Source organism: Halichoerus grypus, chromosome 11, assembly GCF_964656455.1.
Source record: "Halichoerus grypus chromosome 11, mHalGry1.hap1.1, whole genome shotgun sequence".
Classification (NCBI taxonomy): domain Eukaryota; kingdom Metazoa; phylum Chordata; class Mammalia; order Carnivora; family Phocidae; genus Halichoerus; species Halichoerus grypus.
This window is the reverse complement of record NC_135722.1, coordinates 49,945,502-50,017,590: the sequence shown is the minus strand read 5'-3', so window position 1 is coordinate 50,017,590 and position 72,089 is coordinate 49,945,502. Positions and strand designations below refer to the sequence as shown.

Below are 72,089 nucleotides of genomic sequence, written 5' to 3'. Positions count from 1 at the left end.
TCCCATCCTCTGAAATACGGTCTTCTCTTTATCTGGGGTATCAGAATCTTGTATTTTTGTCTCTTCTTGCTTATACTTTACCATGCCTCCATTTAAGGTATCTACCCATTCCTCTCTTCTCTTACTCAGGGACCAGGAATGAACATTTTCTGATTTGATTATTATAGAAAGACAAATTGCATAAGATACATGCCTTTGTGGTCTTAAAAGCTACTAGAAACTGGTTTTTCTATTCATGTGTTTTCCATCTACCTAGTAAGACTTTAAAGGAAGACATGAGTATTTCTCAGGTGAAGTGGCCGAATCAATTTAAATCAGTGAAATGTATGGACTCCCCCAAGGTCTGCACATGATTAGGAAGTCATTTTTCTGTTGTAACAATGGTCATTTCATCTGCTTATGGGAATGTCCAATCTCATGGATCAAATTGGGAAGGTTATTCCACTCCAGAAAATTTAATATCTCATGAATTTTTAATCAATTCTTTCTTCAGTGAGTTTTCTCATTTCTATATTTTTATTCTACCTTTTGTTTTGTCTTTCTCAAGAAGGCAGTGATGAGTCTGTCTTCAAAGAAGTTCTCTGCAGGTTCTGACAGGCGCTAACTACCAAACACTGAGTGCTTACTTTCTTCCAGACTTTGTGTTGTTTTTCCACATATAAACTAACACAGTCCTCACAATAATTCAATGAGTTAAGTGCTATTATTACTCCCATTTACAATTGAGTAAACCTAAAGAACTGGGGCAAGATTCCACATAAGGTAAGTTGTAGAGCCAGCAATAGATAATATGCTATATTTCTAAATTCCTATCCCATGATTTTGCATACTGTTTTTTATCTTTTTATGAGATTATCAGTCCGGTGCAGCCACAAGAAAGAACAGGAGAGGCTAAGGAAAACAGAGGTTGTCATACCAATAGGTCCTACAAACAGGAGACACAGAGGCTTTGCAGGGCCACACAGAAAATCACAAGGGTGATCAAGGGGCAGAGGAAAGGAGGAGGGGCTGGGAAGGGTGAGAAGGCAGAGCATCTAGGTGCTTACACTGTGGCCCTTATTGGGATTTCCACAGGAAAAGAAGGCAGGGAAGTATGAACAGTTTAGCATTGGCTATTTTGAATAATTTTGGTGGATTTGGGGCTGGCGTGTAGGGTCTAGTTTCCCAGTACTTGGCCCCAGGATGATTAAGGCAGAGGAATGCTGCTTCCAGGCCTGAAAGGGCCAGAGAAAGTTGGTATGGACTGGTTAGTTTGCATAACAGGCCTGCACCTGGATGGGTCCTTTGTTATCTCCCAGAATTAACTGGCCCAGCCTTAGAAGGGTGGGTCTCCCCCAGGTAGAAAAGACTTTTTTTTATTATTATATTATGTTAATCACCATGCATTACATCATTAGTTTTTGATGTAGTGTTCCATGATTCATCGTTTACTTATAACACCGAGTGCTCCATTCAGTACATGCCCTCTTTAATACCCATCACCAGGCTAACCCATCCCCCCACCCCCCTCCCCTCTAGAACCCTCAGTTTGTTTCTCAGAGTCCATAGTCTCTCATGGGGGCACCTGGGTGGCTCAGTCCTTAAGCTTCTGCCTTTAGCTCCGGTCCTGATCCGAGGGTCCTGGTTGCTGGCTCCCTGCTCAGCAGGAAGCCTGCTTAAGGAAGGAAAAATGAAGGGGGGGAAATTGGAGGGGGAGACAAACTACAAAGGATTTTTAAAATGTTAAAGCACCTTTATATACAAAAAATTACATATATATGTAAAATATTATATATAAAACATTATATATAATGTATATTGTATCATATAAATTTCATTTTTATTATATTTATATTTATTTATATATTTTGTATTTTTATATTTTACTTAAATATTTGATATATTTGAGCATTATATATTTATATACAATATATAGTATATACAAATGTTTATATAAATATTATATTTGCAAATTATAAGTTTATTAACATAAATATAAATCTTAATAACATATTTTGTTAATATAATTTATAATATAATTTATTAATTATATTTTATAGAAATATAAAATATAAATATAAAATTTATTAATATAAATTTACTTTATATAATATACATTTGTATTATCTATATACAGATACAACTTATATAATACATTTACATAAAACACATTTATATTTACCTATGTATAGTGTTTGTATTTTTTCCTTTTTTATTTATTATGTTATGTTAATCACCATTCATTACATCATTAGTTTTTGATGTAGTGTTCCATGATTCATTGTTTGTGTATAACACACAGTGCTCCATTCAGTACGTGCCCTCTTTAATACCCATCACCAGGCTAACCCATCCCACCACTCCCCTCCCCTCTAGAACCCTCAGTTTGTTTTTCAAAGTCCATAGTCTCTCATGGTTCCTCTCCCCCTCCAATGTCCCCCCCTTCATTTTTCCCTTCCTGCTATCTTCTTCTTCTTCTTCTTCTTTTTTTTTTTAACATACAATGTATTATTTGTTTCAGAGGTACAGGTCTGTGATTCAACAGTCTTACACAATTCACAGCGCTCACCATAGCACACCCTCCCCAATGTCTATCACCCAGCCACCCCATCCCTCCCACCCCCCACCACTCCAGCAACCCGCAGTTTGTTTCCTGAGATTAAGAATTCCTCATATCAGTGAGATTATATGATTCTCTGATTGACTTATTTTGCTCAGCATAATACCCTCCAGTTCCATCCACGTCATTGCAAATGGCAAGATTTCGGGGGTTTTGATGGCTGCATAATATTCCATTGTATCTATATATTCCACATCTTCTTTATCCACTCATCTGTTGATGGACATCTAGGCTCTTTCCATAGTTTGGCTATTGTGGACATTGCTGCTATAAACATTGGGGTGCATGGGCTTCTTCAGATCACTACATTTGTATCTTTGGGGTAAATAGAGAGTACTGCAATTGCTTGGTCATAGGGTAGCTCTATTTTCAACTTTTTGAGGAACCTCCATACTGTTTTCCAGAGTGGCTGCACGAGCTTGCATTCCCACCAACAGTGTAGGAGGGTTCCCCTTTCTCTGCATCCTTGCCAACATCTGTCGTTTCCTGACTTGTTAATCTTGGCCATTCTGACTGGTGTGAAGTGGTATTTCATTGAGGTTTTGATTTGGATTTCCCTGATGCCAAGCGATATTGAGCACTTTTTCATGTGTCTGTTGGCCATTTGGATGTCTTTGCAGAAATGTCTGTTCATGTCTTCAGCCCATTTCTTAATTGAATTATTTGTTCTTTGGGTGTTGAGTTTGATAAGTTCTTTATATATTTTTGATACCAACCCTTTATCTGATATGTCATTTGCAAATATCTTCTCCCATTCTGTCATTTTGTCAGTTGTCCTTGGTTTTGTTGACTGTTTCCTTTGCTGTGCAAAAGCTTTTTATCTTGATGAAGTCCCAAGAGTTCATTTTTGCCTTTGCTTCCCTTGCCTTTGACGATGTTTCTAGGAAGAAGTTGCTGTGGCTGAGGTCAAAGAGGTTGCTGCCTGTGTTCTCCTTTAGGATTTTGATGAACTCCTGTCTCACATTTAGGTCTTTCAACTATTTGGAGTCTATTGTAATGGTCCAGTTTCATTCTTCTGCCTGTGGCTGTCCAATTTTGCCAGCATTTTTTGTTGAAGAGACTGTCTTTTTTCCATTGGACATTCTTTCCTGCTTTGTCAAAGATTAGTTGACCATAGAGTTGAGGGTCCATTTCTGGGCTCTCTATTCTGTTCCATTGATCTATGTGTCTGTTTTTGTGCCAGTACCATACTGTCTTGATGATGACAGCTTTGTAATAGAGCTTGAAGTCCGGAATTGTGATGCCGCCAGCTTTGCTTTTCTTTTTCAACATTCCTCTGGCTATTCGGGTCTTTTCTGGTTCTATACAAATTTTAGGATTATTTGTTCCATTTCTTTGAAAAAAGTGGATGGTATTTTGATGGGGATTGCATTGAATGTGTAGATTGCTCTAGGTAGCATTGACATCTTCACAATATTTGTTCTTCCAATCCATGAGCATGGAACATTTTTCCATTTCTTTGTGTCTTCCTCAATTTCTTTCATGAGTATGTTATAGTTTTCTGAGTACAGATCCTTTGCCTCTTTGGTTAGATTTATGCCTAGGTATCTTATGGTTTTGGGTGCAATTGTAAATGGGATCGACTCCTTAATTTCTCTTTCTTCTGTCTTGTTGTTGGTGTATAGGAATGCCACTGATTTCTGTGCATTGATTTTATATCCTGTCACTTTACTGAATTCCTGTATGAGTTCTAGCAGTTTTGGGGTGGAGTCTTTAGGGTTTTCCACATAAAGTATCATATCATCTGCAAAGAGTGAGAGTTTGACTTCTTCTTTGCCAATTTGGATGCCTTTTATTTCTTTTTGTTGTCTGATTGCTGTGGCTAGGACTTCTAATACTATGTTGAATAGCAGTGGTGATAGTGGACATCCCTGCCGTGTTCCTGACTTTAGGGGGAAAGCTCTCAGTTTTTCCCCATTGAGAATGATATTCGCTGTGGGTTTTTCATAGATGGCTTTTATGATATTGAGGTATGTACCCTCTATCCCTATACTCTGAAGAGTTTTGATCAAGAAAGGATGCTGTACTTTGTCAAATGCTTTTTCTGCATCTATTGAGAGGATCATATGGTTCTTGTTTTTTCTTTTATTAATGTAGTGTATCACATTGATTGCTTTGCAGATGTTGAACCAACCTTGCAGCCCAGGGTTAAATCCCACTTGGTCGTGGTGAAGAATCCTTTTATTGTACTGTTGGGTCCTATTGGCTAGTATTATGGTGAGAATTTTTGCATCCATGTTCATCAAAGATATTGATCTGTAATTCTCCTTTTTAATGAGGTCTTTGGTTTTGGGATCAAGGTAATGGTGGCCTCATAAAATGAGTTTGGAAGTTTTCCTTCCATTTCTATTTTTTGGAACAGTTTCAGAAGAATAAGTATTAATTCTTTAAATGTTTGGTAGAATTCCCCTAGGAAGCCATCTGGCCCTGGGCTTTTGTGTTTTGGGAGATTTTTGATGACTGCTTCAATTTCCTTAGTCGTTATAGGTCTGTTCAGGTTTTCTATTTCTTCCTGGTTCAGTTTTGGCAGTTGATACATCTCTAGGAGTGCATCCATTGCTTCCAGGTTATCTAATTTGCTGGCATAGAGTTGCTCATAATATGTTCTTATAATTGTTTGTATTTCTTTGGTGTTGGTTGTGATCTCTCCTCTTTCATTCATGATTTTATTTATTTGGGTCATTTCTCTTTTCTTTTTGATAAGTCTGGCCAGCAGTTTATCAATCTTATTCTTTCAAAGAACCAGCTCCTAGTTTCATCGATCTGTTCTACTGTTCTTTTGGTTTCTATTTCATTGATTTCTGCTCTGATCTTTATTATTTCTCTTCTCCTGCTGGGTTTAGGCTTTATTTGCTCTTCTTTCTCCAGCTCTTTAGGTGTAGGGTTAGGTTGCGTATTTGAGACCTTTCTTGTTTCTTGAGAAAGGCTTGTATTGCTGTATACTTTCCTCTTAGGAATGCCTTTGCTGCATCCCAAAGATTTTGAACAGTTGTGTTTTCCTTTTCATTTGTTTCCATGAATTTTTTAAATTCTTCTTTAATTTCCTGGTTGACCCATTCCTTTTTTAGTAGGATGCTCTTTAGCCTCCATGTATTTGAGTTCTTTCCGACTTTCCTCTTGTGATTTAGTTCTAGTTTCAAAGCATTGTGGTCTGAAAATATGCAGGGAATGATTCCAATCTTTTGGTACCGGTTGAGACCTGATTTGTGACCTAGGATGTGATCGATTCTGGAGAATGTTCCATGGGCACTAGAGAAGAATGTGTATTCTGTTGCTTTGGGATGGAATGTTCTGAATATATCTGTGAAGTCCATTTGGTCCAGTGTGTCATTTAAAGTCTTTATTTCCTTGTTGATCTTTTGCTTAGATGATTTGTCCATTTCAGTGAGGGAGGTGTTAAAGTTCCCCACTATTATTGTATTGTTGTCGATGTGTTTCTTTGCTTTTGTTATTAACTGCCTTATATAATTGGTTGCTCCCATGTTAGGGGCATAGATTTTTACAGTTGTTAGATCTTTGTGGCTAGACCCTTTAAGTAGGATATAGTGTCCTTCCTCATCTCTTATTATAGTCTTTGGTTCAAAATCTAATTTGTCTGATATAAGGATTGCCGCCCCAGCTTTCTTTGGGTGTCCATTAGCATGCTAAATGGTTTTCCACCCCTTCACTTTCAATCTGGGGGTGTCTTTGGGTCTAAAATGAGTCTCTTGCAGACAGCATATCAATGGTCTCGTGTTTTTATCCAATCTGATAGCCTGTGTGTTTTGATTGGGGCATTTAGCCCATTTACATTAAGGGTAACTATTGAAAGATATGAATTAAGTGCCTTTGTATTGCCTATAAGGGGACTGTTACTGTATATTTTCTGTGTTCCTTTCTGGTCTATGTTACTTTTAGGCTCTCTCTTTGCTTAGATGACCCCTTTCAATATTTCTTGTGGGGCTGTTTTCATGTTTGCAAATTCCTTTAGTTTTTGTTTGTCCTGGAAGCTTTTTATCTCTCCTTCTATTTTCAATGACAGCCTAGCTGTTTATAGTATTCTTGGCTGCATATTTTTCTCATTTAGTGTCCTGAATATATCATGCCAGTCGTTTCTGGCCTGCCAGGTCTCTGTGGATAGGTCTGTTGCCAATCTAATGTTTCTACCATTGTAGGTTACAGATCTCTTTTCCCAAGCTGCTTTCAGGATTTTCTCTTTGTCTCTGAGACTTGTAAGTTATTAGATGTCGGGGTGTTGACCTATTTTTATTGATTTTGAGGGGTATTCTCTGTGCCTCCTGGAGTTTGATGCCTGTTTCCTTCCCCAAATTAGGGAAGTTCTCTGCTATAATTTGCTCCAATATACTTTCTGCCCCCCTTTCTCTTTCTTCTTCTTCTGGGATCCCAATTATTCTAAATTGTTTCATCTTATAGTATCACTTATCTCTCGAATTCTGCCCTTGTGATCCAGTAGTTATTTATCTCTCTTTTTCTCAGCTTCTTGATTTTCCATCATTTGGTCTTCTATATCAGTGATTCTCTCTTCTGCCTCATTGATCCTAGCAGTTAGAGCCTCCATTTTTGTTTGCACCTCTTAATAGCCTTTTTGATTTTGACTTGGTTAGATTTTAGTTCTTTTATTTCTCCAGAAAGGGTTTCTCTAGTATCTTCCATGCTTTTCTCTAGCCCAGCTAGTATCTTTAAAATCATCATTCTGAACTCAAGTTCTGACATCTTACTAGTGTCCATATTGATTAGGTCCCTGGCAATCGGTACCGCCTTGTGTCCTTTTTTTTGAGGTGATTTTTTCCGTCTTGTCATTTTGTCCAGAGTAGAATAGATAATGAGAGAACAAAATGCTAGCAGGGTAACAATGACCCCAGAAAAATATACGCTAAACAAACTAGAAGAGACCTGAAACTGGGGGAAAAGAAAGGGAAAGAAAGAAAAAAGAAAAAAAAAAAAAAGAAAGAAAAAGATAAAAAAACAAAAAAAAGAATATGATCAAATATGAACTGGCTGGTGCATAGATCAGTGCCACACACTAAATTCTGGGCACATTTTGGTCTGTTAGAAGAAAGTGCCTCCCAAAATTTTAAAGAAAGAAAAACTTATATATGTACAAAAATAAGGGTAAATATGATGAAGGGATGGCATATGACTGTAAAGATGAAAATTATAAAAGATTTTATAAAAGGAATTGATAAGATAAGAAGTTGGTTGGAAAAAGAAAGAAGAGGATTAAAAAAAAAAGGGGAGACAATGTATCAGGCAGGAGACTAGAGCAAAGCCATACACTAGAGATTTAGGGTATATTTTGGTTTGTTAGAAGAAAGTGTATCCCAAAATTTTAAAAGAGAGAACAACATATATATATATATATATATACACACACATATATACCAAAAATAAGTTTAACTACTATGAAGGGATAGAATACGACTCTAAAAATGAAAAATAAAAAAAAATTTTTTAAAAAGGGATTGATAAGATGTTGGTTGTGAAAGGGAAAAGAAAAATTCAAAAAAAAAAAAGAAAAAAAAAAGAAAATTAAAAAAATTAACTTTGAAAGACTAAAGAATCACTGGGAAAATAGCCATGAATCTATGTGCAGTATTCCCCTATTGCTGGAGTTCTACCATTCTCATTGATCAGTAAACTTGATCTTGGCTGGCTGTTCTTGCTGATCTTCTGGGGAAGGGGCCTGTTGCAGTGATTCTCAGGTGTCTTTCCTGGAGGCAGAATTGCCCCGCCCTTGCTGGGTTTGCTCTCAGGAGCTTTTGTTCCCTGCAAGCTTTCTGTATAGCGTTGGAGGACGAGAGTGAAAATGGCAGCCTCCCAATCTCCGCCCTGGAGGAGCCCAGAACTCGGGGCCCCACTCCTCAGTGAGCCCCCAGAAAAAAGCAACCAGTCACTCCTGTCTCCCCGATCTCTGGCCGCACTTTGTGCTCACCTGGCCTGTGACTGAGCATTTCTATCTCTGGCACACAACCCTGTTTGGAATCTCCAAACTCAGCAGATTCCTGTGGTGGGCTCCTGTGCTGCTCCTCTGGGGGTAGGATGTGTAGTCTCCCCGGATCTGCCACTTGTTGGGTCCCTGCTGGAGGATCAGTGGCCTTACTATGCTGAGATCACGGTTTATGGCAACCCCAAGCTGAGAGCCCACTCCTCGCTCTGTCTCTGCAGCCGGCTTCCCCACTCCAATACCTGGGAGCTCTGCCGCACTCAGGCACCCCCAGTCTTTCTGTGACCCTGAAGGTCCTGAGACCACACTGTCCCAGCGAGGGTTCCACCCCCGGCTTAGCCACTGGAGCAATGTCCCTAGCAGAGCCAACTTCTAAAATTTCCAATTTTGTGCTCTGCTGCTCTATCACTTGCCAGTAGCGGCTGACGGAGGCCCCCTCCCCCACTGTCCATCTTGCCGAATATCACCTCAGATTCACTTCTCCAGTTGTCCTACCTTCCAGAAAGTGGTCGCTTTTCTGTTCAGAGAGTTGCTATTCTTTTCTTTGATCTCCTGTTGAGTTTGTAGGTGTTAAGAATGGTTTGATCCCTATCTAGCTGAATTTCTGGGACCAGACGAAATTTAGGTCTCCTACTCCTCCACCATCTTGCTCCTCCCCCTCCTGTATTATTTATATTTATATTTAATATATATTTATTATACAAATATATTAGTATTTACATATTTATAATAATATATATGTATTTATAATGTATATACTTATATATGATGTATCTTTGTATTTATATATTATGTATGTAATATATATTATAATTATATAAATTTACATACTGTATTTACATATAATATATTTGTATTTATATTAATATATATTTTTATTTATTTATAAATATGTATTATAAATATATAAGCAATACAAATATATATTTGTATTACAATACAACATAATACAAATATATTACATATATATGTATTACAATATATATAATAATAATATATTATTTTAAATATATTAATACTTATAAATACATATGCTATACTATATGGAATTTTATCCTTACATTGTCAGGCATTTCTAAAGATATCTAGGATGTATTGCCTTCTATAGTTTCTTTAGATTCTGCCTTTGTCTACTCATGTCACCTTGATAAGATATATTGGTGCTTTTCAGCAATGAGTTCTAGGGAATCCACCACTTGCTCATCTAAATTCATTTATTTGGACATCATAGGGAATTTCTTTTCACAAAATTTCTTATTGTTTTAATATATATCTCTTTATTGCCTTGGTCATAGTTAATTGATATATGTAGCTACAGAAGATCATATAACGATCTCCTACTCTCAATCAACTAGTAAAGTATTTTAGATTTTATTGCATTAGGGACTTCCTAGTTATACCCACATACATATTCCTACTGACTGTGAACCAGTCTATTTTTTCCTATAATTTTACAACAGTAAAATAGTTTCTCTTCAAAGAAAAATATATAAAATCCCATTCAGAGTGGTATTCCCTATTCAATGATTCAGCTATGACAAAATCATAAGGAAAACAGAATGAAACTTTGGGATGACTTTAAGCTTGTAGAATAGCTAATGAAAAAGTAAAAAAGAGTATAGAAAGTTATCTTAAAGTTTACTGAATAAATTTCTAAAGAAAGAGAGCAGGCAAATTATAAAAATTTCAGAAGGTTGGGGTGGATGTGAAATGGGACAATGTAATCAAAAGTAGCAAATTATATGCTTGGTCAACTAACACCAGTAAAATGAATGAAAGCACCTAGGTTTAGGCTGAGCTCCATTATGGACAGTAGAGTGGCTCACAGCCAATCCTGCCTTTTTGCATCTGAAACACATTAATATCAAAATATTTAAGCTACACTGGTTTTTCAATAGATCTGTTTTTGTATGTTACCATCCTATCCTAATTTATGGTACTTCTTTTTCAATTGACTTCCTATCTATCTTCTCAACTTTCTGTCTCCTCTAAGCTCTGTGAGGACTTACATCATCATCTACCCCATTCTGCTTACACATCCACTCTGAAAGCTAACCGTCCAGATTTACCCCAGTGAGTCAAATATTCTCTGCTTCTACTGGTAAAAGAACAACTCCTCCACATCAGTTCCAAGAACTGGGTAATGGGTCTGCACACTGTCAACTCAACCAGCATTTGCTGAAAGAACAAAATCTCCTTCACTCTCTCATCTGAGAGTCAATTTCGAAGATTTGTAAGGAGGTGTTTTACTCCCTAAACCAGAGAAATTGAGAAGACTGGGAAAGGCTGTCACTTTCCAGAGATTCTAAACTTTGAACAAAATGGACAGGGCTATGGGATTGAGAATCTATTCTACAACTTCAAGTGCTACAAAGGGATTTCACCTAATCTGAAATGTGTTTGGAGTTTGTAGAGGGATATAGACAAAAAAGTTAATGTCATCTGTAGCACCTTCTGAGGACATTTCAGAACCTAGCAAGATTGATGTTCTTAGAGTCATAAATTCCATTTCTACAACTTCCTCATGCACAAATACCTGCGTTGGCTTTGAGAAAAGATATTCAAGAATCCTATCTAATACAGACTTAAGTTGATTCTCAAAGATTCAAAGTCATGTGGCCACATTTCCATCCATGTTTTTTCATGTTATGTCATCCATAATTTTTCTCTGAATAGGTATCAGAATCAATGGTGAGAAAAGGATTTATTGACCTGATGGGATCTACAAACATATCATATCTGAACCCACAAATAGTGACCCTGATTGGGATCCCTGGACTAGAACATGTGCAGTTTTGGATCGGATTTCCCTTCCTTGGAGTGTGCCTGGTGGCTCTGCTGGGGAACATCTTCTTGTTAATCATCATCCCTACAGAACGCCATCTTCACCAACCCATGTACATCTTCCTAGCAGTTTTGGCAGCCACTGACCTAGGTCTCTGTGTAGCCATTGCTCCCAAGATGTTGGCCATCTTCTGGTTTGGCTCCTGCTCCATGGCTTTCGATGCTTGCCTCACTCAGCTCTTCTTCATCCATGCCTTGCAGGGCATGGAATCTGGTATCCTGTTGGCCATGGCCTTTGACCGCTACATTGCCATCTGTAATCCTTTGAGGCACACATCCATCCTTACACCTCTCTTTCTAGTTCGAATGGTATTGATGGTGGCCATCCGGGCAATGGTGCTTGTTGGAATTTTACCCATTCTACTTAAACGCTTGCAACTTTTCCAATCTGTGATTATTTTTCATTCCTACTGTGAACACATGGCTGTTGTGAAGCTGGCTGCAGAAGATGTCCATATTAACAGATCATATGGGCTCTTTGTGGCCTTTGCAATTCTAGGTTTTGATATGATCTTTGTCTTCATCTCCTACATTCTGATTTTTCAGGCTGTTTTTCGTCTTCCCCAGAAGGAGGCAAGACTCAAAGCATTCAATACATGTACTGCCCATATTGCTGTCTTCCTGGAGTTTTATATCCTTGCCTTTTTTTCCTTCTTCAGCCACCGTTTTGGACATGTATCACCCTATGTTCATATCCTCTTGTCTACCATCTATCTGCTTGTGCCCCCTGCCTTTAACCCCATTATCTATGGTGTGAAGACCAAGGAGATCCACATGCGGGTTGTTCAGATTTGTATTCTGAAGGTCACTAAGCAGTGATCCAAAAATACTATGACACAGGAAAAATATATATTTACCCATTTAAGATGCAAACTCCTTGTACTATGTCTATGTTGGTGAAACTTTTACCTGATAAGGATCTCCTCTAAAGGATTTATATTCCTCAAACAAAAGAACTCAGATGTGAGATGAATCTGAGTGAAAAGTATATATATATATATCATAAGTTCCTATCATCTCCCCCACCTCTCTCTCCCATTCTTCTTTTATCTTTTCTTATTGCCTTCCTTCCATATTCTTCCTTGTTTTTTTTATCCTTCCTTGTTTACACATCTATTGTATCTTTCTGCAATACCAAGAGGTAGCTTATCCTTTGATGTGTAACAGTGACAAAGACATATTCCATGATTTCAGAAGCTCACAGCACAGTGATGATATAAAAATACTGAGCAAATATAATTTAATGTTATTTAGGCCATGATAAAAGAAGAAGAAAAGATTTATTTTCACGTGAGAAGCAACTAACTTAGATTTTAGAAGAAATCAGAAAAGACCTTAAATAGGAAGTCATGGCAAATGTGAGGTTTGAATAATGCATTTTACTTAAGATGATGAAATATTATTAACTAAGCTTTCAAGTTTTTAAAACACTAATATCATTATAACTCATGTAGATGTGGAGAAGTATATGCAGGTGTGTGTGAATCTAACCTCCTTGAGCATGTGATTCAGGAAAAAGCAGGCTCATCTGTGCTTTCATCAGTGATCAAAATATACAAATCATTCTGAAGTAGGAAAATAAGGTATTAGTATATCAGTATCTGATACATAGTTTTATTTACTTATTTATTTATTTTTAAGATTTTATTTATTATTTTATTTGACACAGAGAGAGACAGAGAGAGAGAGAACACAAGCAGGGGGAGCGTGGGAGGGAGAAGCAGACTCCCCGCTGAGCAGGGAGCCCGATGCAGGGCTCGATCCCAGAACCCTGGGATCATGACCTGAGCTGAAGGCAGACACTTAACGACTGAACCACCCAGGCGCCCCTGATACATGGTTTTATTTAATTGCACAAATACAGTCCTTTTCTTGGGTAAATGAACAAGTCACCTTTGCAGAATTGCCACTGACTAACTAGCATTGATTTTATGGCCTTGGAAGGAGTTCATTCTCTGTATTGTGTGGCAACTCATTATAAACTTATTTTTTTCCCCCCAAAAGGTCATTAGGAGATATTCTGGAAAGTTTTGAGATGCAATCCATCAATTTGAACAAGTTTTTTGATTAGGAACATAACAGCTTCTTTTCTCCCATCCTTCTTATCCTTACTGCTCAGAAGGTCTTATAAGCTAGTGAAGAAAATCCAAAGGCTTTAAGTTTAGCCATATCTCCTTTAGTTCCCTTTTCATATTAGACCTTCTTGTCCAGTGTCGCTGTGGCTTAAAAGCATGTATACCACCCTCATTATCACCACATGGACACCAATAATTTTAACACAGTTCATTTCTCTGTTTACCACAGTGGTTTATCTCTCTCCTCTTGATGGTCAAGCTAATGATAATAACTTATACTGTTACTTACAGTAGGAAGAGAAGATTAAAGTTTATCCTCTGATGGTCTCAATCTATAAACAGGTGAATATGACATAAGAGTGTCTATCAAGGGTTCCCCCAAAAGCAAACCAAAGCAATAATATTTTTTTATTATGTTAATCACCATACATTACATCATTAGTTTTTGATGTAGTGTTCCATGATTCATTATTTGCGTATAACACCCAGTGCTCCATGCAGAACGTGCCCTCTTTAATACCCATCACCAGACTAGCCCATCCTCCCACCCCCCTCCCCTCTAGAACCCTCAGTTTGTTTTTCAGAGTCCATCGTCTATCATGGTTCATCTCCCCCTCCGATTTCCCCCCCTTCATTCTTCCCCTCCTGCTATCTTCTTCTTCTTCTTCTTTTTTTTTTTTAACATATAATGTATTATTTGTTTCAGAGGTACAGATCTGTGATTCAACAGTCTTGCACAATTCACAGCACTCACCATAGGACATACCTTCCCCAATGTCTATCACCCAACCGCCCTATCCCTCCCACCCCCCACCACTGCAGCAACCCTCAGTTTGTTTCCTGAAATTAAGAATCCCTCATATTAGTGAGATCATATGATTCATGTCTTTCTCTGATTGACTTATTTCGCTCAGCATAACACTCTCCAGTTCCATCCACGTCATTGCAAATGGCAAGATTTTATTCCTTTTGATGCAAAGCAATAATTTTAATGTATGTGGTATATTTGGGAATTGATTCAAGAAAAAATTTTGTAAGGGATTGAGCAAGTAAGACAGTGAAGGGAAGAAAGCCAGTAATGTGCGTATGACTGAGGAGGTTACTGCTATGAATTACCAGAGCTCTCTCCTGTTGGAGGTGCTTGGGAAAAGGTAAAGATCACACCTTGAAACTTTTCCTTTGAGGAGTTCAAAATGGCATATTTATCCATCAATCTCCATCTCTTATTAGATGGTAATTCCTGAAATATCACCTTCCCAACACTTCTCACATGTACCAGTCATGGCCTGAGCATGCTCCCCAGGTCAGAGGATTCTAATCTGATGGAACAGGAGTCAGTGTGGAGGTAGACTGAGGTGCCTAACATATGAGTGAAGGAGAAGGCTTGACTATCTGGTCCTGGATTCCTATCTGCAACTGCTTGAGGGACTCCAAGTGAGAACTACAGAGCTGAGTCCAGACAATCAACAGAACCTTGAGAAAAAAAATATCATAAAATATCATTTAAAGCCAGTAAGTGTTGGGATGTTATAGTACACAACACTAGTTAAAATATAAGAAAAAAAATGATGTTAAGAGTTGGGTTCTGCAGTAATAAAGACCTAAAACATGAAGCACTGGTTTTGAGTGCATGGACAGAAGCTTGAAGGGTATCGGTAAGACTGTTAATGAAGGCTTGGGCGCCTGGGTGGCTCAGTCGGTTAAGCGTCTGCCTTCAGCTCAGGTCATGATCCCAAGGTCCTGGGATCGAGCCCCACATCAGGCTCCCTGCTCCGTGGGGAACCTGCTTCTCCCTCTCCCTCTGCCTGCTGCTCCGCCTGCTTGTATTCTCTCTCTCTCTGTCAAATAAATAAATAAAATCTTAAAAAAAAAAAAAAAAAAAAAGACTGTTAATGAAGGCTTTAAATAGAATGACAAAATTGTTATTGTGTACCAGAGAAGAAAGCGATCTGTGCTTTGTAATGGTGGAACAACTAACAAAACTGTCACCTTTGTTAAGGTAGATAATAAAAATATACCTAATGAACTGATAGGTTTGATGAGGGAAACTTCTGGATAATGTTGAAAGTGCCACTTGTAACAAAATATGTATAGAGAAAAATGAGTTAAAGAAATAAGTGTTTAACATTCAAATAGTACTCATAAAAACCATAAAGCTTCAGGAATTTCTGAGTTTGAACACAAAATTTTTCTCATTTACTTTTTCTCCAGACATTATATGTTCTTAAAGTAAGAGCTATCTTCTTCTTTTTTTTAAATTTTATTATGTTATGTTAGTCACCATACAATACATCATTAGTTTTTGATATAGTGATCCACTATCCATTGTTTTCGTAAAGGTGTGCATTTTTAAAATCCTTTAATGGTCAAGAACTGCCTGGTTAGACTGAAAAAGACAGAGACAGTTCAAAATGAAAAGTACCACTGGAGTCCCCAACCTATAGGCTTAGAAAGGTAAAGTGAAAATTTGACTCACTTCTTTTAGAAAATGAATGATTATGCAGAGTACAGACCCCAGATCTCAGAAAGATCAAAGAAACAGAATTATCCTCATAGAGCAGGATATGCCTTAATAAAAAAGCTGGGAACACTGCTTAGATTTCAGTATGCTATGGACCAGCAACTACCATGCTCCATCTTTCTCCCTCTTTTGGAATGGGAATGTTTTTGCAGTTATCCTATTGCTATATTAACATTATACATTGGCAGTGTAGGAGGCAGAAGACTTATCTTTTTAGTTAATAGAGGTTCAGAGAAAGAGAGACCATACTCAATGAACTATATCTAAGGAACTAAACCTATGAAGCCTCATTTACATCTGGATATGATTTAGATGATGAAATTCTGGATAGATATCAAAATAGGGTGAGACCTGGAAGTTTGGAGGAGGTGTTAAGTATATGTTGCATATGAAAGGGATGTGAACTCTTGTAGTCAGAGAGGAAACTGTGCCAGATTGGATCTGTCAAAGATGGCTATAACAGTATTTTCTAAACTCCCTGTTCTTTTGCAATATAAGCATCAGGCACGAGTCTACTTTCCAACCCCTTGACTTGGTCAAATCCTTTGACGGCCTCGAGCAATAGAATACTACAAAAGTGATGCTGTGTAAGTCTTAGGTATAGGTCATATCTGGCCTAGCAACTTCTGCTTTTTATCTCTTACAGCTCTGAAACACCAGGTAAGAAACCCAGGTTAATTTTATGGAGAGCCTGGGGGGAGGAGCACTGTGGCACCAGGCTTGTCAGTGAAGCCATATTGGATGTCCATCCTTACTGAACCTTCAGAGGGTTCCAGCCCATGTAACTTTTTGTCATGCAACCATGTGAGAAAACTGAAGTGAGAATATTAAGACCAATCAACCCTAAATTCTTAATTTTGGGGTGTTTGTAATCTAGCAAAATATAATTACAAAAGTTGAGAAGGGGAATTATATTTGAGGGAACACCACTGGCCCACTGAAGGTGAAAGAACATGCCTAAATAATATTCAGAAATGGAGTCAAAGAGATTTGACTACTATAAAAGGATCCTCAATGTAGAAGAATTCTGACCAGGCAAACAAAATACTTCCTTCCTCCCTGCCTCCTTCTCTCCTTCCCTTCTTTCCTCTATCACTCCCCACCCTTCTGTCCTTTTTCCCTACCTCCTTCCTTTCCTTCCTTTTATCTTCCCTTCCTTTATTTTATTTTCAGTGCGTGGGCTTAATGTGTAAGTCTGTGCATTCTTTTATGATCTTGTTGTTACATCAAAGAAGGTATTTGAAATGAGACTTAATTTATTCAATAGATACTTATTAAACTCATAACATGGGAATTCTAGATAGTATGAAAACAAGCATAGAGAAAACATTCATTTTAAATTTTTTTGAGATACCACCTCACACCAGTCAGAATGGCTAAAATTAACAAGTCAGGAAACGACAGATGTTGGCGGGGATGCGGAAAACATTCATTTTAGTGTAGAAAAAGACCATGTAAAGAGGCAATTATCATATGTTAAGATATGTGTTATGATTGAGAAAGGATTAAGTAGCACTGGGGACCACTGAAAATGATCCCAATATAGAACGGAGAAAAAGAAGAGTTGGGAGGTCAGGGAAGGCTTACAGAGGAAGTATTGCATAAGATGAGTCCCAAAAGTTGATAAAGAGCATGTGGTAGTGGCATTCTGAGAGGAGTCATTAATTTACTAGAGCAACTTAGGTCTTTGAAAACTGGTGCAGGCAAACTGTGAGGAGATTAATAGTGTTTTTACATATTTATTGATGTAATTGATATGCACATCAGATATACATGCACATATGTGTTCTTATGAATGCTTGTGTATCTCAGGTGCAGTGTATGAATGTGTATAGATATGAATATGATAGCATGTTACAGAGAGAGACTGAGAGAAAGAGATGTTTATAGACAAATAAGATTATTGGAAGCATGAATATGAAAGAAAAAGCATGTATATTTGTATAGGTTTGTGGGAAATAAATGTCATCTCTATGATATTTGATCCAGGTAGACCTAGGGATATCTAAATTATGAACATTAGAGATAGGGAGATGGGTATGATTTACAGGTATAGTCATCCATTGGTTTATGAGTTGATGTTTAATACCATTTTTGAAAAACTAAGACAAGGAGAATTACAACCTGCTTATGTGCAGTGCAAAATTCAGTTTCTGGGCATGGCCCTTGTCCTTAAAGAAATGTCAGTGTAGGAGTCATGGCAAGGCGTGCAGACTGGCATCTAAAGTACAGGACAGATCACAGACAAATGAGTGTCAAAGAAACCTAAAGTGTCTGGTGATACAGAAAATGACTGGTTGATATAATTTGAAGACAAGCATTAAGAAAAACAAATTGAAGAAAGTGTCTCTTGAGGTGGGAAGAATTTTGAGTAAGAAAGATCAAAGGAAAATGCCTCCCAAATAGCACAAAGAATGAGCTGAAGTAGCAAGGAATGTGTAGTTTTTTGCAAACAAAGCAGCCAAGGGTAGCTGGATTTGTGCCTATTCTATGATTTAGTGAAAATAAAGCACCTGGCCAGGCAGACTGGAGTCAAGTCATGCAATAACTTGCGTGCCATGCTGTGGTGTGGAGTGAAGATTTTGTCTTGAGGAATACGTGGTGAAGATTTCAGTGGACAAAATGAGATATTTGCTTGGGAAACACAGCAGTGTTGTAGTGTGAATAACAACTTTGAATATGAGAGATATTGGGTATAGGAAAGTTAGAATCTTCAGTACAGAGACTGACAGTGATGAAAGTATGAGGTAGAACAGAAGAGAGTGGAAACGTTCAGGGAAATCTCGGCCAGAGGCTGGATGAAGGAAAAGAAATAAAAATAATTAAGTAATTTCAAAGTTTCTAACTTAACTCAAGTCAAAAGAAAAAAAATGGGGACAATCAAGCTGGCAAGGAGACTAAGAGTTTAGTTTGGGAAGATTTAAGTTTAAGGTGTTTAAGAAGAGTGGTTCACAAGGTTATTGTAATATGTTTTCTGGAACACAGACATAATTAATGGTTTAAGATACACATTTGGGTGTTTTAAATTTTTGAAAGCCTATGAGGTCAGGTAGGTGGAAGGGAGAAAACAAAGCTAGTGAAGAAAATAACGTTGTTAGGTCTTTTTTTTTTTTAAAGATTTTATTTATTTATTTGACAGAGAGAGAGATAGCGAGAGCAGGAACACAAGCAGGGGGAGCGGGAGAGGGAGAAGCAGGCTTCTTGCCGAGCAGGGAGCCCGATGTGGGACTCGATCCCAGGACCCTGGGATCATGACCTGAGCCAAAGGCAGACGCTTAACGACTGAGCCACCCAGGCGCCCAGGTCTTTTTTTATCCTTTGTAAAATGCTTACCTATCAAGCGCAGTCCACTGCATATTGGTTCCATATTCTGACAGTAACAGTAACTCTCTAAAGATGACTCTTCTCTATTAAAAGTCTTCAGACCAAAAAGGAGCTCATTACTCAGAGATATGATCATAGATATTTACACATGCTTATTTCCATTAGGATTATTTTCCATGCTACGTGATTCCACATTGTGAAATATCTGAAACATAACTGTGGAAGGAAAGTCATGAAATCAACAAAAAATTTTGGATAATTAATTTTGTCCATAGATCTTAAGAATATGACTAAATTCATTTTAGGTCATTTGAAAAAATGTGCTTACAATTTATGTTACTTGATGGGATTAAATAATACCATTAAAAACAACATATTCTCCTATTTTATTACTTGCATAATAAACATTTGGGGAAGGTTCTGGTCATGAGGGTTTCATAATGACAACTACATTCTGATGGAGAGGACATGCCCCAGTTACATTCCCACACCGAGTCCTTCTCTTGCCTTGGCTATTCCTAATCCCATGAAGCCTCAAATCTGGCAGACATTATCTCTGCCTCCAACCTAACAAGGTTTCCAGCCCCATATCACAGGTGTCCTGTCCACCTCAGATATCACCCTCAGTTTCTATGACAGTGGAGGATCTGCAGCACCCGCTCTCGCATTTGCTTAATCTGGGCCCCATAAATCAAGGGGTTGACCATGGGAGGCACTAGGAAGTAGAGATTGTCAAGGATAATCTGTAGATGGGGAGCCATATGGTAGCCTAAGATCTGGGCCAGGACAGAGAAGACAACAGGAGAATAAAAGAGAGCTATAACACAAAGATGGGAGCCACATGTACTGAGAGCTTTGCTCCGTGCCTCCCAAGAGGGGATCTGAAAGACAGCACAAAGGATCAGTCCATATGACAGAATAATAAAAAACAGATCAAATCCCACAGTTGCTACAATAACCATGAAGCCATAGACAATGTGCTTGGAGACATCTCCACAGGCTATCTGCACCACAGCCATGTAGGCACAGTAGGAGTAAGCGATGATGTGGGTTTGGAAGCTTTCCAGTCTTTTTGCCAGGATGGGTGCTGGAGTCAGCACTGCCGCTGCCCTTGCCAGGACAGCCAGGGCCATCTTCACAAGTATGTTGTTAGCAAGGATGGTGGTATATCTCAGAGGGAACAAGAAAGCCACAAATCTGTCAAAAGCCATGGCTAGGAGGATCCCAGACTCCATGACATAAAAGGAAGGGATGAAAAACATCTGTGTGAGGCAGGCATTGAAGCTGATTTCTTTGGCATTCATCCAGAAGATACCCAGCATGCGGGGCACCGTGACACTGGCCAGGGACAGGTCAACAACAGATAGCATGGCCAGGAGGAGAAACATGGGCTCGTGAAGACTCTTCTCCATTCAGATGATGCATAAGATGGTGGCATTCCCAATAATTGTAATGACAAATACCAAGAAAAAGGGCACAGAGAACCAGTCATGGGAAGATTCCAGGCCAGGAATTCCAGCCAGGACAAATATCAAAGGTTGAGGAATGGAGTTGTTGCCAGAAGTTATCCCTAACCTGAGCTCCTCAAAGTCTGATTCCTAGGGAGAAAGAAACAAGGGATACTTTGAAACTACTGCATCATTTGCACCTAAAATGCTGGGTATTCTAATAGTTTACAGTGATAATCATAATTAAATTATATAAACCAATGATCAAATGAATGCTTCAGCTACTTAGGGTGTGGATGGAGATAATCCTAGGCTACTCTCTCTACAGAAGCAGTGTTAGGGATAAATGCTCAATAAAGACATATCAACCCCATACTCTAGATTCTCCTATGGCTCTGATCCTATTTAATAACCAATGTGTGCAATGCTGTAGGATGTTTTTTTCCAGATATAGGATCTGATGGGAGACACAACATTTCCAACATTCTAGGCAGGAGGTGGGGGTAAGGACAAGCTACAAAGCATGGTTTTTGCTCAAAATTGAGGAATTTGAATTTCATCATCCTAGAGTCTTTTGTTCTTGAGACTGGCATTGGTGCTTTGCTATTCTTCTCTAGACTGTTTGTTGATTTTGACAGAGAACCTAGGAATTCTGCCAATTTTATACCTGAAAAACATGATGTTATTTTGGTGCAATAACTGATATTTTGGATGACAAATGTGGAGTCCAAAATGCCTCAATTGATAATAATTTAGTATTAAAGTTCCAGATTGTTCAATAAAGCATTGTTGGGGAGTGGACAGAAGTAAAAGTAAATTAATAATCTTTTTTTTAATTTAATTTAATTTTATTATGTTATGTTAGTCACCATATAATACATCATTAGTTTTTGATATGGTGATCCACGATCCACTGTTTTCATATAACACCCAGTGCTCCATGCAGTACATGCCCTCTTTAATACCCATCACCAGGCTAACCCATCCCCCCACACCCCTCCCCTCTAGAACCCTCAGTTTGTTTCTCAGAGCAGAGACAATGTTTTAATATGCTATTTCATATCTTGATTAAAATAATGTTATATGGGGAAACTAAATAGCCAATATAAGTTTCTTATTATGATCTCTTGTCTGAAAGTTTACTAGTACCTGCATGTTTCTCTTTGATTACAGCTTTGAATAGGTGGTGAAGGAAATTTATGTAGTTAACAGCATAAACACAGAATGTCAACTTCATGACATAAGGCTCATGGTGATGGTGTGCTAATCCAGACTGTTTTACTCTAGACACAAAGAGTAAAACAGTTGGTTATAAAACAGTTGGTTAACACTATTGGTTATTCCAAATGACACATCATGGTCTTTTTCAATGGTAGTACCTATAGACCCTTTCTTCTGAGTGGTTTCCCTGGTCTGGAAGACTCACATCCAGTGATTTCCATTTTGTTTTGTGCCCTCTACCTGATTGCCCTAATGGGGAACATCACCATCTTGGTGGTTATTCAGGTGAAACAGTCACTTCATGCACCCATGTAACTTTTTCTCTCCATGCTGGCTGCTACTGACCTGGGACTCTGTGCTGCCACCCTGCCCACGCTGCTCAAGCTTTTCTGGCTTAATGATCGTGAAATAGACTTTGGTGCCTGCCTCATCCAGATGTTCTTCATTCATGTGTTTTCCTTAATGGAGTCAGGCATCCTCCTCACCATGGCTTTTGACTGATATGTGGCCATCTCCAACCCACTCAGGTACACTACTAACTTGACTGATTCCACCATCGCCAAGATAGGTGTGGGGCTTCTGCTACGGGCTGTGGCTGTCATCTTCCCAGGACCCTATCTCATTAAGCGACTCAGGTTTTGTAAGGTTAATGTGCTGTCCCATTCCTACTGCCTGCATCCAGGTATCATTAAGTTCTCCTGTTCTGACCACCGAATAAATAGCATCTATGGCCTCATCATCATTCTCATCACCTTTGGAGTGGATTCTGTACTCATTCTCCTCTCTTATGTGAAGATTCTGATCACTGTGCTAGGCATTGCTTCCCGGGAAGAACAATTCAAGGCCCTTAACACTTGTGTCTCCCACATCTGTGCTGTGTTGCTGGTGTATATCCCTATGCTGGGGGTATCTATTATCCATCGCTTTGGGAAACATGTTCCACACATGGTGCATGTTATCTTGGGTTATGTATACCTATTGATTCCTCCTGTTCTCAACCCTGTTGTGTACTGTGTTAAAACCCAGGAGATACGCACCTGTATTCTAGGTAATCTCCTGAAATTATAGCAGAGAGTCCTTTAGGGTCACTTATATATTTCTGGAATAATCCTTATGAAATCAACTTCTAACTTGCACAAAGGAAGCACATATCTCTGAGAAATATTCATATGTTCACAGTCCCCATGTACATATTTGTCTCTCACTCTTCTGGAAGTTTTTGAAGTTAGTAACAGTATCTTATGACTTTTCATTTCCCTCAAGTAACTCAACAAAGATAGGTGATAAATAATCGTACAAATAAAGGGTGAGTTCTCAGTCATCTATGTTGTCAGAAAGCCCCAATACCAATGGACCAGCAGATATGTTGGAAGATGTATAATGCAAATCATAAGGCATCCAGTAGAGGCCATGCTATCACCTGACCCCATTTAACCTACAATGTAACTTCTGATGATATCTTCCATGAATGTCTCTTCCATGACTTTTTACTAGCTATCTTTGAAATTATATAATTTTTTCAGCTTTCACTTGTGAGAGTTTTGTCTTCAGGTATTACTTTAGAAATGTATTATCCTATTTTACCATGCACTGACTCAACCTCTTTGCCATCTAATGATAGGTACACATATAAAGCCTAGAAATCTAGGCCAGAAATTAAAGAAAAGACTGAAAATCTGACATGAACTTGTGTTATGGCATGCCAGGTACTGCACTTTATCTCATATTTTTATTGATAATTAGCATTCTTCTGATTTATGAAATTATGCAACTAAACTTAAGTGAAAGTAGGCTGTTGACTCAGTATCTGTTAGGGAGTGTACTGCTGAGAAGTTTTGATACAGGGAAGATTTGAACGGTACTCACTTTAAATAGTTTTTACCTCCAAGGAGTCATTAAAATAATGACAAGAATGAGAAATAACTGCCTCAGGTGGGTTGCATTTGCAGCATATCCTGCCAAGAATAAGAAGGAGATACTTCATGAGCCAGTACTTCAACTTCCCAGAGGCTATAGGGTGTTAAATATTTCTCATCTCATGTTTTGCTGATTTCTATGACTTTCCTGTATCTACTGAAGGAAAACCAACAAACTAACAGATTTCTACAACATTATACTTACAAAGATTTCTGGACATGAATAGGAAATTCATAGTATTTCTTAATGGTTGTATGGTAAAGTCAGAGCTTGTAAATTTAACTCATTGCCTCACGTGTGTTGTAAACAATCTAGGGCCAGCCTGGACACATTGTCTAGACACTCTGGAAAGCCAATGGACATTTTCTGCCGTTGTTATTTTTAGTTTCTCATTTGTCATTTTCATCTTTCATATCATTCCAGAACTCTTTACTTTTGGAACTCAATGTCCTTATCTTACCTGGAAAACATTTTTTTTTCTTTTTCTTTCTTTTTTTGTTATAGAGTATGTATCTCTTTCATTAAGATGGAGAAAATGTATCTTTCAATGAGTATCCACACTAACAAGAAACCCAGGGTACGTGAGATCTACAAAATATGTATTGAAAGAATCAAGAAATAAATATATGGTCACAAATTATTTGAGACATAAACCATGAAGTAGACCAAAAAAAATCAATGTCATAATCTAAACAAGGAATAAATTACATAATCTTAAGGGCCATAGGGAAAAGCAGTTGCATACATGATTTTTCTCTGGGAATAACAGGACATTTGTGATTAGACATGACTCTGTGAGATCAACAGCAAAGGTGAAGCTGAGACCCATATTTGGCATGTAGGAACATTCTAAATGAATATCATATTATTGAACCCTGCTTTGAATGTTCCTCAGTGGAAAATGCAGCATTTTCCAGTGTTTTCTGACTGATACTAAATAATTTTTCAAATCTGGTGGATGAGGTAGTTCATGGGTGTCAATAGAAGAATTTCATGATAATTTCAGATTGGTGAATTAAAATAGTTGACTTACGGGGGTGCCTGAGTGTCTCAATCAGTTAAACGTGGGACTCTTGGTTTCGGCTCAAGTCATGATTTCAGGGTCATGAGTTCCAGCCTTTCCTCCACCTCACACTTAGCGTGGAGTCTGTTTGAAATTTTCTCCCTCTCCCTCTGCCCCACCCCTCCCTCATACACATGTTCTCTCTCTCTATCAAATAAATATGTAAACAAATAAAACCTTTAAAAATAAAATTAATAAAATAAAATAGGTGACTTACTAAATCACTTTGAACAAAGAGGGTATGTGACTTCAGAGTTAAGAAGTACCTGAAAGTACAAATATAATTAACCTGAAAATACAAATGCAAAGATAAACTGCATTGTTTTACATCTCTAACTACTGAGCAGCATCATAATTATTTACCTTCACTAATGGAATATTATTATCATCTTATTGGTATTATCTAATCATTACAATGAATTGTCTCACTTGTCTGGCTCATTAGTATTTAATGAGTCAATTGTTTTTCCCTCAAGTAAACATATATACATAGACTCATTTTAATTTATAATGTGTATATTTCTTTGATCTTTTCATGTATAATACCAAAGATCATGGCTAGGAATGACAGTTTTATATACTCATCTCTTAATTAAGGTGGTGTATCCATACACATGAACAGTTAATACTGGACCACTGGAAGCTGTTGTCTTGGTATTGGGATTACATATAGTAACAGGAATGATCAAAGGAAAGAACATTATAGGAGTTGCCCAGGAATTTTAATTGATACCTGGGTAAGCCAATAGCAGTTACCATCATCTCTTTATCTTATTCTTCTCTATAAATTGTAAAAAGAACTTGGGATTCTGTGCTAAATCATCATGGGAATAAAAAAATTGATGGCAGTGCCAGCTGAGGCAGGGACACTTGATAAAGGAAAAAGATCTATGGAAATGGAAGTATTAAGGATTCCAAATAAAGCCAAGACATTTATTCCCCCAAGTAAGACTAAGGAAAGCCAGAACTAGGAACATCTGCTTGAGTTTTATCTTTCAAAAATTAGCTATGAAAATGTCATTATGTGTCTGTGTTGCTGTAACTAACCAGCACTGGCCCTTCTTATTCCTAAGGAAACCAAATATCCTCAGAAAGGGCAGAACATGTGTATAGATGCAGATGCATCATGAGGATTCATAACTTCTGCCTCAAGCCCTAGTATGCTCTTATGTCAATATATGATTTTTCCCATTATTAAGAAAGAAAGAAAAATTAGATATACAAAGACATTAATATAACAAGAAGGATAATATTAAATTTCTTGGCAAATAAAGAGTATCAGGAAGCAAAGATACATGGTTTAATATATTTAATGAGAAATTAATGGATAAATGACCTTGGAAATGGAAGGGAATAGATGGAAATGATTTCTAACACACTCCACTCCAACATATTCATATTTAGAGGGAATTTATGAAGCACATTTAAGTCAAGCTGTATTGTCCCAGTAGACATCAACTTTCTCCTTTAGGACATTCTTGTGATCACCCTTGCCTCTATTTCTGCTATTTACTCTTTTATTGGCAACTATGAGGCCAACATACCTAGAGCACACAAATCAGTATGTGTTTAAATCATTTAGATGGATGTCATCATTGCCTTGAAGACATGCCTACATCATAGTAGAACTCAATTTTGTGGGGGAAAGCAGGTGGAGGACTCCTTGGCGGATCTGTTTGGTCTTCAGACTATAGATGATTGGATTGAGCACAGGTGGAACCAATAAGTAGACGTGAGCCATGAAGACATGGATGAGGGGGGAGGAGTGTTTGGCAAAACGATGGACAATAGATAGCCCAATCATAGGCACATAAAGGATGAGTACAGCACAGATGTGGGATGCACATGTGTTGGGAGCCTTAAGCCTCCCCTCACGTGATGCAATTCTTAATATTGACTGAAGGATGCACATATAAGACACAAAAATACCCAAAGAGTCCATGCCCCACAGCACAATGATTAGTACCAATCCATATATAACATTAAACTTGGTGTCAGCACAGGCTAGGCGAATCATGTCCTGGTGCAGACAATAGGAATGAGAAAGGATGTGGGAGTGGCAGAAAGGAAAGAAGGCCAGCTGGGCCAGATGTGGAATCATGGCAAAAGCACTCCTAAGCAGGGCTGCAATTCCAATTCTAGTGATAAGTCTTGGGGTGAGAATGGTAGCATATCGTAGAGGGTGGCAGATAGCCACATAGCAGTCAAAGGCCATGGCCAAGAGCACAGATGATTCTGTGAAAGAGCAAGTGTGAATAAAAAACATTTGGACCACACAGATATGGAACTGGATTTCCCTGGAAATGGACCACAACACCCTGAAGAGTGATATCATTGTGGGTATGAACATACCCATGTCAGTGAGGGAAAGCATGTCCAGGAAGTAGTACATGGGCTCATGGAGCCTGGGGTCTGTCCAGACAATATGCAGGATGGTGCAGTTGCCCATTATTCCAACAAGGTAGAGGACACAGAATGGAATGGATATCCAGTGGTGAAATTCCTCATAGCCAGGGATACCTGTGAGATAGAATGTGGAGGTCAGGGTATTACTGGAGTTTAAGGTTGCCATGGAACTCACTGTTAAACCACAATCCAATTTCAGGATCCCACTCCAGTGGGGAGGGCAATGATGAGATCAGCATCTGAGTCTGGAAAAAAAACAAAACAAATGCAACTTCAGTGCCTTCTGTAAACACTCTTCCATTCATCCCCACATTTTTGCTCTGTCTTTCTTCATTGCCCTGCTGAGCATGGTGAGTTAAACAAAACATCGACTTTACGACCACAAGGACCTTTTGTCTCGCCTCTCAGATGCAGACCAATTGACATCCTCTCTAAATATGGACAATATTCTTCTAAAGACACTACAAGGAGCAGCACATACACAAAGGGTTCTAGATTACATCTCTCATTTTATAAATTTCTTCCAGGATTATCTTGGAAGGGGTACTGATCTTAAAATTATTCTTTTTTTTTTTTAATGACTCCTGTAGTGATTTACACACAATGCCTTATTCTGCCTAAACCACATAGATTTTCAATAATACTAGAACACCACGCAGGGTATCTTTACAGGATTCAGGAAAGTATGGGTCAGCAGTACTTATTAACACAAGCAGGTCTCACTAACATATCTCAATTGTATAATTGAGGCCACAGGCTTGGTCTTGGACTAGCATTGCCAGGAACTAAACACGGGTTAAAATACACTTAATTAAAACAATTTTGAATTTAAAAAATTATAGTAATGAAATATAGAATTTTATATATAATGTTCTTATTGTAATAAAATATACAATTTAAGAAAAGTATAATTACCTCTGACTCTGATGTTAAAGATTCAAAACCTACTTTCTATTAAGTTTCAGATCTGATTAGTCATTTAGAGAGTGGTACCTTTTACAAAAAAAAAAAAAAAAAAAGATATGTGTCATAAAGAAAGATAGAGTAGAAACTCATGCTTCAAAGCAAAAACAGAAGAAAATAAGATAACTAAAAAACTATAATGCTCAGAAAAAGCATCTGACCTTGATATGAAATCTTTCCTACTCAGAACAAATGAGAAAATATATTTTCCCCCAATAGATTGCAGTATTTCTTCTGTGGTCCAGAAAAACATCTCTGAAGTAAGAAAGATGAGCAACCTCTCAACATCCCAATATCCCATCACTCACCAAGAATCCCTGCTCACCAAAATGCTGTTTTGAGAATTTACGATCCAGGAGACAGATTACTTCCCATTTTAAAAGAATAAACTGGTCTATTCCTATTATGTAATGTCTACTTTGGTCCTTTGGGAACTTCAAATCCCCTTCAATCTTCTCTAGCTCCACACAGATAAAACCTGAATTTAGCAGTTTTGACTGGAAGGATTAATAATCACAATTTTCTAGGAAGTGGAAGACCCATAATCAAGAAATCAAATAAATAAATGCCAGAGATAAATTCAGTCTCTCTGACTACTTGTATTACAATTGAATACTGCTTACATATTGTATGACCTGGTACCTATGGTCCTGCTATTTTCTTCAATCTTCCTGGCTTATTACCACCAACAATTCCTGATTCTTTTGCCCTGTCTCTCTCACCTTCCTTTATACCTTTCTAGACTTGTACTCATTACCTTTAATGCCAAGATTTTCCAATATTATTACTTCTTTTTGTTAATTATTTTCCAATATCTCATCCCTAATTCAAATATAGAAATCTGTCTTCCTGAACCTGCCGGTTCAGACCATTTCTCTGATTTTATAGCAGCTCTCTCCCTCTGCAAAGAAGAGATGAACTTGAAGTTTAATTGAAAATTGGAAGATACTTGAGCTGGGGGCAAGTCTGAAGGAGCTTTATCATCATGACTTTCTATTGAGGTTTTAAGAGACAATTCTCCACAATCCTCCTCATTCAGACTTTCCCTCTGCTTCCACAAGCCTATCCACGTCGGGAATATTCTGGTTCCAATACTTCCTCACTTTTTAAGTTGGACAAATGTCTTATTTTCCTCTGTAGCAAAGTAGCCTCATCTGTGAACTGTAGATAAAAACAATTTGACAGGATTGTGCTTCAGATTAAAGGAGATCCTGTGGGTAAAATACTTAGCATAGAGCCTTACATATAGTGACCATAAAATAATAGTGATAATGATGACAGTCAGCAATGACAATAACAATATTTCTTTAAAGTGTAGTGGGAGGTAGAAAGATATGAGGAGAAACTGGAGTACCTTCCAGAGAGGAAATACCCTGAGTGGGCATCTCACAAAAGTGACCTAGGTTGGCTGAGTGGTAGGAAGGGAAGGATATCAGATTCATCTCTGTTTCATCCAGTGAAAATTCAGTATAGCCATAGGTATAAATGGCTTCATGTTTTTTTCTCTACCCCCCAAATTCTTCTGGTAATTTTGATGGCTTTACTTACACACTTTTCATTCTATTCATTGCCAATTTGGGAAGGAAAAAACAGATACATCCCAGGATAAAATGGGACATTTCTCCAAGAAAAGGAATGAGATTTGGGACTACCATGAGCTTGGAATCTGAGCAGCCATGTTAGTATTCTGAAGTTGCCACACCATATATTCACCAATACTGCACATATTCACTAGGATGTGCTCTGCTTATTACTCCACAACTCCTATTGTGACATGGGTTCATTTTGACTGCCTAATTCCTATTGCTTCTGATCCTCTAATTTCAAATTCATTCACATGGCCTTGTGATTCTTCTACCATTCCTCAGAAGAGGAGGATGGAGTTTGAAGAGTTAGTTTAAAAACTCAAAAATCAGAAGAAGTTATAATTTGGGGTTTAGACCTCTGAGTTGCAATTAATGTTATATTAAAAAGCAGTGATACTTGGGATTCTAAAGGACTTTGAAGGTTATCTGATACAATCTCAATCACACTCTGGAATCTCCATTCTGTCATGTCAGAAAAATAAATCATCACCCTGTGTAAGTATTATATCTTGCCCATGGACACAGATATCACGTACCATAAAGGTCTAAGGTATCTCGGGCAAGTCCAATCTGAAAAGTCTGACTGAGTCTGGCTTGACTACTATAAGAATGAGAATGAACAATGAAGGTATTTTGGTGAAAATTATGTCCTTTGATGAGCTGAAGACCTTTCCCTTCTGGAGCAGTCTCCTGGTCCTCCTCCATACTCTGGGTGTCCATCCTCCTCTCTTTTGTCTCTCAAGTCCTCCTCTGTGTTTTCCTCTTACCTCCCACTTTTATTGTCCCCAGTCCTCACATACCTGGCAGAATAGTTCCTCTTGTCATTAGAGACCGTTCTAATTCTCAGAGAAAGAAGGATCAGTTCATATGTCTTCCTCTAGTCTTCTGAGACATGAGGCCCCAGGATAGATGCAGGACAGTGTGTGCATGTAACCCTGTCAGTTCAGTTCAGTTTCTGTCCACCACTCAGGCTGCAGCAGGGGATGGCAGTTTGGGAATACAGGGGCAAGAAGGCTCTTGAGATTCTCCAATGCTTATTGCCTCAATGTCTGGAACAAACGAGGTAGTGCAACCTTAGATGAAATACTAGTTTGTATCCAGAATATGATGGGGCAATAAAGATTTTTGGATATGGTGTAGCTAGTGAGAAGGTCTTGTTAAATACTTAAACTGGGGAGGCACATAGAGTCTGTGCCCTAAGAGCTGTAAGCGACTCAAGTTCAGTTCTATTATTATACACTGGATAACAATGAGATTCAGTTATGTGATCTGCCTCCCTCAATATCATACAACAGTGGGTATATGGAAATTTGTGTTCCTTCCACTCAATTTTGCTGTGAACCTAAAGCTGCTATGAAAAATAAAATCTATATTAAAAACCCCCTAATAAGCAATAAAACCAATATCATCACTCAGATCTGATTGCCTGGTATGGTATTTTCTTCACTGTGCCATAGAGTTCTTCCTAATGACACAGATTAATATGTTTAATATGACTAAAAAGAGAAGTTTTTATTCAACTATTGAAACTCTCTTTGTCAACAATACTGACTCTTAAATGTCTATTTTTGATTGAGCAGTGTAGCAGGGTAGGATGTGCACTAATGAATAATCAGAAATCTCTAATTAGGGTGGATGTTCCAATTATAATGTCAGCCCTGTTTGGTATAGGAACTTCTAAAAATGTGGTCTCCTATGAATTTTTCCAACTGTGGTTGTTGATTTTGGCATTACTGGTTTAATTATAATGCCTAACATCTCCCAGCAAAGAGAAGTCTAGGACCAGATGGATTCCCAGGGGTTTCTACCAGACATTTAAAGAAGAATTAATACCTATTCTCCTCAAACTGTTTCAAAAAAATAGAAATGGAAGGAAAACTTCCAAATTCGTTCTAGAAAGCCAGCATTACCTTGATTCTAAAACCAAAAGCCTCACTAAAAAGGAGAATTACAGGCCAATATCCCTGACAAACATGGATGTAAAAATTATCAATAAAACACTAAGCAAATCAAATTCAAGAGTACATTGTAAGAATCATTCACCACAATCTAATGGGATTTATCACAGGCTGCAGGTGTGGTTCAACATTCGCAAATCAATCAACATGATATACCACCTTAATAAAAGAAAGGATAAGAGCTGTATGATCCTGTCAATAGATGCAGAAGAAACATTTGACAAAATACAGCATCCCTTCTTGATAAAAACCCTCAACAAAGTAGGGATAGATGGTACATACCTGAACATCATAAAGGCCATGTATGAAAGACCCACAGCTAATATCATCCTCAGTGGGGAAAAACTGAGAGCTTTTCCCATATGGTCAGGAACAAGACAAGAATGTCCACTCTTACCATTACTATTTAACATAGCACTAGAAATCCTAGGCTCAGACATCAAACAACAAAAAGAAATAAAAGGCATCCAAATTGGGAAGGAAGAATCAAACTTTCACTATTTGTAGACAACAGGATACTCTAGGTAGAAAACCTGAAAGGCTCCACCAAAAAATTTCTAGAACTCATACACTGATTCAACAAAGTTGCAGGATATAAAATCAATGTGCAGAAATACCCATAAACAATAACTAAGCAGCAGAAAAAGAAATCAAGGAATCGATTCTACTGGCATTGCACCAAAAACAGTAAGACACCTAGGAATAAACCTAACTAAAGAGGTAAAAGATTTGTACTCTGAAGACTATAGAACACTTATGAAAGTAATTGAAAAGGACAAAGAAATAGAAAAGCATTCCATGCTCATGGATTGGAAGAACAAATATTGTTCATGTCTATGCTGCCCAAAGCAATCTACACATCCAATGCAATCCCTATCAAAATAACACCAGCATTTTTCACAGAGCTGGAATAAACAATCCTAAAATTTGTGTGGAACACAAAAGACCCCAAATAGCCAAAACATTTCTGAAAGAGGAAAACAAAGCTGAAGGCATCATGATTCCAGATTTCAAGCTATATTACAAAGCTCTAGTGATCAAGACAGTATGGTACTGGCACAAAAACAGACACATAGATCAATGGAACAGAATTGAGAACCCAGAAACGGCCCCACAACTATAGAGTCAACTAATCTTTGACAAAGCAAGAAAAAATATGCAATGGAAAAATGACAGTCTCTTCAACAAATGGTGTTGGGAAACTGGGCAGGAACATGGAGAGGAATGAAACTGAAGCACTTTCTTACATCATACACAAAAATAAATTCAAGGGGCGCCTGGGTGGCTCAGATGGTTAAGCATCTGCCTTCGGCACAGGTCATGATTCCAGGGTCCTGGGATCGAGCCCCACATCGGGCTCCTGGCTCAGCAGGGAGCCTTCTTCTCCTTCTCCCTCTGCCTCTCTCCCTGCTCATGCTCTCTCTCTCTGTATCTCTGTGTCTCAAATGAATAAATAAAATCTTTATAAAAAAAAATAAATTCAAAATGGATGAAAGGCATGAATAGATATTTTCCAAAGAAGACGTCCAGGTGGCTAACTGACACATGAAAAAATGCTCAACATCACTCATAATCAGGGAAATACAAATCAAAACCATTATGAGAGAGGGGAGGAGCAAGATGGCAGAGGAGTAGGGGACTTAAATTTTGTCTGGTCCCAGGAATTCAGCTAGATAGGGATCAAACCATTGTGAGCTAGGATGTGATCCAAATGATGGAAAATAAAGAAGCTGAGAAAAAGAGAGAGAAACAACTACTGGATCACGAGGACAGAATTCGAGAGATAAGTGATACCATAAGACAAAACAATATTAGAATAATTGGGATCCCAGAAGAAGAAGAAAGAGAGAGGGCAGCAGAAGGTATATTGGAGCAAATTATAGCAGAGAACTTCCCTAATTTGGGGAAGGAAACAGCCATCAAACTCCAGGAGGCACAGAAAAACCCCTCAAAATCAATAAAAATAGGTCAACACCCCAACATCTAATAGTAAAACTTACGAGTCTCAGGGACAAAGAGAAAATCCTGAAAGCAGCTCGGGAGAAGATATGTAACCTACAATGGTAGAAACATTAGATTGGCAACAGACTTATCCACAGTGACCTGGCAGGCCAGAAACGACTGGCAGGATATCTTCAGAGCACTAAATGAGAAAAATATGCAGCCAAGAATACTATATCCAGCTAGGCTGTCATTGAAAATAGAAGGAGAGATAAAAAGCTTCCAGGACAAAAACTAAAGGAATTTGCAAACACGAAACCAGCCCTACAACAAATATTGAAAGGGGTCCTCTAAGCAAAGAGAGAGCCTAAAAGTAACATAGACCAGAAAGGAGCACAGACAATATACAGTAACAGTCACCTTACAGGCAATACAATGGCACTAAATTCCTATCTTTCAGTAGTTACCCTGAATGTAAATGGGCTAAATGCCCCAATCAAAAGACACAGGGTATCAAATTGGATAAAAAAACAAGACCCATCGATATGCTGTCTGCAAGAGACTCATTTTAGACCCAAAACATCCCCAGATTGAAAATGAAAGGGTGGAAAACCATTTACCATGCTAATGGACACCCAAAGAAAGCTGGGGTGGCAATCCTTATATCAGACAAATTAGATTTTAAACCAAAGACTATAATAAGAGATGAAGAAGGACACTATATCCTACTTAAAGGGTCTATCCAACAAGAAGATCTAACAATTGTAAATATTTATTCCCCTAACATGGGAACAGCCAATTATATAAGGCAGTTAATAACAAAAGCAAAGAAACACATCGACAACAATACAATAATAGTGGGGGACTTTAACAACCCCCTCACTGAAATGGACAGATCATCTAAGCAAAAGATCAACAAGGAAATAAAGACTTTAAATGACACACTGGAACAAATGGACTTCACAGATATATTCAGAATATTCCATCCCAAAACAACAGAATACACATTCTTCTCTAGTGCCCATGGAACATTCTCCAGAATAGATCACATCCTAGCTCACAAATCAGGTCTCAGCTGGTACCAAAAATTGAGATAATTCCCTGCCTATTTTCAGACCACAATGCTTTGAAACTAGAACTCAGTCACAAGAGGAAAGGTGGAAAGACCTCAAGTATGTGGAGGCTAAAGAGCATCCTACTAAAGAATGAATGGGTCAACCAGGAAATTAAAGAAGAATTAAAAAAATTCATGGAAACAAATGAAAAGGAAAACACAACTGTTCAAAATCTTTGGGATGCAGCAAAGGCAGTCCTAAGAGGAAAGTATATAACAATACAAGCCTTTCTCAAGAAACAAGAAAGATCTCAAATACACAGCCTAACCCTACACCTAAAGGAGCTAGAGAAAAAACAGCAAATAAAGCCTAAACCCAGCAGGAGAAGAGAAATAATAAAGATCAGAGCAGAAATCAATGAAATAGAAACCAAAAGAACAGTAGAACAGATAGAAGAAACTAGGAGCTGAATCTTTGAAAGAATTAACAAGATTGATAAACCCCTGGCCAGACTTATCAAAAAGAAAAGAGAAATGACCCAAATAAATAAAATCATGAATGAAAGAGGAACGATCACAAGCAACACCAAAGAAATACAAACAATTATAAGAACATATTATGAGCAAGTCTATGCCAGCAAATTAGATAATCTGGAAGAAATGGATGCATTCCTAGAGGTGTATAAACTACCAAAATTGGAGCAGGAAGAAATAGAAAACCTGAACAGACCTATAACCACTAAGGAAATTGAAGCAGTCATCAAAAATCCGCCATCTTGCTCCTCCCCCCACTTCTGATACATTTCTATCCTCCCATTAGTGTACACTTTAAGCTTCAATGTTGAAAATTTGTTTCCTCTTCTCTCCTAGGGAATTAGGTGAGACAGCAAGAGCCTTTGGCAGTTTTGGGCATCTCTCTTTTACTCTATTTTTTTTAAAGTTCTGATGACATTTTTCCTCACAGGAGTGTACACTGACCGAGGGGTTTTGATATATTTTATACTCAGCATGAGTATACTGCCCTGTAAGTGTGAAGTGTTGATTGGTCTAGTGAAAACTAACCCAATGCATTCATAGCCCAAGATTTTTCAGACATTCATTCCAACAGAAGTAAAGCAAAGAAATGCAATCTTATTCTTTATTCTGTATCTAAACTGAAATACCCATTTTATTATGATTTGGCTCAAAATCTGAAGAATAATGTCTACTTTGCTTCATTTGAAAGAAAATGTACCTAGTTACTGGTGCTGTATGCTACATATTACCTCTGTTACCCTTTCATAGTTAACTTCTGTAAGTCTTAGTTTTAACATGGAAAATTGGGTTTATCCTCAAACCTGAACAAAAAATATCTCCATAAATGTTTTGGATGAAATGAATTTCCTCTTACTAAACCTCCTTGTATCAGGATTATGAGATGCATTAAAGCTAGGAAGTAATGATAGAAATAATTACAATATTTTTCTTATAGAGATATGTTGAATTTATTAACTATCATGTATTTACTATACACCAAATGTGTCCAAGAAATTCTAAGCTGGTTATCTTCATAATGAAGGTCATGGATGCAAAGGTCAAAATAACAGAGAATCTTATCCCTTCTAAGTGTGAGCAAGTCCAACACTTTTGGGTGTTAATATCCTTAGGAATTCTTGGCGAATCTGCTTTGTCTTGATGCTATAAATGATTGGGTTAAGTACTGGTGGAACTAACAGGTAAATATTGGCCATGGTTACGTGGACAACGGGGGAGGAGTGCTTAGCAAAGCGATGCACTAAGGATAGCCCTATCATGGGCACATACAGAATGAGCACAGCACAAATGTGGGAAGCACATGTATTGAGGGCTTTGAGCTTCCCTCTCTGGGATGCAATGCCTAGCACAGAATGGAGGATGAAAGCATAAGATAACAAGATTCCTAGAGAATCTACACCCCAATAAAATGCAACAACAAACAAGCCATATAAAATGTTGAATGAGATGTCAGCACAGGCCAACTGGATGACTTCTTGATGCAAGCAGAAAGAGTGGGAGAGAACGTGGGAGTGACAAAAGGAAAATGTGGGAATACGAACAAGAATGACAGGGAGGACAATGGAGCATCTGATTATAATGAAGACCCCTATGTAGATAATGCGTTGTGGGGTGAGTGTGCTGGAATACCTCAAAGGATCACAAATGGCAACATACCGGTCAAAAGCCATGGCTAGAAGCACAGCTGACTCCATCAGAGAAAAAGTATGAATAAAATACATCTGGGCAACACAAGCATTCACCTCAATCTCCCTAGCATCAAACCAGAAGATTTTTAATACTGTGGGCAGGGTGGAGAATGACATGCCCATGTCAGTGAGAGACAGCATGGCCAGGAAGTAGTACATGGGCTCGTGGAGACTCTTGTCTGTGTGGATGATGTGAAGGATTGTGCAGTTGCCCACTATTCCAATCAGGTAGCACACACAAAAAAGTATGGAAATAAAGTGATTAGCATTCTCATAGCCAGGAATCCCAGTGAGATAGAATGAAACAAACTGTTCAGTACTGGAGTTAGAACCTGTCGTGAGGCTGTCCCAAGTAGCCATTTTCGTACCATAAAAATGTGAGCTCCTAGAAGGAAGAAAAACACACAACATTTAGAAGACAGCAACTCATGTTTCTACATTAGGTTTTTTCTTAACTCTTATTGCTTTGTAGAGACATTATCTCTACAGTTTGTAAAATGATTTTGAAAAATTACCCAAATACATCATCTTTTTTTTATTGTAATCTCTTTTGTGAACCTTTTTTCTTTTTTATTTATTTGTTTATTTTTATTATTATGTTCAATTAGCCAGCATATAGTACACCATCCTCTTTTAATATATTACTTTTTAATCCTTGACATGGTTAATGGTTATGTAGTTTTTTGTCAATCTTTTATTCCATTGATTCTGGATTTTGAGTCATTCACAAGATACTCTTCCCTCCCCTAAATTTATAATATATTTTCCTATCTTTTCTACTAATATTTTGATAGGTTTGTTTGTTTCTATTTACTTTCAGATTCATCATTTACTTGCTGTTTATTTTTGTGTATGATGTTAAGTAAGGATATTTTCCAAGACCCTGATCTCTCCATGTTAAGCAATCTTTTTCCTCTGACAAGGACACTGGATGGAAACATTTTAGAACGGATGTCAGAAAAAGCTTAGGCAAGAAATGCATAATAGCTATTTAATAGTTAGCTATCTTCAATGGAAAAAAAACCCGTAAGACTAATCAAATCATATCATAAGATATGAATGGATACTTCAAAAACATTGTATATGCAGTGAGGGCTGGTACCAATTAGAGAGGGAAATAAATGAGCCCTCAGACTGTTTTAAATGGGAACCAGAAGCCCATCCAAGGGTAAATAGCACTTACCTCACTTACTCAATCATGGGTATTTGGAGTTTGGTTTCCATTTCATATTCTCTACCAAGGTTCATCTATGTGAACTTAAACTGCAATCAGGCCAGGGTTTTACTTAAGTGAATTGTTAACATTTTTTTCCATTGATGCAATTGATTTGTGAGCTACATCAGCCTTGTTGATCCTGGAGCCTCCTTTTTGGTGTCACTGGAACTTGCAACTCTTTTTCTAATGCTCCTGTCTGCACATGGCCTTGGGCTATTTCTGACAGAAGCAGGAAAAATACCAGCAATCTCAGCCTCACTGTCCCTATGGTCTTGGAATGAAGTTAGTACCCCCCACATCCTTAGACTATGATCCAGTGGTGCATTATAATTTCAACAGTCTGGTGCCATCCTCCTAATTTTCTTGTTTTTGCTTCTTTTTTTCATTCAGTTTTAATGTCTTTCAGTTACAAAGTGAATAAACCCTATCTCACAATATGGTACAGATAATTACATTAAATAATTTATGAAAGTGCTTACCCCAGTCCTCTTTCAATTTGAATTTTTACATTTTAATGATCACATTTGTACTGTAAAATATCTCCAATGACATCAAAAGAGAGGCATGTTATAGATATGTAGACTGAAGCTTAGAGACTGAAGTGGTTTGCCTGAAGTCACACAGGTACAATAATAGCTTTCATAAATATCAGTTTCAGGGCTCTGCTCATGTAGATGGTGATTTCCCAGAATAGTGACTGCCTCACCTGTCTGCTTCTTGAAGCCATTTGACTAGCTTGGTCAACATTTGAGCTCCAGCCTACCACCACTTGCAGTCCCTAATGCCAAAGCAATGTTAAAACAACAAATTCAGTTTCTTCAGACACTTCACCAGCTCAATATTTTACCAATCTATACTTTTTCTGCCACACTTTCCTTCAGTCACAACAACCACACAGCATGTTTTTTTTTTTTTTTTAAGATTTTATTTATTTATTTGAGACAGAGAGAATGAGAGAGAGAGAGCACATGAGAGGGGAGAGGGTCAGAGGGAGAAGCAGACTCCCTGCTGAGCAGGGAGCCCGATGTGGGACTCGATCCAGGGACTCCAGGATCATGACCTGAGCCGAAGGCAGTCGCTTAACCAACTGAGCCACCCAGGCGCCCCAACCACACAGCATGTTATGTGTGTTACTAAAAACCTGGTCACTTAAACATCTATACCTTATTCCTCTTAATGCATGCAATGATTCTTTCATAGTTATGAATGGCGATATCTACATAAAGAAAAAACAGATATCATTATCCAATTCCTTAAGTTTATTCATGAGTTATAATCATACCCCAATGTCCAAGAGTACTTTCAGACTCCTTAAAATTATTTATACACTTACTATATTTGAACCACTAAATATCTATATGAGATCAACAGAGGCCATGTTACATATTAGTAGCCTGAGGTTCAGAAATGTTACTGAGCAAATATAAGAGTCATTAGAATTAGAGGCACCTGGGTGGCTCAGTCAGACAAGCGCCTGACTATTGATTTTAGTTCATGTCATGATCTAAGGGTCATGAGATGGAACCCCACATCAGGCTCAATGCTGGGTACAGAGCCTGCTTAAGATTCTCTCTCTCCCTCCCCCTTTGCCCTGCCCCCTGCTCTCATTCTGTCTCTCTCTCTTAAAATAAATAAAAGAATCATTAGAATTAGAATCTAAGCCCTGCTTCTAAACGTTCTGTAACTGCTACTGAGACATTTTAACCCTCTTTCAGAAAGTAGTCCCAATTCTGTACTATGATGACCCTCAGTCACACACTAGGAAATAGATGGATATAATTCATAAAGGGCCCCTCCCACTCAGACTGCAGAGCATGTTTACCAGGCTTCCCTGAGTAATACCCTGTTCTCTCCTGCAAATGCCTCCAACACCTGAGCATGTGTTGTTTTCTCACTTTTCTTTACTATTTTACCCAAAAGATAGGTCTAGAAGAACACTGAGGGAGGCAGGTCTTGAAAAGGTTTTGTTGGGCGGAGAAGAGAGTGAAGTGGGGAGAGCTATAAGAATCTCCAACAAGAATGGGGAAATAAGAAACAGTCTACTGGATATCTCTGCTTGTGTGTCTAAAAGGCACATCAAAGATCACATGGCCAAGAAAGAATTCTTGATAATTGCCTTAATATTTCCATTTTAGTAAATGTAATTCATGCTGTGTAGTTGATAATATGTAAAAACTAGGCATTGTCCTTGATTATTCAAACCTTTTTACTCCTATCCACCCATCAATATGTCCTCTTGTTTCTATAACCAAAGTATTTGACTAATTCACTTCTGCCCTTTACCTCTATCATGATTTCTCCTCTAAACTATTTTGTTAGCCATTTAACTCATATAATTCGTTCCTTTTTTGTGTCATTCCTTCAAATCAATTTTTCTTATAGTAGTAAATTCTGAAAGATAGGCAAGGTAAATCATTCCTGTTTTTTCTTTTTAAGATTTTATTTATTTGACAGAGAGAGCACAAGCAGGGGGAGAGGGAGAAGCAGGCTCCTCACCAAGCAGGGAGCCTGATGTGGGGCTTGATCCCAGGACCCCGGAATCATGACCTGAGCAGAAGACAGATGCTTAACTGACTGAGCCACCCAGGCACCCCTCATTCCTGTTTATAAAATACATTAACTGCTGCCTACTGATCTCAGGATGAAAGGAAAGCCACTGTCATTACTAATAAGATCCTTTCCAGTGTATGGGGAAAAGGAGATAGATGATTTTGCACCTACTCCCCTTTCTCTTTACCTTTGTGCTCAAATCCCCCAGAGTGCCTCTCAGATAGCTTTACTATTTCTGACCTCAAAACATATTATTGTTACCCTTATTCATCAAACTACACACATTCTTTCTTTTTCTCTGTAAAATAATCCAAGTGTCTTTCTCATAATTCTATTCAAATATTCTCTGTCCACTTACCTAAAACACTCAACCATATCTCATCTCACATAACTGTACCACATTATGCATTATTTTCCTACAAAATCCCCTTTTTCCACCTTCCTCAAGTCCTTATCTCCAACTACCCACAATTTCTTTTCTTTACTCCACATTTTCTTCCCTCCTTTCTGTTGGCAAATTGATCATTTTTTTTCCTCCAAGATTAGCCCTCCTCCCCATAACGGACTTACTTGAATCTATAGCCACTTCTGTTTTCCCATCACTTAATGAACTTTCATTGATTTGCTTTCTTCCTCGGAGTGCGCAAGTTGGAGATAATGTTAACATAGGAGGGCATAGGAGGTTTTCCTGGTTATATAGGATTCCTGGAAGGCTGAGGGAACCATACCCACTAATGCTACTTAAGGAGTAGGAACCCATGGGCCTGAGGGATGAATGTCGCTCAGGGTGAGATAGTGGGGATTTCCACAGGAACAGAGAATGCCTAAGGGAGACCTACGGGGACAAATTCAAGCAAACTTTGTATCTCTGATGGCTGGCTGAGCTTAAATACATGGTAGGAGTGGATGGGTTCTAACTAATTAAAGCTCTAAGTAGAATAAAGGATCTATGGATCTTAAGACTGTACAACTTCCCCTGTCTTTTTTTTTTTTTTCTTAATTTTTTTTATTGTTATGTTAATCCCCATACATTACATCATTAGTTTTAGATATAGTGTTCCATGATTCATTGTTTGTGCATAACACCCAGTGCTCCATGCAGAACGTGCCCTCCTCAATACCCATCACCAGGCTAACCCATCCTCCCAACCCCCTCTCCTCTAGAACCCTCAGTTTGTTTTTCAGAGTCCATCGTCTCTCATGGTTCTTCTCCCCCTCCGATTTCCCCCCCTTCATTCTTCCCCTCCTGCTACATTCTTCTTCTTCTTTTTTTCTTTCTTAACATATATTGCATTATTTGTTTCAGAGGTACAGATCTGAGATTCAACATTCTTGCACAGTTCACAGCGCTTACCAGAACACATACCCTCCCCAGTGTCCATCACCCAGTCACCCCATCCCTCCCACCCCACCCCCCACTCCAGCAACCCTCAGTTTGTTTCCTGAGATTAAGAATTCCTCATATCAGTGAGGTCATATGATACATGTCTTTCTCTGTTTGACTCCACCCCAAAACTGCTAGAACTCATACAGGAATTCAGTCAAGTGGCAGGATATAAAATCAATGCACAGAAGTCAGTGGCATTCCTATACACCAACAACAAGTCAGAAGAAAGAGAAATTAAGGGGTCGATCCCATTTACAATTGCACCCAAAACCATAAGATACCTAGGAATAAATCTAACCAAAGAGGCAAAGGATCTGTACTCAGAAAACTATAAAATACTCATGAAAGAAATTGAGGAAGACACAAAGAAATGGAAAAACGTTCCATGCTCATGGATTGGAAGAACAAATATTGTGAAGATGTCAATCCTACCTAGAGCAATCTACACATTCAATGCAATCCCCATCAAAATACCATCCACTTTCTTCAAAGAAATGGAACAAATAATTCTAAAATTTGTATGGAACCAGAAAAGACCCCGCATAGCCAGAGGAATGTTGAAAAAGAAAAGCAAAGCTGGCGGCATCACAATTCCCCTGTCTTATAAGCACCAGCATCTCTACCCTGTTATACTTTGGAATTAGACTGCAGTTTCCTTGAAGATGAATTCATGCAGGGGTGCCTCAGCTTAGTTCAGTCCATCAGAGGAAGGCTGATGAAGGGGTGGGAGAGTAGATGTAGGAGTCCCATATTCTGATCAAACTTTAGAAATCTATGGTATTTGAGCAATGTTTCATGCTGCTCAAAGCAGTATTAAATGCACTGTGTTGTTTTATATTTACAAAACTCTGTGGAGTGCTTACCTTTTAAGTTGACTTCCCCAAAACTTAACTACTAATAGTTTAGTTACTACTGACTTAATGATATGTAACTGTATGACTCCTAAGTTTACAATGTTAATGTAAAAATTACAAATTTGTAATTATATTTGGGTTCAAATTCCAGTATAATGAATTCATACTAGAATAGTTTTAGGCAAATGAATTGAACATCCTTAGCTTGTTTGCTTAACTGTGATTATATACCCATGAAATTACTTAAGTATTAAATGGGATATGGAAAACAGTATGGAGATTTCTCAAGAAATTAAAAATAGAATTATGATATGATCCAGTAATTCCACTACTGGATATTTACACAAAGAATACAAAAACACTAATTCAAAAAGATATATGTACCCTTATGTTTATTGAAGCATTATGTACAATAGCCCAATTATGGAAGGAGCCCAAGTGTCCATTGATAGATTAATGGATCAAGAAGATGTGGGATATGTATATAAAGATGATTGATAGGTAAGATATAGGAATTCCTATATAGATATTCCTATAGATAGACAGATAATGTGTGTGCATATATATATATATATATATATATATATATATATATATATATCTTGGCATTTGCAACAACATGGATGCATCTAGAGAGCATAATGCTAAGTGAAATGACACATTTAGAGAAAGAAAAGTACTATCATTTCACGCATATGTGGAATTTAAGAAAGAAAACAAATGAACAACAAAAAAGAGAGACGCAAACCAAGAAACAGTCTCTTAACTATAGAAAACAAACTGATGGTTACCAGAGGGGAGGTGTGTGGGGGGATGGGTGAAATACTTGAAGGGGATTAAGAATATACTTATCAAGATAAGCACTGAGTAATGTATAGGATTGTTTAATCTCTATATTGTACACCTGAAACTAATATAATGCTGTATGTTAACTATACTGGAATTAAATTAAAAAATAAAATAAAAACAAAAAAAGAATTAAATAGGATGATGCCTGTAATGCAACTCACATAGCCCTCATAGATGCTCAATACCTGTTTGCTTATTTGTTTTAATTAATTAATTAATTGTAAAGAGATAGAAAGGATGTAGGATTTAGCCAGAAGACATTATAGGTCATTTATTTTATTCTTCTGGAAAGAAGATGTGAGTTTCTTTCTTCTATTCTCTTTTTTTCTCAATTCCGAAGTTAAATAAGGAGCAAGATGTTGACAGAATCCAATTTTGTTAGAGACTGATCCCTGGTTATGCCTGAAAGATTTAATATTATAATCAGGAAACTCTTAGTGCACTAGAGCATTTCGAGATAAGTGTGGGCTCTAATAACTTTATGACAATTAACTGGTTGTGTCAAATTTATATTGAAATTACTTAACAGAAAAATAATAACACTCCCTTACTTTATTTTTGCTTCTCCTTTTCTTCATTCATTGGAATGGCAGCAACTATATGAAAAAGACATGGTCTCTTCTAAGGAACAATGTGCACTATAATAAAGGAGAAAGTCATGCAAAAATATAAAATACAATATGACAAGAGATAAAAGCCATGCTCTATGGACATGAGGACGGATGTCAATGAGGGTTCAAAGTTCCCAGAAAAATACTCTAATGTGCGCTGATATGTGAAGAGAGTCACCACTTCTAACCAAGTTACCAAGGGAGGTCTTTTTATGTGTGAAGAAAATGCCATGAAGAACAAAGACACAGAGTTACCACCTTCATGAATTGAGTAGGTGACCAGTTCTCTATGCAAAGAGATATAGAAAAGGTATTTTAAGAGGATAGAAAGATTTCTGAATGTTTCACGGAAAGCCACATCTTCTTTGTAACTTCTTGGTATATATTTTTCTGATGAATACAATTTTAACTGCATTTTTTTTGCTTGCCTCCAGTAACACGGGTAAGACAGGAACACACTGAGTACATTGGCACGGTTAAAAAAGTCAAACCCCAGAGATTCAACTAAATTATACATTTTCTGTACTTTTTTCCATCCATCCTGCATTTTAGACTCCTAGTTTGGATGAGTATTCTTTTAGGTTATTTTCTAGGTTTAGGTAATTCTCACTATAAATGTGTATATATTATACAGTTGACCTTGGAACAACACAGGTTTGAACAGCCGAGGTGTTTTTTTTTTCTTATATATACATGTGTTTGTTTTTTTTTTTATAAATACAATACAGTATATGTATTTTCTCTTCCTTGTGATTTTATTAACATTTTATTTTCTATAGTTTATTCTAGGAATGCAGTATATAATAAATATAACATACAAAATATGTGTTAATCAATTGATCAATTGTTTACATTATCAGTAGGGCAAACAGTAGGCTATTAATAGTTAAGTTTTTGGAGAGTAAAAAATTATAGGAAAATTTTTGACAGCATGAGCTCAGCAACCCTAAGCTCCATGTTATTTAAGGGTCAACTATATACATATATGTATATATATATATATATATATAGTTGCATATATGTGCATATCATATATATATATACATACATATGTGTATATATATATATAAATACATGTTTCCATATGAATGGAAAACTCAAATTTTTCTTCATTTTAAAAAAAATTTGGATGTCTTTTATATCAATTATATAAATATATTTATTTTAAGTACTGCTATGCACTCCATAATATAATTATGCCACAGATTTTTTAACTTAACTGTTACTTTATTGATGGATATTTTGAATACTGTAATTTTCTTCTATTACAGGAAGTTTTGCAGTGATAAATACTGTTTATACTTCCATGTTCATATTGAAAATTATTCCCTAAGGTGGCAAGTAGTTAAAGTGCTCTACTAAAAATATTATTTTTAGTAATAATGTTTACTACACAATATTCCTCTAAAACATAGGCCAATTCACCCTTCCACCATTTGTGCATAAGAGTTGCTCTTTAACCCAAACATCACTAAGGTTTGTCTTCAGTATTGACAGTCTTTCAGTTAAGAATACAATATGTGTTTTTGTTGGGTGGGTGGGGGGGCGCCTGGGTGGCTCAGTCAGTTAAGCATCTGACTTCAGCTCAGGTCATGATCTCAGGTCCTGGGATCAAGCCCCAAATGGGCTCAGTGGGGAGCCTCCTTGTCCCTCTCCCACTGCCTCTCCCCCTGCCTGTGCTCTCTCTCACTCTTTCTCTCACATAAATAAGTAAAATCTTTTTTTTAAAAAAAGAATACAATATGTGTTTTCTATCATATTCATTTTAATCTTTAATTTCCAGATTGCAAGTGAGGGTAGGATCTATTTTAAGTGATCCATTCACTTCACTGTGAATTTTTTCTCTGCATAATCTGTCCACTCATTTTCTATTGGGAAAATTAAATTTAAATTGTGCACCTGCATCCCACTGTTCATAGCAGCAATGTTCATAACAGCAAACTGTGGAAAGAACCCAGATGTCCATCAACAGATGAATGGATAAAGAAGACATGGTATATATATCTATATCATCTATATCTATATCTTCTATATCTATATATCTATACTGGAATATTACTCAGCCACCAAAAAGGTGAATTCTTAACATTTACATCTATGTGGATGGAACTGGAGGGTATTGTGCTGAGCCAAATAAGTCAATCAGAGAAAGACAATCATCATATGGTTTTACTCATATGTGGACTATAAGATACAGCACAAAGGATGATAGGGGAAGGGAGGGAAAACTGAACGGGAAGAAATCAGAGAGGGAGGCAAACCATGAGAGTCTCTTAACTATAGGAAACAAAACTGAGGGTTGCTGAAGGGGAGGTGGGTGGGGGGATGAGGTAACTGGGTGATGGGCATTAAGGAGGCACGTGATGTAATGAGCACTGGGTGTTGTATGCAACTGGTGAACTATTGTACTCTGCGTCTGAAGCTAATGATGTGCTATATGTTGGCTAATTGAATTTAAATAAAAAAAGAAAATAGGGGCACCTGGGTGGCTCAGTCGTTAAGCGTCTGCCTTCGGCTCAGGTCATGATCCCAGGATCCTGGGTTCGAGCCCCACATCGGGATCCCTGCTCAGCGGGAAGCCTGCTTCTCCCTCTCTCACTCCCCCTGCTTGTGTTCCCTCTCTCCCTGTGTCTCTCTCTGTCAAATAAATAAATAAAATCTTTAAAAAAAAAAGAAAATAAATATGGGATAGTGCAATGGGATAGAGAAAGTAGAAAGTGTGAATGTGAAAGTGTATGTGAAATGTGAAACTCTTGATGAAGCCACAAACACAGAAAAAAGATACAACTGTTTATTTTAGGACCAAAAAAAGGGAAAATATGTAAAAATGTATTTGCTCAAAGAGTATACATAAACTGAATGGTAGAACAGGGTAAGCTTGAGAGGGCTTTTGTCTGGTGATGATAATTTTTATTCTGAGGTAAAAGCTCATATACAATGAGTAAGTGCACTGGGAAAGTGTTAATTAGGAAGAGAAAGGCTCAGATGTGGACCAGCTCCTTTATGGAATTTTTTAAAAGGGAGATTTTCGACCAGCATCCATAATCAAATTAATGATGATGGTATTTTCCAATATTAGGTACAGAATAATCACCATCCACTGTCTCACATACACTAATGCAAATATACTATCATATCATTAGGACAATTTATCAAAACATTTAAGAATGAGGTCTATACATATTCCAAACCCTGTTTCAATGGACATTGGTTTAAGGGTTTCTTTTCCTGATCACAATACTCCATAATCTTCAAGTGTCTGTGATAGTGGTGAGGTAGGCAGAAGAGGGAAGCCCTGGATATTTGCAAGAGTAACAAAACACAGGGAACCAAGTCTGACACCTGACAGTTTGTGGTGATTAAGCAAACTTACGATAGATCTGTGGTTTCTCGTGACCACAAGCATCCTGCTGCTGTTGATTAATTGCAGCATACATGCATGCAAAAAGCCAGCTAGCTCTCAAATGACTGAGAATGACCCCTCCATTTGGGATGCCAGAGGACTCCTAGTAAGCCCTGTCTATATGTCTATATATGGAGTATCTGCAAGAGAAAAATTAGACTGCCTGCACATAGTACCTACCATAGAGCATGAGTAAAATTACACACAGTTCCTAGAAATCCACTCCTATTCCCAGAACACCACATGAATATTTTGTCCCCAAATTATAACCACCCATAAGCATCAGAGCCCAACATCCACCTGGCACAACTCGGATTTTTCTGAGTTTGCCCACACTTCCTCATCTGGAGTGTAAACTTTTGCTTTGCAATAAAGCTTCTTCTGCTATACTTTATTCTGACTTGTCTTTGAATTCTTTTCTCCAATGAAATCAAGAACCTGGCACTGGCTGGTGGTTGAAGTCTCAGGCGTCGAGAATTTCTCCCGTCTCCGGTATCAGTGGGTAGAGTAAAAGAGTGTCTGAGGAATAGTGTCAGTTGTGCTCCTAAAAAGAAGAAAGTGTGTGTGTGTCGGGGGGCTGTTTATTATGGGACCAGGATGACTTTCAAAATGTTGTACTATGGTGTTAAGAAATGGGACAAGTATAGTCAGCAAATCACAGTATGGGGTGGGGAGAGGGGTTGGCCCATGCAGGAGAAGTGTGCAGAGCAAAGGAAAGGTCATCGGGGAAGTTTGGATGAATTTGCCTAGAGAGGGGACTGAATGGAGAGAAAGTCATAAAGTTGTCTGACTAACTGAGAGCATGGGCTCTGGAGTTAGTGTGTGGAGACAAACCAGGTCTATTACTTGTCAGCTGTCTAACCTTATATAAGTCACTTAAACTTATATTGATTGGAGTTAAAATTTATGTGGGTTAATACATGGAATAGTCTCAGAAAACAACTGATTCCTAGTAAACATTCAGGAATGACAAATTATTACATAACTCCCCAATAATCTGGTTTCCCTGTATTCCTCTTGTGTTCCAGTTTATATCACGATTCAGAAATGTCATTCTCTAGACACTCCCTACTCCTTGACCCACACATCCAGATGTTTTCACATTCAAAAGAGAATATTCATCCGTAGGGACCTTGAAGGCCATATAACCACAGTAAGCAGAAATCTGGGGTATGAAACTTCAACAGCAGAGTAAGTGGATCACTGTAACTCAGTATTGAGAATATTCCATGTATTAACCCACATAAATTTTAACTCCACTATGTGGCTATCTGCCACCCTCTACGATATGCTACCATTCTCACCCCAAGACTTATCACTAAAATTGGAATTGCAGCCCTGCTTAGGAGTGCTTTTGCCATGGTTCCACTTCTGGCCCAGCTGGCCTTCTTTCCTTTCTGCCACTCCCACATCCTTTCTCATTCCTATTGTCTGCACCAGGACATGATTCGCCTAGCCTGTGCCGACACCAAGTTTAATGTTATATATGGATTGGTACTAATCACTGTGCTGTGGGGCATGGACTCTTTGGGTATTTTTGTGTCTTATAGGTGCATCCTTCAGTCAATATTAAGAATTGCATCACGTGAGGGGAGGCTTAAGGCTCCCAACACATGTGCATCCCACATCTGTGCTGTACTCATCCTTTATGTGCCTATGATTGGGCTATCTATTGTCCATCGTTTTGCCAAACACTCCTCCCCCCTCATCCATGTCTTCATGGCTCACGTCTACTTATTGGTTCCACCTGTGTTCAATCCAATCATTTATAGTCTGAAGACCAAACAGATCCACCAAGGAGTCCTCCACCTGCTTTCCCCCACAAAAATCAGTTCTACTGTGATGTAGGCATGTCCTCAAGGCAATGATGGCATCCATCTAAATGATTTAAACACATACTGATTTGTGCACTCTAGGAATGTTGGCATCATAGTTGCCAACAAAAGAGTAAAGAACAGAAATAGAGCCAACAGAGCATCTATGAAGCACCTATAGAAGAGATGGTGTCCATTGGGACTACACAGCTTGACTTAACATGTACTTCATAAATTCCCTCTAAATATGAATATATTGGAGTGGAGTGTGGCAGAAATAATTTCCATCTATTTCCTTCCATTTCTAATTCCAATCCTTTCCAAGGTCATTTATCTGTTAATTTTTCATTAAATATATTAAACCCGTGTATCTTTGCTTCCTGATACTCTTTATTTGCCAGGGAATCTAATATTACCTTTGTTGTTGTATCAATGTGTCTGTATATCTACTTTTTCCTTCTTTCTCAATAATGGGAAAAATCTTATCTTGACATAAAAACATTTTGGGGCTCAAAGCAGAAGTTAGCAATCCTCATGTTGTCTTGGCATCTTTTAAAAGTTTATACACATGTTCTGCCCTCCTAAGGATATTTAGTTTCCTCAGGAATAGAAAGGGACAATATGCATATTTTTTCTTTTGCTTAATTTTTAGAAATTACTTTAATTTTATAAAAATTGGGACCCTGTAATTTTTGAAATACTCTAGATATTGTGATGTGAAGTCTGTGATTATAATCCACTGGGTTAAAAGCATCTTAATAATAATTAGGATATACTATTTATTTAAATGTAAAAAATATTATCTTTGGTATCCCTGGCTATGAGGAATTTCACTCATGTAGCAATATACCTCATTGGGGTGTAGCTACTTATAAATTTGTGGTAGCCGGAAACAGCTAATTAAGGTCCCACAATTTTATCTAGAACTCTTTTCAATACACAAAACTATCTTTCCTTGTATTTCTGAAATTATCTGCCACCTGGCTGTGCATAGGGTTGTATAAAAATACTTGCAAATGCAACTGAATTTTCTTAGTTTGTATGGCTATAATTGTGCAAAAGCAGAAAATAAACAAAGGAAACAAATAAAATTTAAAAATGTGTTTTGGTTCCAAATATTTATGAAATAATAAGTAATATATTTTATGTATCTTGTTCTACCTAGTATAACAACTGTGCTTTAAAGAGTTTGCTGCCTGTGAGCATGAATATTATGCTTGGCATAAAAGTGACACTAAATAATTTTTGAATATATAAATGATAAAAGGAATGAATCAATTATTGAAAAAGAATGTCTAGTTTGGATATTAAAAAAAAGTCTTGAAGGAAAAGATCTGACATGTCATGAACCCACATGTAATATAATAAGGAGAGTTTACTAACTGAAAATTAGGATTTCAAATTTCATGCACATGGAGTACATCTACAACTTATTTCTACTATCTGGTTTCAACTCAACCATGTTGTTTCCACCCTTTTATCCTGTTTCTTGATTCTAATTCTAATTACCCCTCTCCTTTTAGCACATTCACCTCGAGTAAGGGACATCAACTAAAAATAAGAAAGGTATATAAACATCAAAATTAGATAATATTTGGTGTAATAATTAAATAAAATTGATAAGAAAAGTGAAAATTTTTAGAATGATCATTACCACCAGCTATACATTGTATAAGTAACATTTAACTATTGATAATCATCTTTAAAATAAGAACTTCAAATACAATATATATATATATTTTAAATATTTTATTTATTTATTTGACAGAGAGAGAGAGCAAGCAAGCACAAGCAGGGGGAGTGGCAGAGGGAGAGGGAGAAGCAGACTCCCCACTTATCAGGGAACCCGATGTGGGACTTGATCCCAGGACCCTGGGATTATGACCTGAGCTGAAGGCAGACACTTAACTGACTGAGCCCCCCAGGCGCCCTACAAAACATATTTTTAACCTGTGGATGTTGAACATACCTTTCCTAGCATCTGTGCTATAAAAAAACAAGTTGTTTAGGGTTTTGTTGTTGTTGTTGTTAACAGAAATACTTATTTTGCATTTTGCATATGAATAAAACTATTTTAAAGGAATACCTACATAGGTAACCCAATATTTGGGCATACAAATTATTATTTACTATACTACTTTCTTAAATTTATTACTATAATTACAGTATAATCATAAAATATATTTTATCAAAAACATTTAGAAGGCACATATTTTTTAAATTAAGATAATTCTTCCCATAAAATATAATTGGTGAGGAGATGAGTGATTGAATATCTGAATGAATGAATGAATGAGTGAATGACAAGGTGGTATTATGAGTTGAGAACAGAAACATCTTATTCTGGAACCTTAATGAAGGCAGGAGTTTAGTCTTCTGGCAAGCAGTTGGTGCTCCAAAAACAGGAAGGCCTCTTGTTCCTTCCTAGAACTACAATAATATGATGGAAGCATCTTTCTCATTTGTATATGGGTTTATAAATCAGGAGGCACTCTTACTCATATTACCTTGTTTAACAAAGTCATGAGTATTTATTTGCCTTTTGAAAACATTCTCTGCCTTCTTGCAGAATGTATAAGTTACCCAGAAACCCAAGTCATAATTCATTTTTGTATTCTAACCCCCAATCATTGGGCAAAAATGCAATGCAATTGTTTTCATAATGTCAAATGCTACCTTTTAGGTTATACATTAATCCTCTTGGTGCTGCAGAAGGCTCCTTGTGGCAATGCACAACAGCAAGAAAAAAATAATAGCAGAGATCACTATCCCCTTTGTCATTAAAGTGTCCGGCATTGTCTTCTATACAAGCATTGCCACAAAATATTTCATTATCCCACTTAGTCATTCAGTTATTCAGTGTGGTATCTTAAATAATTAAAACATGATTCCCTTAAAAATGTATTGTGTGGAAATGACCTGATTAAATTTAGAGTCTAGAAATAGCCATATGCATTAATAAAGAGAATGATAACGATATAAATATTTGGAAGGCATTCTATTCAATTAATTCAACCACTACATCATGTATATGTTTATGTTATGTTCGTGATGGTTGTTTTTATTCTCTGATGCCAGAGAAATTTTTAACTCTTTTATTAATCAACAGTTGAATATTTTCTAGAGGAGAAAATGGATTACATTCCAGGAATTTTGCCAGATAGATTTATAGATGATAAAGTTTGTCCCAGGTACTATAGAGTTCAATTAGCAAGAAGGTTTGGTGTGTGAAAAGTTACACTAGCAAAATTGCATGTGCTTATTTATTTAAAGAGCTAAATGAATCCAGTAAACATAATCCTGATGGTTTGCCATGATTTTTTTTTTTTTGAGAATTTCCCTGACACAATTTCATCCCCATTAATCAGAATGTTAAGGGATGTAACAAATTCATGCAGTTTTAGCAACCCGACCCAAGATGGGGCGATTAGCCTGACTTTTGTCCTTCCTGAGTCATAGATACTCAAATTCCTTGGATGTCATGCCATTCCTCAGATCCTGCTTTTTTTTTTTTACTTAACCTAACCAAAGTAACTTTCTATTGTGTGTAACCAAAAGAGTTTTCATTACAATAAGGTAGTAAAGGAGATATGAAACAGACATTTTTTGCAAGCTAAGGGAAAGGTATTTTAGAGGAAAGGAAAGAAGTATTTAAAGTGTATGTCCTATATAATACATAAGGACATACTTAGGGCATTTGTTACATAAAATTATTAGCATTTAGCATATCGTGTTAATGCATTTATCTATTTAACAAATATTTATTAAATTATTTGTATATTTTGCATTCTGTGGATGCAATGATGAAGCTGGAATCTGAACTAAGATTGTCCATAGCAAATCGACATAAGAGAGGCACTGTGTAGTACAAAAGTCCCCTCTGCTGTTACAGTGACATTCCACTGATTATTACCTTAATATGTTGAGGTACTCCTGGAGCATTTGCCTGTTAGCTTCCTGTTTACCCTGTGCTGGGAAGGCAGCATTTGGAAATGTGAATATTTCAAGTTCTATCCGGAGGTTAGATGTTCCAGGGATAGATCTGTCTGGGTTGATTCACACTGACATTTAGGCCTGATCCTCTAACTTGGACTAACCTACTCCTTGTTGCTTCATAACTCTTGGGTCATTTTGGTTGGTTACAGAGCCCTAGGACATGCATCCTTATCTCCTTTGTCTTTACCCCATAAACAATGGGGTTCATGATAGGTGGCACTAGTAAGTAGAGGTTTGCCAGGAGGATAAGGACATGCCTGGGTACATGATTTCCAAAGCAATGAGTAAAGAAGGAAAAGGCCAGAGTATAAAATATCAAGATGACACCTATATGAGCTCCACATGTTCCAAAGGCCTTTGTCCAGGCTTCCCTGGAAGGTAGTTGGAAGACTGTCCTCAGGATTAGCCAGTATGACAGGGAGATGAGGACAAAGTCCAGCCCTGTGGTGAGAAGAGCAGCAGTGAGCCCATAAATGCTATTAAGGGCATAGCTATTACAGGCCAACTTGGCAATGCCCATGTTCTCACAGTAGGTATGGTGGATGACGTTGCTCCGACAGAAATGCAGCTGGAGAATGAGGAGGATGCCAGGGATGACCACAGCCACACTGAGCCACCAGAGCCAGGCCCACCTTGCTGATGAGAGAGCCCATAAGTAGGGTTGCATAATGGAGTGGTGCACAGACAGCCACATAGCGATCAAAAGCCATGGCCACGAGAACAGCAGACTCAGAGAGGAACAGAGCATGAACAAAAAACATCTGTGTGAGACATGCAGGAAACGTTGCTAGGGAAGGTCCCTGCCAGAAGATAAGAAGCATTTTGGGCACTGTGACGTGGCAAAGGAGAACATCATTGAGTGCCAGCATGGCCAAGAAGAGATACATGGGTTCATGGGGCTTCCTGTCCCAGACCACTACTGCCATCAGCAGGCCATTGCCTATCACAGCCAAAAGGTACATGAAGCTGAAGGGGATGGAGATCCAGATTTGGAAGTCTTCTAATCCTGGGACTCCAGTCAGCAGAAAGGCAGTGAGGTGAGTGGTTGTAGAGTTGGATATTCTTATAGACAGGTGCCCCAAGTCTGTTACATGAGACACAGAGAGAAAATAGGTAGAGTACATACTAGTAGAAAACAAATATTTATTCCTTCATCCTAGTGACAACCTAACCATTAATTTTGGCATGATGAAGTAGAAGGGGAATAAAATGGTCTGAGAAAAGTTATTAAGTATCTGAATGAGGGGGCCTGGCTGGCTCAGTTGGTAGGAAATGTGACTCTTGAGCTCCAGGTCTTGAGTTCAAGCCCCATGTTTGGGCTTAGAGCTTACAAAACAAAACAAAACAAAACAAAACCCGAAGAACAACAACCAACCAACCACACACACCAGAAAGCCACAAAAACACAAACAAAACCAAAAAACCTGAATGATTATAGGCAAACCACTTCCCTTTTATGGAGTATCCTGTTCTCTCTGAAAAAAAAATTGTGAATCAGAATAATAAGGGTTGAAATCTTTGTTTTTGTAAACCTAATTGTTATAACCACATCATTTATGTATATGTCTTTTGAACTTTTAACTATGCTGTGTATATAGTTTTCCCTGCCTAACTTCATAATAATTTATTAAATACAATAAAAGTCATTTTCTCTTCCTTTTTTTTCTCTGTAACACTGCATAGAAGTCTGGAGAGGGTTAATATTCCATTCTTTGACAAACAAACTTAAGGGGAGTACATAGGTTGGATGGTAAACTGATAAATAATGGGCCAGCATGAAGCCTCCAATTCTTGTTTTCCATCCTGATGATATGAGAGATGTTTCCTTAGCCTACTTTTGCTACAGTAAAGAAAAAGTTTTACTCATCTGCCTCTCATTTGAACTCTTGAAGACAATGGTTGAGTCAACATGAGATTTAAACTTCTATGCCAAAGTCATAATATCATTCAGATCCTAACAAGCACTAACTGTCCAGGATCATGAAATGGAATCAAGGAAGACAATAAAAATCCAGAGTACAGAGTGTTTTCTTTCAGAACAAGACAGTCACTGAAGATGTCAAGGCCCATGATTTATTCAATAGCTATCATTGAAAGACCCATCTACAGTGATTTCAAATTTCATTTTTACCAACCAAAGAATAAGATCACATTTTAGCAACTTTTTAAAGTAGCAGTAGTTCTTACTTTTAACATATCAAAAGTTATAAAATAAAAATAGCTTTCTTTAAAATGTGCCTCCAAAAAAATGTGCCTCCAATATAAAATTATTCTTTTCCCAGGTCAATAAAACATTAATTCAGTTAGTAAAGTTTGTAATTTTTGGCAAAGGCACCAAGTATGTTTATGAACACTTTTGACTGCAAATCTTGAGAAGTTTCAAAATGATGGACAATAAATGCTGTTTCAACTGAAAAGAGTCACCAAAATCTAGAATTTGCAAAGGGTACATTATTCTTGTGGGGCTGTCACACCATCACTTAGATGGAAAACTAGACTGCATTGCAAGATGTCTATTATCCCTTCAATTAAAAGTGTTAATTGAACACTTTTCAGATTATCCCAACCCTTCACAATAAGTAGGGCATATTATCATATGAATTAACACATATTTACTCTATTCTCCCTCACATTGTCCTCTCTCTCTCTCATGAAATTGAGATAAGAAAGAAAAGACAGAATTTCTCATCAAAAGGCAAACACATGGAAGAGATGAAATTGTTGTTAATGCAACTCCGAGAGAGATTTTTTGAATGGTTATCTTGTTAAAAATATGGAGGTATAACCACAATTTCTTTAGCCTAGTAGGGTTGTGGCTTTGCTTCTTTTATCCGGTTGTCTCTCAGCAGTGCCTGGCTTTGCTGTCGAACAACCACACAGAAAATATCAGCATATTTGGATAGAAGACATATTACATATCAGCACAGGGGTGATCAGTACAGCGGTAATGATAAAATAATAATTGGAAATACATATTAATGTTGCAATGTGCTAACCATTTTCCAAACTCATGCTAACCACTTTACATGGATTATCCAATTTAACAGTAACAACTACTATACTTACGGTAAGAAGTAACTATTATTAGTATCCTAATTTTACACAAAAGGCAATTCAGGTACTCAAGGACTTTCCTAAGATCACATTACTAAGAGGTGTGTGAAGCCTGTTTTGAAATCAGGGATCCTAATTGCAGCACCCACAGTTTTAACCATGAAACTATTCTAACTTACCTTTTAGATGCATGGTTTTTCTAAACCATTGGGAACATAAAAAGGCAGATCTTGAATTTCCTCTTAGCATCTCCCACAGTGATATTCTTACGTGTTAGGTAAAAATGTCACGTCTAGCTTATAGGGATTCAGAGAATGTGTGTGTGTATACATATTTACACACACACACACACACCTGTATTATAATAGATATTTACAACAGCAACTCAAGGAATAACCTCTGGGCCAAAAAGTCTTTTGGGTATTTCACATGCTGAGTGATTGTTTTTGCACCTGACACCCACAGTCAGTGTATGGATTAGCTGACTATACCTATCTTTCATACCTGTGAAACTATATTTTCCAATTTTGAATTGCATTTGATAATTTTCCATCTCAAACTAAGTCTCTGAGCAACATTTCTGCATTTTTCTGCCAGTTCAGTGTGTAGCCCTTAAAGAATACCAAAAAAATAAGGTTTCCTGAGTGACTCTACTGGAACATGGATGTCTTTTATGACAAAGCCCAACTATTGAGGCTATTTATTTATTTATTTATTTTTAAAGATTTTATTTATTTGACAGAGAGAGAGACAGCGAGAGAGGGAACACAAGCAGGGGGAGTGGGAGAGGGAGAAGCAGGCTTCCCGCGGAGCAGGGAGGCCGATGCGGGGGGCTCGATCCCAGGACCCTGAGATCATGACCTGAGCCGAAGGCAGTCGCTTAACCAACTGAGCCACCCAGGCGCCCCTATTGAGGCTATTTTAATACATGTCCCTGCATGACAGCATGTCCTTCAGTGAGATATTTTGAGGTTTTTTGAAGGAAAAAACATGACAGTATATTTAAAGAACTCCTATTTCTAAAATGAAGCTTTATAAATTAACATATATTGCTTTATAGAGCAGTTTAAGGTTTACAAAAAAAATTAATCAGAAAATACAGAGTCCACATATGATCCCTTCTCACCCACCCAGTTTCCCCTATTATCAACACCTCATATTGCTGTGATACATTTGTCACAGTTCATAAACCAGCATTGACTCATTTTCATTAGCTAAAGTCAATAGTTTATATCAGACTTCTCCCTTTAGGTTGTCCATTGTATGGATTTTGACATGTGTGCACCATTAATGTATCATACATAATAGTTTCACTGCCCTACAAATCCCTTGTGTTCCACCTATTTATCCTTCCCTCCCTCTAAGCCCACCTCACAACCACTGATCTTCTTCTGTCTCCATAGTTTTATTTTTTCCACAATGTCCTACAGTTGGAAACATGCCATAATCGTGCCCTTTTGGATTAGCTTCCTTTCTTCTTTTCTTTTCTCTTCTCTTTTTCTTTTTTTTCTTTTCTTTTCATCATTATAAGTGTACACTTTAATCCCCATAAACTATTTCACACTTCCTCCCACCCACTTCACCACTGGTTCTCCATAATTAAGAGTCTGTTTCTTGGTTTGTCTCTTTCTTTTTTTTTCCCCCTTTGATCACTTGTTTTCTTTCTTAAATTCCACATATGAGTGAGCTCATAGGGTATTGTGTTTCTCTGAGTTATTTCCCTTAGCATTATACTCTCTAGTTCCATCCATGTCATAGCAAATGGTAAGTTTCATTCTTTTTTATGGCTGAATGAGAATCTTCTTTATGCATTCATCTATTGATGGACACTTGGGCTGCTTCCATAGTTCAGCTATTGTAAATCATGCTGCGATAAACATAAGGGTGCATGCATCTCTTTGAATTAGCATTTTTGTATTTGGGGGATAAATACCCACTAGTGCAATTCCTGGATCTTAAGGTAGTTCTATTTTTAATTTTTTGAGGAATTTCCACACTGTTTTCCACAGTGGCTCTACCAGTTTGCATTCCCACCAAAGTGCAAGAGGTTTCCTCTTTCTCCACAACCTTGCCAACACTTGATGTTTCTTGTGGTTTTGATTTTAGTCATTATGACAGCTGTGAGGTGATATCTCATTGTCGTTGTGATGTGCATTTCCCTGAAGCATCTTTTCATGTGTCTGTTGGCCATCTGGATGTCTTCTTTGGAGAAATGTTTGTTCATGTGTTCTTCACATTTTTTTTTTTTTGCAATGTTTACTTCTTTCTTTCTTTCTTTTTTTTTTATTATGTTAGTCACCATACAGTACTTCATTAGTTTTTGATGTAGTGTTCCACGATTCATTGTTTGCATATAACACCCAGTGCTCATTGCAATACATGCCCTCCTTAATACCCATCACCAGGCTAACCTATCCCCTCACTCTTCTTCCCTCTGAAACCCTCAGTTTGTTTTCTGGAGTCCATAGTCTCTCATGGTTCATCTCCTCCTCTGATTTCCCCCCATTCATTTTTCCCTTCTTTTTCCTAATGTCTTCTGTGCTATTCCTTATGTTCCACATATAAGTGAAACCATATGATAATTGTCTTTCTCTGCTTGACTTATTTCACTTAGCATAATACCATCCAGTTCCATCCATGCCAGTGCAAATGGTGGGTAGTCATCCTTTCTGATGGCTGAGTAATATTCCATTGTATATATGGACCACATCTTCTTTATCCATTTCTCTGTTGAAGGGCATCTCGGCTCCTTCCACAGTTTGGCTATTGTGGACATTGCTGCTATGAACATTGGGGTGCATATGTCCCTTCTTTTAACTACATCTGTATCTTTGGGGTAAATACCTAGTAGTGCAATTGCTAGGTCGTAAGGTAGCTCTATTTTTAACGTCTTGAGGAACCTTCATACTGTCTTCCAGAGTGGCTGTACCAACTTGCATTCCCACCAACAGTGTAAGAGGGTTCCCCTTTCTCCACATCCTCCCCAAGACTTGTTGTTTCCTATCTTGTTAATTTTTGCCATTCTAACTGGTGTAAGGTGGTATCTCATTGTGGTTTTGATTTGTATTTCCCTGATAGCTAGTGATGTTGAATGTTTTCATGTTAGCCATTTGTATGTCTTCTTTGGAAAAGTATTTGTTCATGTCTTCTGCCCATTTCTTGACTGGATTATTTGTTTTTTGGGTGTTGAGTTTGAGAAGTTCTTTATAGATCTTGGTATCAATCCTTTACCTTAAATGTCATTTGCAAACATCTTCTCCCATTCTGTGGATTGCCTCTTAGTTTTGTTGACTATTTCCTTTGCTGTGCAAAAGCTTTTTATCTCGATGAAGTCCCACAAGTTCATTTTTGTTTTTGTTTCCCTTGCCTTTAGAGACCTGTCTTGAAAGAAGTTGTTGTGGCCAACTTTGGAAGGAGCTGAGATGCCCTTCAACAGAGAAATGGTTAAAGAAGATGTGGTCCATATATACAATGCTTATGTTCTCCTCTAGGATTTTGATGGATTCCAGTTTCACAATGAGGTCTTTCATCCATTTTGAGTTTATCTTTGTGTATGGTGTAAGAGAATGGTCTAGTTTCATTCTGCTGCATGTGGTTGTCCAGTTTTCCCGGCACCATTTGTTGAAGAGACTGCCCTTTTTCCACTGGATATTCTTTCCTGCTTTGTTGAAGATTAGTTGACTATAAAGTTGAGGGTTCATTTCTGTGGTCTCTATTCTGTTCCATTGATCTGTGTGTCTGTTTGTGTGCCTATACCATACTGTCTTGATGGCTACAGCTTTGTAATATAGCTTGAAGTCAGGCATTATGCTGCCCCTAGCTTTGGTTTTCTTTTTCAGTTAAAACTCTTCAAAATACAGTGATAGAAGGAACATACCTCAACATCATAAGAGCCATCTATGAAAAGCCCACAGTGATATAATTCTCAGTGGGGAAAAACTGAGAACTTTTCCCCTAAGGTCAGGAACACTACAAGGATGCCCACTCTCACCATTATTGTTCAACACAGTACTAGAAGTCTTAGCCTCAGCAATCAGACAACAAAAAGAAATAAAAGGCACCCAAATTGGTAAAGAAGAAGTCAAACTCTCTCTTTTTGCAGATGACATGATACTTTATGTGGAAAACCCAAAAGACTCCACCCCCAAATTAGTAGAACTCACACAGCAATTCAGCAATGTGGCAGGATACCTAAAAATGGACAGAAATCAGTGGCATTTCTATACGGTAACAATGTAACTGAAGAAAGAGAAATTAAGGAATCAGTTCCATTTACAACAACTCCAAAAACCATAAGATATCTAGGAATAAACCTAACCAAAGAAGTAAATGATCTATACTCTAGAAACTACAGAACACTTATGAAAGAAATTGAGGAAGACACAAAGAGATGGAAAAACATTCCATGCTCATGGATTGGAAGAATAAACATCATTAAAATGTCTATGCTGCCCAGAGCAATTTACACTTTCAATGCAATCCCTATCAAAACACCATTGACATTTTTCACAGAGCTGGAACAAACAATCCTAAAATTTTGTATGGAACCAGAGAAGACCCTGAATTGCCAGGGGAATGTTGAAAAAGAAAACCACTCTTACTTTTCTAATGAAATATCAAGCTTTTAGAAGGAAAATGACTTTCTTTAGAAATAGCTATCAAGCAACAAGACAGAGTTGAATTCAGTGGAGGCAAGAAAGTGCACAGTCCATGAATTTTGTCATACTAGTGCTGATTTCCTGAATGAACCATATTAGTACAAACGAAGAAAAACATGTGTTCTGCTTGGTTTCAGTAGCTGTATGCTCTTGGGAAATAATTTAACCTCTTTGAGCTTAGGTTTTGTAACTCTACATTATGGATAGTAGCAGTAATAATATCTATACCGTAAGAGTTCTGTGAGAAGTGAATGAGATGATTTGTATTGAGGTTTTATAACCCAGCCTGGTACATAGAATCTTCTTAGAAATATTGGTTATTAAGAATATTTTTCAGGGACGCCTGGGTGGCACAGTGCGTTAAGGGTCTGCCTTCGGCTCAGGTCATGATCTCAGGGTCCTGGGATCGCGTCCCCCATCGAGCTCCTTGTTCAGCGGGGAGGCTGCTTCTCCCTCTGCGTGCCGCTCCCCCTGCTTGTGCTCTCTCTCTCTCTCTGACAAATAAATAAAATCTTAAAAAAAAGAATATTTCTCAGGAGAATGCCACATGCTTCTTTACTATATTAAAGAAAACAAATAGGTCGCCTGAGTCTGTATTGCTGGCTACAGAAACAATTAGGTGAGGGTCATACATTTCATAAATAAGATCCCATGAGTTCTTCCTATAATGATAGCATGGCGTTCCCTACCTACTTCCTTGCATCTAACATCTCCATTGCTTATTTTGTAAATCTGGTGAGTCAGAGAAAATTTGCATTTTTAGAAAGAGTACAGTGAACCAAGACCTCCAAAGAAAGCAGTGTTCCACCGGCCTTGGTCTCATTATACAATCAGGCTTGAACAATAAAAACTTATGATGTACTATATGTTGGCTAACTGAACATAATGAAAAATAAAACAACAAAAACAAAAAAAAAAAAAGAAGAGGAAATAAAACCTGTGGATATGAATGACCTCTTAAAACCTCTCCTTTCCTGGGATTTCAGTTGGGAACAAGAGAAGTACCTGGTTGTCCACCATAGATAGTAAGTCAGTACTTTGGGATCATAAGCATAAAAGAAATACTCCTAAAATTATGTCTAGGAGCAGGCAGTTATTTCACTGTGTGTGTGTGTGTGTGTGTGTGTGTGTGTGTGTGTGTGTGTATGTTTACCAGCCTGTATCTGAATTCTTTTGAGGTTCCCCCATGAAGATCATGTCTACTTCCCATGAGAACCATGAATGGCTCCCAAAGTCCGTAAACTTTACATGGTTATTTTCCTCTGCCACTTTATAAGGCATAAATAAGTCTTTCTTTGTACTATTATCTGCAGTATTTTTCTGTCCTAAGTAGGATTTTAATGCACATCACTTAGGAGAAATGTTATGCAATTAACATTCAATTCTGTGGGTAGTACCAAATGAACTATACGGACTAGTTTTTAATTGCACTATTTTACTAATTATAGAATACATGAGCAAGATCTTTTGCTTGTTTTTTTTCACTTGTTAACCTGTTTTTTTCACTGCATTTGTGTTTATGGTTGAGGAAACAGTTGTTTACCTTACTGCATGGGCACACACATATGAGAGAAATAGACGAAGAAAAATGAAAAGAAAGAAAAGGAAAAAAGCCACAGAGAAACATTAGTAATGCTGGGCAAGGTTGATGCTGACCTGACCATATTATATTAACTGAGAAAGACTGCAATACTTCAAATATTTAAATACTGTGGAGATGGGCTGAAAATACTTTCACTTTAAATATAAATAGGAATTGATATAGTTTATAATGGTGACAGTGTTGATGATGATGATAATCATAGTGACAACACTGATGATATTCAATCAGAAAAAGAAACCCTCTGTAAGAGTTTAAGTGTGCTCCTTTCTGAGTCTATATGATAACACAAGGCAGGAATATGGGTGTTCTTGCAGATGAAGCGAGTTAACTATTGATCCTCAAGAAAGGAGAAAGGAAACATAGGGAATGGATAGTAAATGTTGCAGTGATTGATTGGATATGAACTTGTTTGAGCAGAAAAGGTCTAAGAAGACAATTGCCTAAAAGTGGTACCCTTCAAAATGATCCATCCTTAAATAAATATGTAATCAGAATGGACATCAGTACACACCTTATGAAAATACATAATACATAATAATACATACAGATGGTCAACAGACCCATGAAAAGATGTTCAACATCACTAATCATTAAGAAAATGCACGGGGTGTTATACACAACTAATGAATCATTGAACACTACATCAAAAAATAATGATGTACTATATGTTGGCTAATTGAATTTAAATAAAAAATTTAAAAATAAGAAAATGCAAATTAAAACCACAATGAGCTATCCCCTTATACCTGTTAGAATACCTGAAATCAAAAGGACAAGAAGCAGTAAGTGTTGGCAAGGATGTGGAGAAAAGGAAGCCTCATAACACTGTTGGTAGGAATGTAAATTGGTACAGCCACTGGGAAATAGTGTGTAGGTTCCTCAAAAACAAAAACAAAAACAAAAACATATAAACCAATAATTCTACTATCAAGTATTTATCCAAATAAATCAAAAGCACTAATTTTAAAGATATATGCACCCCGGGGCACCTGGGTGGCTCAGATGGTTAAGCGTCTGCCTTCGGCTCAGGTCATGATCCCAGGGTCCTGGGATCGAGCCCCGCATCGGGCTCCTGGCTCAGCGGGGAGCCTGCTTCTCCCTCTCCCTCTACCTCTCTCCCTGCTCATGCTCTCTCTCTCTCTCTCTCTCTCTGTATCTGTGTCTCAAATGAATAAATAAAAATCTAAAAAAAAAAAAAAAAGATATATGCACCCCTATGTTTATTGCAGGATTATTTACAATAGTCAAGATACTGAAGTGACCTAAGTGTCTACTGATAGACAAGTGGATACAGAAGGGATAATATGTGTATACAATGGAATATTACTTTGGCTTAAAAAAGGGTGAAATCGTGCCATTTGAGACAACATGGATGGACCTAGAGGGTATTATGCTAAGTCAAATAAGTCAGACTGAGGAAGATAAATACTATATGATTTCACTCATATATGGAATCTTTTTTTAAAGATTTATTTATTTGAGAGAGAGAGAGAAAGCACAAGCAGGGAGAGCAGCAAGCAGAGGGAGAAGGGGAGAAGCAGGCTCCCCAATGAGCAGGGAGCCCAATGCAGGGCTCAATCCCAGGACTCTGGGATCATGACCTGAGCTGAAGGCAGACACCAAATGGACCAAGCCACCCAGGAACCCCTCATATATGGAATCTTAAACAAAACAAAACAAAACAGAACAAAAAACCAAATGGATAAACAAACAAAAGCAGAATCAGACTATAAATATAGAAAACAAACTAATGGTTGTCAGAGGAGAAGGGCGTAGTGGGACGGGAAAAATGGGGAGCTAGGCAATGAATAAGTCATAGGAATAAAGGGCACAGCATGAGCATAGTCAATACTGTGATAGCATTGTTTGGTGACAGATGGTAGCCAAGCTTGTGGTGAGCACAGCATAATGTACAAACTTGTCCAGTTGCTGTGCTGTACAAGTGGAACTAATGTAACACTATGTGTCAACTATAAAATTAAAATGTTCACATAGTTTCAAAGTACCTTGAGAAAAAAAAATGGTTAAATTTTCATTGTGAAAGTGATATTGGTACTGTGTAAGGAATATTCTACGCAGACAATGGTTACCCTCTGGAAATACTGAGTGTATATCCTCACACCTTCAAGTGTCTGGAGAAGTGGTTTCCTTTTTAAAATGGATCATATCCTGTTCTGCGTATGGGACTCTGACCACATGACTAGAAGAAATCTCTTTCCCTGACTGATAATTCAGCCTGCGCTCTGTCTCCATGGATACAAGAGCAGCCTCTGGGTTTTCCCTGGGAGGGAGTCAGTGGCTGAAGGCAATGTTCCTTCCTTAGAGAGAGCATATCTCTTGAGAAGTGGAAATACTTTTCCAGATAAGAAACTGCTGCTCCGAATTTTTCATTACTGATTCAGTATTCAGTTCCAATTTCTGTGCCAAATGCTTGTGTGGAAAGATTCTGTGTCATGGGAAATCTGTAGACTGCTGAATACAGCAGATTATGTATGAAGGCAATATTAAATAAAGTTTGAACTTAAAAAAAAAGAAATGAAAAGAAAACAAGGAAGATCAACACTTAAGCATCCATCTAGAATAAAAGGTCCTAAGAATTGTGGAGAAGGTAAAGAGAGACAGAGCCAGATTAGAGGCAGTTAGCATGTCCAGGAAGAGGTACATAGGAACATTTGCCTGTTGGATACCATCTTGATGATCGTGTTGCCTACCACTGAACAGAAGGGAATGGTGATCCCATTGTGCACAGCCTCCAGTTCAAGGATGCCCGTTATCAGAAAGGTAGAAAGTATGGAGTTTGTACTTCTGAGAACAAACATGACTTCAGGGCTCCCTGACTTGCTTGGAGTGACATGCAATGTCTGGAGCAGTTATTTCATTTAATATAGGATTTTATAATCTAGAAGTAAATATCTGGATTGTAAATGACCACTAGTGTCGCTAATACTTTTCCCTTCAACTAGCCCTGCTTGTGTGGATCATAGAAGGTAAATCATTGCCTAGATTATACTTATTTAAAACTAGACTAAAGGAATGTGTGTTTATATTGTTTTCCCCAAAATAACATGGCTCCAGTTATTTGTTTTTTTTTTAATTTTTTTATTGTTATGTTAATCCCCATACATTCCATCATTAGTTTTAGATATAGTGTTCCATGATTCATTGTTTGTGCATAACACCCAGTGCTCCATGCAGAACGTGCCCTCCTCAATACCCATCACCAGGCTAACCAATCCTCCCACCCCCCTCCCCTCTAGAACCCTCAGTTTGTTTTTCAGAGTCCATCGTCTCTCATGGTTCTTCTCCCCCTCCGATTTCCCCCCCTTCATTCTTCCCCTCCTGCTATCTTCTTCTTCTTCTTTTTTTCTTTCTTAACATATATTGCATTATTTGTTTCAGAGGTACAGATCTGAGATTCAACAGTCTCGCACAATTCACAGCGCTTACCAGAGCACATACCCTCCCCAGTGTCCATCACCCAGTCACCCCATCCCTCCCACCCCACCCCCCACTCCAGCAACCCTCAGTTTGTTTCCTGAGATTAAGAATTCCTCATATCAGTGAGGTCATATGATACATGTCTTTCTCTGTTTGACTTATTTCGCTCAGCATAATACCCTCCAGTTCCATCCATGTCGTTGCAAATGGCAAGATCTCATTCCTTTTGATAGCTGCATAATATTCCATTGTATATATATACCACATCTTCTTTATCCATTCATCTGTCGATGGACATCTTGGCTCTTTCCACAGTTTGGCTATTGTGGACATTGCTGCTATAAACATCGGGGTGCACGTAGCCTTTTGGGTCCCTACTTTTGTATCTTTGGGGTAAATACCCAGTAGTGCAATTGCTGGATCATAGGGTAGCTCTATTTTCAACTTTTTGAGGAACCTCCATACTGTTTTCCAGAGTGGCTACACCAGCTTGCATTCCCACCCACAGTGTAGGAGGGTTCCCCTTTCTCCGCATCCCCGCCAACATCTGTCATTTCCTGACTTGTTAATTTTAGCCATTCTGACTGGTGTGAGGTGGTATCTCATTGAGGTTTTGATTTGGATTTCCCTGATGCCGAGCGATATTGAACACTTTTTCATGTGTCTGTTGGCCATTTGGATGTCTTCTTTGGAAAAATGTCTGTTCATGTCTTCTGCCCATTTCTTGATTGGATTCTTTGTTCTTTTGGTGTTGAGTTTGATGAGTTCTTTATAGATTTTGGATACTAGCCCTTTATCTGATATGTCATTTGCAAATATCTTCTCCCATTCTGTCAGTTGTCTTTTGGTTTTGTTGACTGTTTCCTTTGCTTTGCAAAAGCTTTTTATCTTGATGAAGTCCCAATAGTTCATTTTTGCCCTTGCTTCCCTTGCCTTTGGCAATGTTTCTAGGAAGAAGTTGCTGCGGCTGAGGTCGAAGAGGTTGCTGCCTGTGCTCTCCTTTAGGATTTTGATGGACTCCTGTCTCACATTGAGGTCTTTCAACCATTTGGAGTCTATTTTTGTGTGTGGTGTAAGGAAATGGTCCAGTTTCATTCTTCTGCATGTGGCTGTCCAATTTTCCCAACACCATTTGTTGAAGAGACTGTCTTTTTTCCATTGGACATTCTTTCCTGCTTTGTCGAAGATTAGTTGACCATATAGTTGAGAGTCCATTTCTGGGCTCTCTATTCTGTTCCATTGATCTATGTGCCTGTTTTTGTGCCAGTACCATACTGTCTTGATGATGACAGCTTTGTAGTAGAGCTGGAAGTCCGGAATTGTGATGCCGCCAGCTTTGTTTTTCTTTTTCAACATTCCTCTGGCTATGCGGGGTCTTTTCTGGTTCCATACAAATTTTAGGATTATTTGTTCCATTTCTTGAAAAAAGTGCATGGTATTTTGATGGGGATTGCATTGAATGTGTAGATTGCTCTAGGTAGCATTGACATCTTCACAATATTTGTTCTTCCAATCCATGAGCATGGAACGTTTTTCCATTTCTTTGTGTCTTCCTCAATTTCTTTCATGAGTATTTTATAGTTTTCTGAGTACAGATCCTTTGCCTCTTTGGTTGGATTTATTCCTAGGTATCTTATGGTTTTGGGTGCAATTGTAAATGGGATCGACTCCTTAATTTCTCTTTCTTCTGACTTGTTGTTGGTGTATAGGAATGCCACTGACTTCTGTGCATTGATTTTATATCCTGCCACTTGACTGAATTCCTGTATGAGTTCTAGCAGTTTTGGGGTGGAGTCTTTGGGATTTTCCACAAAAAGTATCATATCATCTGCAAAGAGTGAGAGTTTGACTTCTTCTTTGCCGATTTGGATGCCTTTTATTTCTTTTTGTTGTCTGATTGCTGTGGCTAGGACTTCCAATACTATGTTGAATAGCAGTGGTGATAGTGGACATCCCTGCCGCGTTCCTGACCTTAGGGGGAAAGCTCTCAGTTTTTCCCCATTGAGAATGATATTCGCTGTAGGTTTTTCAGAGATGGCTTTTATGATATTGAGGTATGTACCCTCTATGCCTATACTCTGAAGAGTTTTGATCAAGAAAGGATGCTATACTTTGTCAAATGCTTTTTCTGCATCTATTGAGAGGATCATATGATTCTTGTTCTTTCTTTTGTTAATGTATTGTATCACGTTGATTGATTTGCGGATGTTGAACCAACCTTGCAGCCCAGGGATAAATCCCACTTGGTCATGGTGAATAATCCTTTTAATGTACTGTTGGTTCCTATTGGCTAGTATTTTGGTGAGAATTTTTGCATCCATGTTCATCAGGGATATTGGTCTGTAATTCTCCTTTTGGATGGGGTCTTTGTCTGGTTTTGGGATCAAGGTAATGCTGGCCTCATAAAATGAGTTTGGAAGTTTTCCTTCCATTTCTATTTTTTGGAACAGTTTCAGAAGGATAGGTATTAATTCTTCTTGAAATGTTTGGTAGAATTCCCCTGGGAAGCCATCTGGCCCTGGGCTTTTGTGTTTTGGGAGATTTTTGATGACTGCTTCAATTTCCTTAGTGGTTATAGGTCTGTTCAGGTTTTCTATTTCTTCCTGGTTCAGTTTTGGTAGTTGATACATCTCTAGGAATGCATCCATTTCTTCCAGGTTATCTAATTTGCTGGCATAGAGTTGCTCATAATATGTTCTTATCATTGTTTGTATTTCTTTGGTGTTGGTTGTGATTTCTCCTCTTTCATTCATGATTTTGTTGATTTGGGTCATTTCTCTTTTCTTTTTGATAAGTCTGGCCAGGGTTTTATCAATCTTGTTAATTCTTTCAAAGAACCAGCTCCTAGTTTCGTTGATCTGTTCTACTGTTCTTTTGGTTTCTATTTCATTGATTTCTGCTCTGATCTTTATTATTTCTCTTCTCCTGCTGGGTTTAGGCTTTATTTGCTGTTCTTTCTCCAGCTCCTTTAGGTGTAGGGTTCGGTTGTGTACTTGAGATCTTTCTTCTTTCTTGAGAAAGGCTTGTATCGCTATATACTTTCCTCTCAGGACTGCCTTTGCTGTATCCCAAAGATTTTGAATAGTTGTGTTTTCCTTTTCATTGGTTTCCATGAATTTTTTTAATTCTTCTTTAATTTCCTGGTTGACCCATTCATTCTTCAGTAGGATGCTCTTTAGCCTCCATGTATTTGAGTTCTTTCCGACTTTCCTCTTGTGATTGAGTTCTAGTTTCAAAGCATTGTGGTCTGAAAATATGCAGGGAATGATCCCAATCTTTTGGTACCAGTTGAGACCTGATTTAGGACCTAGGATGTGATCGATTCTGGAGAATGTTCCATGGGCACTAGAGAAGAATGTGTATTCCGTTGCTTTGGGATGGAATGTTCTGAATATGTCTGTGAAGTCCATTTGGTCCAGTGTGTCATTTAAAGTCTTTATTTCCTTGTTGATCTTTTGCTTAGATGATCTGTCCATTTCAGTGAGGGGGATGTTAAAGTCCCCCACTATTATTGTATTGTTGTTGATGTGTTTCTTTGCTTTTGTTATTAATTGCCTTATATAATTGGCTGCTCCCATGTTAGGGGCATAGATATTTACAATTGTTAGATCTTCTTGTTGGATAGACCCTTTAAGTAGGATATAGTGTCCTTCCTCATCTCTTATTACAGTCTTTGGTTTAAAATCTAATTTGTCTGATAGAAGGATTGCCACCCCAGCTTTCTTTTGGTGTCCATTAGCATGGTAAATTGTTTTCCACCCCCTCACTTTCAATCTGGGGGTGTCTTTGGGTCTAAAATGAGTCTCTTGCAGACAGCATATCGATGGGTCTTGTTTTTTAATCCAATCTGGTAGCCTGTGTCTTTTGATTGGGGCATTTAGCCCATGTACATTCAGGGTAACTATTGAAAGATAGGAATTTAGTGCCATTGTATTGCCTGTAAAGTGACTGTTACTGTATATTGTTCGTGTTCCTTTCTGGTCTATGTTGCTTTTAGGCTCTCTCTTTGCTTAGAGGACCCCTTTCAAGATTTCTTGTAGGGCTGGTTTTGTGTTTGCAAATTCCTTTAGCTTTTGTTTGTCCTGGAAGCTTTTTATCTCTCCTTCTATTTTCAATGACAGCCTAGCTGGATATAGTATTCTTGGCTGCACATTTTTCTCATTTAGTGCTCTGAAGATATCATGCCAGTCCTTTCTGGCCTGCCAGGTCACTGTGGATAGGTCTGTTGCCAATCTAATGTTTCTATCATTGTAGGTTACAGATCTCTTCTCCTGAGCTGCTTTCAGGATTTTCTCTTTGTCTCTGAGACTCGTAAGTTTTAGTATTAGATGTCGGGGTGTTGACTTATTTTTATTGATTTTGAGAGGGGTTCTCTGTGCCTCCTGGATTTTGATGCCTGTTTCCTTCCCCAAATTAGGGAAGTTCTCTGCTATAATTTGCTCCAATATACCTTCTGCTCCTCTCTCTCTTTCTTCTTCTTCTGGGATCCCAATTATTCTAATGTTGTTTCGTCTTATGGTATCACTTATGTCTCGAATTCTGCCCTCGTGGTCCAGTAGTTGTTTATCTCTCTTTTTCTCAGCTTCTTTATTTTCCATCATTTGGTCTTCTATCTCACTGATTCTCTCTTCTGCCTCATTTTTCCTAGCAGTTAGCACCCCCATATTTGGTTGCACCTCATTAATAGCCTTTTTGATTTTGACTTGGTTAGATTTTAGTTCTTTTATTTCTCCAGAAAGCATTTCTCTAATAACTTCCATGCTTTTTTCAAGCCCAGCTAGTATCTTTAAAGTGATGATTCTGAACTCTAGATCCGACATCATACTATTGTCCATATTGAGTAGGTCCCTGGCAGTCAGTACTACCTCTTGTTCTTTTTGTTGAGGTGATTTTCCATCTTGTCATTTTGTCCAGAGAATAGGTGAATGAGAAACAAAATGCTAACAGGGTAACAACGTCCCCAGAAAATATACTCTAAAGAAATCAAAAAAGACCTGAAGTCGGGGGAAAACAAAGGGAAAGAAAGAAAAAAGAAAAAGAAAAAAAAAAAGAAAAAGATAAAAATGAACAAAAGCAGAACAAAACAAAACAAAAAACAGAATATGATCAAATATGATCAGGCTGGTGCATAGATCAGTGCCACACACTAGATTTTGGGTGTATTTTGGTCTGTTAGAAGAAAGTGCCTCCCAAAATTTTAAAGAAAGAAAAACTTATATATATACAAAAATAAGGGCTGATATGATGAAGGGATGGAATATGACTGTAAAGGTGAAAATTATAAAAAATTTTATAAAAGGAATTGATAAGAAGTTGTTTGAAAAAAGAAAGAAGAGGATTTAAAAAAAAAAGAGAAAAGAAAGGGAGAGAATGTGATGAGGCAGGAGACTAGAACAAAGCCATACACTAGAGATTTAGGGTATATTTTGATCTATTAGAAGAAACTGTATCTCAAAATTTTAAAGAGAGAACAACTTATATATGTATGCCAAAAATAAGGGTAACTACTATGAAGGGATGGAATATGACTCTAAAAATGAAAAATAAAAAATTTTTTTAAAAAAGGGATT

General features: G+C 37.7%; 6 protein-coding genes and 1 pseudogene across 6 annotated transcripts; 3 read left to right on the top strand and 4 right to left on the bottom strand.

Annotated features, from left to right (window-relative positions):
• The first annotated feature begins 11,258 nt into the window (after positions 1-11,258).
• LOC118528775 (olfactory receptor 52A1-like) lies at positions 11,259-12,206 on the top strand. The gene has a single exon (XM_036081403.1). The coding sequence runs from the start codon at positions 11,259-11,261 to the stop codon at positions 12,204-12,206; it is 948 nt and encodes a 315-aa protein (XP_035937296.1).
• A 7,724-nt stretch (positions 12,207-19,930) lies between these two features.
• On the bottom strand, positions 19,931-21,910 carry LOC118528790 (olfactory receptor 52K1-like). Its single transcript, XM_036081418.1, is given in 2 exon segments — positions 19,931-20,905; positions 21,905-21,910. Coding segments are annotated over 2 exon segments (981 nt in total).
• A 201-nt stretch (positions 21,911-22,111) lies between these two features.
• Positions 22,112-23,059, top strand: LOC118528791 (olfactory receptor 51G2-like; annotated as a pseudogene).
• A 3,509-nt stretch (positions 23,060-26,568) lies between these two features.
• On the bottom strand, positions 26,569-27,611 carry LOC118528776 (olfactory receptor 51L1-like). Its single transcript, XM_036081404.2, has one exon. It carries the CDS (start codon positions 27,526-27,528, stop codon positions 26,569-26,571), a length of 960 nt encoding a protein of 319 aa, XP_035937297.1. The 5' UTR covers positions 27,529-27,611.
• An 8,854-nt stretch (positions 27,612-36,465) lies between these two features.
• LOC118528792 (olfactory receptor 51G1-like) lies at positions 36,466-37,446 on the bottom strand. Its single transcript, XM_036081419.2, has one exon. It carries the CDS (start codon positions 37,444-37,446, stop codon positions 36,466-36,468), a length of 981 nt encoding a protein of 326 aa, XP_035937312.2.
• An 11,767-nt stretch (positions 37,447-49,213) lies between these two features.
• LOC118528793 (olfactory receptor 51L1-like) lies at positions 49,214-49,804 on the top strand (the record flags this gene model as incomplete). Its single annotated transcript, XM_036081420.2, has 1 exon — positions 49,214-49,804. A coding segment is annotated over one exon (591 nt), but the record flags the coding sequence as incomplete, so codon positions are not given.
• A 4,092-nt stretch (positions 49,805-53,896) lies between these two features.
• On the bottom strand, positions 53,897-54,890 carry LOC118528794 (olfactory receptor 52K2-like). The gene is given in 2 exon segments (XM_036081421.2): positions 53,897-54,374; positions 54,376-54,890. Coding segments are annotated over 2 exon segments (993 nt in total).
• Positions 54,891-72,089: the final 17,199 nt, after the last annotated feature.

Bases quoted from the DNA above. Each gene is read 5' to 3' on its own strand.
- LOC118528775 (XM_036081403.1), top strand. From the start codon at position 11,259: ATGGGATCTACAAACATATCATATCTGAACCCACAAATAGTGACCCTG.
- LOC118528776 (XM_036081404.2), bottom strand. From the start codon at position 27,528: ATGGCAACCTTAAACTCCAGTAATACCCTGACCTCCACATTCTATCTC.
- LOC118528792 (XM_036081419.2), bottom strand. From the start codon at position 37,446: ATGGCTACTTGGGACAGCCTCACGACAGGTTCTAACTCCAGTACTGAA.